Raw genomic sequence first — 72,089 nt, 5'->3', positions numbered from 1 at the left:
CAGGAGGATTCTGAAGGCGTACAAGGTTGCTGATTGTGGGCAAAGTCTTATCCTGAGGTATTTCTTCATCGGTCTCCTGCGTAAGAGCCTCGTACTGGTTCCTTAGCAGTATGGGCGCTGACTGCCTCCTGATCCTCCTGCTTCTCTGGGTCACATGTTTCCATTCCTCTGTTTCTTCAGGTGCACTTCGAATTTCTTCTCTTTCTGTAACATGAAGAGATAATTCTGCTCTGTCTAAGAACTCTTCACCTTTCTTAATGATCTTCAATGTAGCTAACCTCTGTACTTGGCCGCATTCATGTTTCCTTAACCCCTTCCTGACATCAGATGTACTCTCCCGTCCATGGGACCCGGGCCCCTATGCCCATGGACGGGATAGTACGTCTAGCGCGATCAGCGGCGCCCACGTGATGAGTGCCGCTGATCGCGGCCGGGTGTCAGCTGATTATCACAGCTGACACCCGGCACTATGTGTCAGGGGCGGTCACGGACCGCCCCCGACACGTTAACCCCTTGCACACCGCGATCAAACATGATCGCGGTATACCGGGAGTTAAAGGGAAGCATCGGCAGGGAGGGGGCTCCCTCCGTGCTTCCCTGAGCCCCCCACGGCAGCGCAATGTGCAGCGCTGCTGCGGGGGACTCCTTTCCTCCAGGCCCCCGGATCCAAGATGGCGACGGGGGCCTTTGGGGGCCTGGAGGAAGCTGGCTTCCTCAGTGCCTGCAAAGCGCAGGCATGAGGAAGCCTTGTGCACTGCCTGTGACAGATCGCTGATCTGTCACATCACAGATCACTGTGACAGATCAGCAATCTGTCACAGGACAGTGATGTCCCACCTGGGACTATGTAATAAAGTAAAAAAAAAATAAAAAAAAGTGTAAAAATAATTTTAAAAAAATCGCCAAATAAATTAGTAAAAAAAAAAAAATATTCCCCAATAAATTCATTTTTTGAAAATAAACCCAAAACAATAAAAGTACACATATTAGGTATCACCGCGTCCGTAACGACCCGCCCTATAAAACTGTCCCATTAGTTAACCCCTTTAGCGAACCCCTTAAAAAATAAAAATAAAAAACGAAGCAAAAAATGATTTATTATCATACCGCCAAACAAAAAGTGTAATAACGCGCGATCAAAAAGACGCATATAAATATCCATGGTACCGCTGAAAACGTCATCTTGTCCCGCAAAAAACGAGCCACCACACAGCATCATCAGTGAAAAAATAAAAAAGTTATAGCTCGCAGAATAAAGCGATGCAAAAATAATTATTTTTTATATAAAATAGTTTTCATTGCATAAAACCGACAAAACATAAAAAAACGACCTAAATGAGGTATCGCTGTAACCATACCGACCCGAAGAATAAAACCGCTTTATCAATTTTACCGCACGCGGAACGGTGTAAACGCACTCCCCCAAAAGAAATTCATGAAACGCTGGTTTTTGTTCATTCTGCGTCCCAAAAATCGGAATAAAAAGCGATCAAATAATGTCACATGCCCGAAAATGGTACCAATAAAAACGTCAACTCGTCCCGCAAAAAATAAGACCTCACATGACTCGGTGGGTCAAAATACGGAAAAATTATAGCTCTCAATATGTGGTGATGCAAAAAACTATTTTTACAATAAAAAGCGTCTTTTAGCGTGCGACAGCTGCCAAAAATAAAAACCGCCATAAATAGTAAATCAAACCCCCCGTTATCACCCCCTTAGTTAGGGAAAAATAATAAAATTAAAAAAATGTATTTTATTTCCATTTTTCCATTAGGGCTAGGGTTAGGGCTAGGGTTAGGGTAAGGGCTTGGGTTAGGGCTTGGGTTAGGGCTGAGATTAGGGTTAGGGGTGTGTTGGGGTTCGGGTTGGAGTTAGAATTGGGGGTTTCCACTGTTTGGGCACATCAGGGGCTCTCCAAATGCAACATTGCGTCTGATCTCAATTCCAGCCAATTCGGAGTTGAAAAAGTCATATGGTGCTCCTTCCCTTCCAAGCTCTGCCATGCGCCCAAACAGTGTTTTACCCCCACATGTAGGGTATCAGCCTACTCAGGACAAATTGCAAAACAATTTTTGGGGTCCAATTTCTCCTGTTACCCTTAGGAAAATAAAAAATTGGGGGCAAAAATATCATTTTTGTGGAAAAAAATGATTTTTTTATTTTCACGTCCGAGCGTTATAAACTTCTGTGAAGCACTTGGGGGTTCAAAGTGCTCACCACACATCTAGATAAGTTCCGTGGGGGGGTCTAGTGTCCAAAATGGGGTCACTTGTTGGGAGTTTCAATAGTTTAGGTACATCAGGGGCTCTCCAAATGCACATGACACCCACAGACCATTCCATCAAAGTCTGCATTCCAAAATGGCACTGCTTCCCTTCCGAGCCCCGACGTGTGTCCATACAGTAGTTTTCTCCCACATATGGGGTGTCAGCGTACTCAGGACAAATTGGACAACAACTTTTGCGGTCCAATTTCTCCTGTTACCCTTGGGAAAATGAAAAAATTGGGGACTAATTGATCATGTTTGTGGAAAAAATACGATTTTTTTATTTTCATGCCCAGGCATTATAAACTTCTGTGAAGCCCTTGGGGGTTCAAAGTGCTCACCACACATCTAGATAAGTTCCTTAGGGGTTCTCGTTTCCAAAATGGGGTCATTTGTGGGTGTTTCCACTGTTTAGGTACATTAGGGGCTCTCCAAAGGCAACATGACACCCGCAGACCATTCCATCAAAGTCTGCATTCCAAAACGTCACTACTTCCCTTCCGAGCCCTGACGTGTGTCCATACAGTAGCTTTCTCCCACATATGGGGTGTCAGCGTACTCAGGACAAATTGGACAACAACTTTTGGGGTTCAATTTCTCCTGTTACCCTTGGGAAAATAAAAAAATTGGGGACTAATTGATCATGTTTGTGGGAAAAATACGATTTTTTTATTTTCATGCCCTGGCATTATAAACTTCTGTGAAGCCCTTGGGGGTTCAAAGTGCTCACCTCACATCTAGATAAGTTCCTTAGGGGGTCTAGTTTTCAAAATGGGGTCATTTGTGGGGGGTTTCCACTGTTTAGGTACATTAGGGGCTCTCCAAAGGCAACATGACACCCGCAGACCATTCCATCAATGTCTGCATTCCAAAACGTCACTATTTCCCTTCCGAGCCCTGACGTGTGTCCATACAGTAGCTTTCTCCCACATATGGGTTGTCAGCTTACTCAGGACAAATTGGACAACAACTTTTGGGGTTCAATTTCTCCTGTTACCCTTGGGAAAATAAAAAAATTGGGGACTAATTGATCATGTTTGTGGGAAAAATACGAATTTTTTAATTTTACGCCCGGGCGTTATAAACTTCTGTGAAGCCCTTGGGGGTTCAAAGTGCTCACCTCACATCTAGATAAGTTCCTTAGGCGGTCTAGTTTTCAAAATGGGGTCATTTGTGGGGGGTTTCCACTGTTTAGGTACATTAGGGGCTCTCCAAAGGCAACATGACACCCGCAGACCATTCCATCAATGTCTGCATTCCAAAACGTCACTATTTCCCTTCCGAGCCCTGACATGTGTCCATACAGTAGATTTCTCCCACATATGGGGTGTCAGCTTACTCAGGACAAATTGGACAACAACTTTTGGGGTTCAAGTTCTCCTGTTACCCTTGGGAAAATAAAAAAATTGGGGAATAATTGATCATGTTTGTGGAAAAAATACGAATTTTTTAATTTTACGCCCGGGCGTTATAAACTTCTGTGAAGCACTGGGGGGTTCAAAGTGCTCACCACACATCTAGATAAGTTCCTTGGGGGGTCTAGTTTCCAAAGTGGTGTCATTTGTGGGGGGTTTCCACTGTTTAGGTACATCAGGGGTTTTCCAATCGCGACATGGTGTCCGATCTCAATTCCAGCCAAAAACGTCAAATGGCGCTGCTTCCCTTCCGAGCTCTGCCATGCGCCCAAATAGTGGTTTACCCCCACATGTGGGGTATCAGCGTTCTCAGGACAAATTGCACAATAACTTTTAGGGTGCTGTTACCCTTGGAAAAATAAGAATTGAGGGTGAAAAGATCATTTTTGTGGAAAAAATATGATTTTTTAATTGTACGGCTTTATGTTATAAACTTCTGTGAAGCCCTTGGGGGTTCAAAGTTCTCACCACACATATAGATAAGTTCCTTAGGGGGTCTAGTTTCCAAAATGGTGTCATTTGTGGGGGGTTTCCACTGTTTTGGTACATCAGGGGTTTTCCAATCGCGACATGATGTCCGATCTCAATTCCAGCCAAAAACGTCAAATGGCGCTGCTTCCCTTCCGAGCTCTGCCATGCGCCCAAATAGTGGTTTACCCCCACATGTGGGGTATCAGCATACTCGGGACAAATTGCTCAATAACTTTTAGGGTCCTGTTACCCTTGGGAAAATAAAAATTGGGGTGAAAAGATCATTTTTGTGGAAAAAATATGATTTTTTAATTGTACCGCTGTACGTTATAAACTTCTGTAAAGCCCTTGTGGGTTCAAAGTTCTCACCACATATCTAGATAAGTTCCTTGGGGGGTCTAGTTTCCAAAATGGGGTCACTTGTAGGGGGTTTCCACTGTTTAGGTACATCAGGGACTCTCCAAACGTGACATGGCGTCCGATCTGAATTCCAGCCAATTTTGCATTGAAAAAGTCAAATGGCGCTCCTTCCAGTCTGAGCTCTGCCATGCGCCGAAACAGTCGTTCCCCCCCACAAATCGGGTATCAGCGTACTCAGGACAAATTGCACAATAACTTTTGCAGTCCAATTTCTCCTGTTCCCCTTGGTAAAATAAAAAAAATTGAACCTGAAGTATTTTTTTTGTGAAAAAGTTAGATGTTCATTTTTTTTTAAATATTCAAAAAATTCCTGTGACGCACCTAAAGGGTTAATAAACTTCTTGAATGTGGTTTTGAGCACCTTAAGGGGTGCAGTTTTTAGAATGGTGTCACTTTTGGGTATTTTCTATCATATAGACCCCTCAAAGTGGCTTGAAATGTGATGTGGTCCTAAAAATAAAATGGTGTTGTAAAAATGAGAAATCGCTGGTCAACTTTTAACCCTTATAACTTCCTAACAAAAAAAAATTTTGATTCCAAAATTGTGCTGATGTAAAGTAAACATGTGGGAAATGTTAGTTATCAAGTTTTTTGTGTGCCGTATCTCTGTGATTTAAGGGCATAAAAATTCAAATTTGGAAAATTGCGAAATTTTCAAAATTTTTGCCAAATTTCCCTTTTTTTCACAAATAAACGCAAGTTATTTGAATGAAATTTTACCACTAACATGAAGTACAATATGTCACGAGAAAACAATGTCAGAATCACCGGGATCCATAGAAGCATTCCAGAGTTATGACCTCATAAAGGTACAGTGGTCAGAATTGTAAAAATTGGCCCGGTCATGAACGTGCAAACCACCCTTGGGGGTGAAGGGGTTAAATTGCAACCAGTAAGTCCTGTCCCTACAGCTGAAAAACTCCCCCATAGCATGATGCTGCCACCACGATGCTTCACTGATGGGAATGTATTGGGCATGTTATGAGCAGTGCCTGGGTTTCTCCTCACATACCGCTTAGTATTATCACCAAAAAGTTCTATCTCATGAGACCAGAGAATCTTATTTCTCATAGTTTTGGAGTCCTTCATGTGTCTTTTAGCAAACTCTATGCGGGCTTTCATATGTCTTGCACTGAGGAGATGCTTCCGTCGGGCCACTCTGTCATAAAGGCCCGACTGGTGGAGGGCTGCAGTGATAGTTGACTTTGTGGAACTTTCTCCCATCTCGATACTGCATCTCGAGCTCAGCCACAGTGATCTTGGGGTTCTTTACCTCTCTCACCAAGGCTCTTTTCCCACTATTGCTCAGTTTGACTGGATGGCCAGGTCTTGGAAGACTTTCTGGTGGTCCCAAACTTCTTCCATTTAAGGATTATGTAGGCCACTGCGCTCTTAGGAATCTGCAGAAATTCTTTTGTAACCTTGGCCAGATATGTGCCTTGCCACAATTCTGTCTCTGAGATACTTTGCCAGTTCCTGATTCTCATTTGGTCTGACATGCGCTGTGATGTCTGTGATGTCTTGTATAGACAGGTGTGTGCCTTTATAAATCCAGTCCTATCAGTTTAATTAAACACAGCTGGACTTCAATGAAACAGTAGAACCATCTCAAGGAGGATCACAAGGGAAAGGACAGCATGTGACTTAAATATGAGTGTCTGAGCAAAGGGTCTGAATACTTATGAGCAATCCAGTCCTATCAGTTTAATTAAACACAGCTGGACTTCAATGAAACAGTAGAACCATCTCAAGGAGGATCACAAGGGAAAGGACAGCATGTGACTTAAATATGAGTGTCTGAGCAAAGGGTCTGAATACTTATGAGCATGTGATATTAGTTTTTCTTTAATTTGCAAAAATTTCTACATTTGTTATTTTTCAGTCAAGATGGGGTACAGAGTGTACATTAATGAGAAAAAAAATTACTAATCCACCTGTCACTCCTCTATTCCCTGGCTTCGCACCTCTGTCAATCCCTGTACTGGCTCCTCGTTACCCAAAGACTACAGTTCAAAACCCTAACCATAACATACAAAGCCATCCACAACCTGTGTCCTCCTTACATCGGTGACCTAGTGTCCTGGTACTTACCTGCATGCAACCTCCGATCCTCACAAGATCTCCTTTTCGAATCCCCGCTTATCTCCTCTTCCCACAATTGCATACAAGATTTCTCCAGCGCATCCCACCTACTCTGGAACTCTCAACCACAAAATATCAGACTTTCGCCTACCATGGAAACCTTCAATAAGAACCTGAAGAGCCACCTCTTCTGACAAGCCTACAACCTGCAGTAACCACTTATCCACCAAACCACTGCACGACCAGCTCTACCCTCACCTACTGTATCTTCACCCATCCCTTGTAGATTGTGAGCCCTTGCAGGCAGGGTCCTCTCTCGTTCTTAAAAATGCTGTCACTGCTGGTGATAGTCTCATTTGTATGCTCAGCCATTCTGCTCTAGTTTAAACCCAATCAAGTGAAATTCCAGCTAGGGTTTATCTCTTTGCTGTTTGTTTCATTTCTCTGCACCTAACTTCGGTTTCTTTTTGAGAAGTAGAAGACATACAGTGGGGAAAAAAAGTATTTAGTCAGTCAGCAATAGTGCAAGTTCCACCACTTAAAAAGATGAGAGGCGTCTGTAGTTTACATCATAGGTAGACCTCAACTATGGGAGACAAACTGAGAAAAAAAATCCAGAAAATCATATTGTCTGTTTTTTTTTCATTTTATTTGCATATTATGGTGGAAAATAAGTATTTGGTCAGAAACAAAATTTCATCTCAATACTTTGTGATATATCCTTTGTTGGCAATGACAGAGGTCAAACGTTTTCTGTAAGTCTTCACAAGGTTGCCACACACTGTTGTTGGTATGTTGGCCCATTCCTCCATGCAGATCTCCTCTAGAGCAGTGATGTTTTTGGCTTTTCGCTTGGCAACACGGACTTTCAACTCCCTCCAAAGGTTTTCTATAGGGTTGAGATCTGGAGACTGGCTAGGCCACTCCAGGACCTTGAAATGCTTCTTACGAAGCCACTCCTTCGTTGCCCTGGCGGTGTGCTTTGGATCATTGTCATGTTGAAAGACCCAGCCACGTTTCATCTTCAATGCCCTTGCTGATGGAAGGAGGTTTGCACTCAAAATCTCACGATACATGGCCCCATTCATTCTTTCATGTACCCGGATCAGTCGTCCTGGCCCCTTTGCAGAGAAACAGCCCCAAAGCATGATGTTTCCACCACCATGCTTTACAGTAGGTATGGTGTTTGATGGATGCAACTCGGTACTCTTTTTCCTCCAAACACGACAAGTTGTGTTTCTACCAAACAGTTCCAGTTTGGTTTCATCAGACCATAGGACATTCTCCCAAAACTCCTCTGGATCATCCAAATGCTCTCTAGCAAACTTCAGACGGGCCCAGACATGTACAGGCTTAAGCAGTGGGACACGTCTGGCACTGCAGGATCTGAGTCCATGGTGGCGTAGTGTGTTACTTATGGTAGGCCTTGTTACATTGGTCCCAGCTCTCTGCAGTTCATTCACTAGGTCCCCCCGCGTGGTTCTGGGATTTTTGCTCACCGTTCTTGTGATCATTCTGACCCCACGGGGTGGGATTTTGCGTGGAGCACCAGATCGAGGGAGATTATCAGTGGTCTTGTATGTCTTCCATTTTCTAATTATTGCTCCCACAGTTGATTTCTTCACTCCAAGCTGGTTGGCTATTGCAGATTCAGTCTTCCCAGCCTGGTGCAGGGCTACAATTTTGTTTCTGGTGTCCTTTGACAGCTCTTTGGTCTTCACCATAGTGGAGTTTGGAGTCAGACTGTTTGAGGGTGTGCACAGGTGTCTTTTTATACTGATAACAAGTTTAAACAGGTGCCATTACTAGAGGTAATGAGTGGAGGAAAGAGGAGACTCTTAAAGAAGAAGTTACAGCTCTGTGAGAGCCAGAAATCTTGATTGCTTGTTTCTGACCAAATACTTATTTTCCACCATAATATGCAAATTAAATGAAAAAAAAACAGACAATGTGATTTTCTGGATTTTTTTTTCTCAGTTTGTCTCCCATAGTTGAGGTCTACCTATGATGTAAATTACAGACGCCTCTCATCTTTTTAAGTTGTGGAACTTGCACTATTGCTGACTGACTAAATACTTTTTTTCCCCACTGTATTATCTAACTACAGATTTTGTACCTTATTTTGTATTTAGTGGTTTATTTTCCTCACTCTGGATCTTCACTTTATTCAGCACAATTTCCCTTTTGTAGGTAATTTTACACTCTCTCTGCCCTCCGGTTCTTTAGGAGAAACATGAAGCACTTGACAGTCTTTCAGGCCTCATAGATGGGAGTGGCCATCATCTATCTAGACTATGGTTAGGGTTATCTCAGCACACGTAAGCATTACTAGGGACTGCGGGATGAGGATCTTTAGTCTGTACAGGAATCGGCAGTCAGTTGCAGTTTTTACCTTTGCCTTTTATCCCGAGTGAGTTTCTACACTAGCATAATAGAGGCTCAAAGATATTGATACAGGTTGCCTTGACGGTGTGCAACGTTAATACTTTTTTGGTTGGCATCCGTTCACACTAGCTTGGATGTGCTGGTCTTTTTCTCTATTTGACTGTGCAAGGTGTCATGGAACCTGAAGATTGCCAAATGATTTTGGGTCGCAATGTTCTGCCCAGTGTCAGAAACTGCATTTGCATCCTAGGTCATGGATCTTGCATCAGGACAATGACCCCAAACATACTTCAAGAAGCACCCAGAAATGGATGGAAACGGAGTGCTGGAGAGTTTTGAAGTGCCAGCAATGGGTCCGTATCTAAATCCCATTGAACACTAGTGGAGAGATCTTAAAATTGCTATTGGGAGAAATCACCCTTCAAATATGAGAGTCCTGGACCAGTTTGCAAAAAAATAGTGGTTCAAAATTCCAGTTAAGAGGTGTAAGAAATCTGTTGATGGTTGTAGGAAGTGATTGCAGTTACTTATTCCAAAGGGTGTGCAACCAAATATTAAGTTGGAGGTGCCAACATTTTTGTCTGGCCCAAGTTTGGAGTTTTGTGTGCAATTGTGTCCAACTTGCTTTTTTATTCTGTTTTTTTTTGTGTTGTACCAATGCACACAAACAAATTTTAAAGTGTATAACAAAATGTGTAATTGCAATCATTTTGCTGGACAAGAGCTTCATTATCTGGAGCAATTTCAAGTGTGCCAACACTTTCGGCTATGACTATTTAATAAATTTTGTTGGAATCTCTCTGCAAAAGAATGAACTGTCTCAATGTCTTCTGCACCATATTAATGATTTTTCTAAAATTCTCAATGTAATAAAGAATGATGTGGTACTAATTGGGCACAGTATATGTCTGCCACACTCCAAAATATACCAAACATTTACACTGCATATCCAGAACTTGAAAAAAATCCTTATCACAGTCTGCAAACGTTTACTTTGTTTTGTGCAAAATGGGCAGGTATGGCGTGACTATGGGAAAGATGCTGAGATTAGTACCATTGACTAGCTGTGGTGCACAATCCAATTATTTTAGTGTTTACTTCAACTACCTGAGCTTGTCCTAGGTAGATTGCTTTGATGTTTGCTAGTGTTGGGGCACAACTGTTTTGACACTTGCATTTTAAAGAAAATGATGCATTGAGAATGTGTGATGGGTCACAGTAAAGACACTTGTGAGCAGTAATTGATTAGTCACAGATTTTCACTTGTGACTTCATCTTTGTTCAGTTGGGTAAGTGCTGCTAATAGATGATATTAACAGCCTTCAGCTCTATCTCGAGCCATGGCGACTTGATGAATGAATGCGCTGTAGGAAGATCATTCTTGTGCCAGCCTACATATGTCCACAAGGGCCTTCTCTGCCGTTGTCTTAATAGGATCATGTCATCACTTTGGTGGTCTTTCTCTTTGCCTTGTTCCTTTTATTATTCCGACCATGATGTACCTTTCCAGTGATTACTCTCTTCGTATGATGTTTCAAAAATAGACAAGTCGTAGATTGGCATTCCTTGCTTTAAGTGACATGTCTGGCTTGATTTGTTCCAAAATTAATTTGTTTGAATAACGTTCTATACTTGTCACTGAGGAAGATTCTATCTTTGCCAGAAATTAACACACTTCCAGGTATGGGCCCAAGTACAGTCACCTCCCAGGGTGTTTTTAAGTTAAAGAGCCACTTTCAGCAGCACTAAGGCTGCACTCTGTGAAGGTGGCTCTTATGTTTTTGATCCCTAGTAACACTGAAATATTGACTTTTATTAATTGTGCGTCATACCTGTATTGAGTCCCAGAGGTATGGTGTCTCCCTCTGTATCAGCCGCCTCCCAGCCATCCATCATCCCCCTCTTGCATCTGTGGCCGCCTCCTGTGTTGCTGTTACATTTCCGGCGCCTGCGCTGTGCTAATAGTTCTCGGGCATGCGTAGTGTGTTGCGGAGGCCTGTGTGTTTCGGAGGCCCCAGATCCCGCCCCGCAGTGTGTTATCATGTATTCACACTGCGGGGCAGGGAATCTGGTGCCTGCGCAGTGAGCATCTATAGCTGCGCCTGCCCACAGCTATAGTGAACTGCGTGTGGGGAGCTCAGCTGGCAGGTCAGCTCATCAGATGCTGCCGAGGGAGGAAAGAGGAGGAGGGAGATGGGGGCAGGCGCAGCTGGGGCCTCCACAACACGCAGGTGCAATAGCCTGATGTCAGTTCCCGGGCAGCTCGCACTGCACATGCCCAAGAACTGTTGGCACAGCGCAGGCGCCGGGCATGTAACAGCAACACAGGAGGCGGCGCACAAACGCAAGAAGGGGATGATGGACGGTTGGGAGGCGGCTATTACAGGGGGAGACACCATACCTCTGGGACTCAATACAGGTATGGCACGCAATTTATGAAAGCCAATATTTCAGTGTTACTAGGGATCAGAAACATAAGAGCCACCTTCACAGAATGCAGCCTTAGTGCAGCTGAAAGTGGCTCTTTTACTTAAAAAAACGCCCGGGGGGGGTGACGGGTTCCTTTTTAAAACGTGTGAGACAATGAGATTTCAGAGAGATTTTCCCTTAAGCTCGTATGTTATTTTGCGGCTCCTTTCCTAAAGTGAATGTGCTTGGTGGATATTACTAAGCATTTGTCTGCAGACTCTGTTTACAGGGACATCTGTGAAATGACAGCCACTGAAATGTGCAATGATGTTTGAAATATTCATATCAAATCAGTTCAATGCAATGTCGGGAAAGTGTTTAGCTCATGTCTGTCTGCATCAAAGCTCGTTTCGTCTGCAACTCCCTGGGGTCCTCTTAAAAAATGCAGCATCCTTAATAACCCATATAATTCCTTAACCAAACAGGTAAAGTATATGTCATCCGCTTAACTACTGTGCCACTTCATTTCTGGAGAAGTGAAAAAAAAATCATCTGGGGCCATTGAAAGTTACTTGCGACAGGAGAAACGCTCCATCTCTTCATTCTATGGATTGTGAAATTGTCAATTACTTTTCTTATCTCATTTACAAATGTCACATTATAGCCCATAATTTTATAGTCATGTATATGTACATTCTATTGGCTGATTATCAAAGCAAGAGATCCATATAATAAGTCTCCCATGTACTATATTGTGCAGATGATAGAGGGCACAATCTAACTTCCAACTATCTAAGCGGAATATTTCTTCAGGAGAATGCTTAACACCCACACAATATTTTTTGTATTTTCTTTTATTTTGTGATGGCATTTGAGGAAAAATAATAGTGGGGGTGTATCTATTTGCATTAACACTTATAGTGCCTTGAAAAAGTATTCATACTCTGTGAACTTTTGCACATTTTTTCACATTACACCCACACACGTAAATGTATTTTTATTGGGATTTTATGTAATCTAACAGCACAACGTATCAAGTATCTGTGTAATGTGAAGGAAATGATACATGGTTTACAAAATATTAAAAAAAAATATAAATCTGAAAATGGTGACATGCATTTGTTTTCTGCTCCCCTGTAGTCAGATGCCCTTAAATGAATTCCTGAGTGACAAATTGTCTCCAGAAGTCACATAATTAGGACAGTGAGTCCACCTGTGTGTAATTTATTCTCAGTATACCCATCGCTGGTCTGTGAAGTACTCAGAGGTTTGGTTGAGAACATTAGGGTTCCAGCAGCATCATAAAAACCAAGAAACACATCAGACAGGTCGGGGATAGTGTTGAGCATTCCGATACTGCAAATATTGGGTATCGGCCGATATTCGCGGTATTGGAATTCCGATACTGAGTTCCGATACTTTTTGCATATCGAATACCGGAATCGGAAGTTCCCGTAATGCTATGAGCCAGTTTGATTTGATTCAGCCAATGGGGAATCCTAAGAAGTGTGGGCATATCCTGTTAGGCATGTAGGCATGTTAACTAATAGCATGGCTGTGATTGGCTGCGAGCAGACCACCTAGCTGCTCCTCCCCCAGACACACACTGAACAGTGATCTATGGAAAGTGAAACTAGTGAGGGAGGAGGAAACGACAAGTTCTCATTTCAATGCCAGAATACACCCCCGGACGTTTATCTTAGAAGCAAGAGATAATATCTTGGAAACCGTGCAGACTAGCCACAGAAGGTAAATTACTTATTGTCAGCTTTCTGCAGCCTAGATATGCACTGAGATTATGTGAAAAGCCCGGACAACCTGTTCTGTTTTGTATTTCCACCAAGTTGGATCACCCGCCAGAGCTGGTGGGGGTACTCTGTACTGGGCCCCTTGGTTTCAATGGGAGATGTCACGGTAGCTGTGACCCTGTCCATGGCCCTGGGCGTCCATTGTAAAAGGGAAATGTTGAACATGTGGATGATGATTAAAGTTTATGAGTGAATGATTCGTGACGCCACCTGTGGTGTTCGGCAATGAAGATGTTAAGCCGATGCTGCAGACAGATCCTCTGGGACAGATGGTGTGGTGCAGCAATGATGATGTGGCCCTCCACAGGTAGGGCTGTAGTCCCAGGGCAGTGTAGATGGAGATGTAGTGAAGAGACATAGATGGTGCAGTGCCAGGCACAGCGATGTAGCAGTGCTGAGTGTGTTGGTGCAGGAATAACTGGAGGACACCAGGGCATGTAGTTCCAAAGCTTTACTCAGTCTGTTGTGCATACAGGTGCCCGCATCCGTGCCGTGTCCTACCGGGTCAGGGGCTCAGTCAACCTCCAAGCTAGATGAAGCACTCCGTTCCAACACTCCGCCAACATGTGCCTTTTCTGAATGTCTCCCTCTATTCCTACACAACCCCTTTAACATAGTCAATATCTTTGTAACTCCGAATGTCTTAAAAAAAAAAAAAAAATAATAATAATTCCTGCTATTCCATTTCATTGGGCTAAACCTCTATGCCTTTAATGTCTCCTCCACCTCCCCCAGTACATTCTACATTATTCTTAGTTGTTTTCCTTCATATAGAATTAACCTACAAGGAAAGAAAGGGTTTATTTTAATTCCGATATTTCTGTCCCATTGACTTGCATTGGTTTCCAGTATTGGAATCGGCGATATCCGATACTTTTTGGGTATCGGTCCGATCCGATATTTCCCGATATCGGAAGGTATCGCTCAACACTAGTCGGGGATAAAGTTGTGGAGAAGAGTAAGGGTATGTGCACACGTTGAAGATTACCCTGCGGAATTTTCTGCACAGAATCTGCACCTCTTGGCAGAAAACGCGGGTGCGTTTTTGATGCGGTTTTACATGCGGATTTCTATGTGTTTTTGTAATCTAAATAAAGATGTTATTTAACAAAAAAAAAAAATTTGTGATGTCATTTCTGTCCAACCTCCTCTTTACATTTGTCCAACCCACACTCCATTACACACACATATACAGATAGACAGATCTATAGATATCTATCGATCTATGTATAGATCTATTGATCTATCTAGCTGTCTATCTCATTTCATCTATCTCATTCCTTCTATGTATCTATCCCCTAGCTATCTATCTAGAGATTTAGAGACTTATCTATGGATAGATATATCCATAGATTTATCTATCGTTTTATATATCTATGGATAGAAATAGATAGATAAATAATAGCAAGGCCTATGTTTTATTATTGAACAATGTCTAATTTAAAAAAAAAAAAAAGTGAAAGAAAATGGCGTGGGCTCCCGTGCCACTTTCTGCTCCAGAAGGGGAAAGCCGATGGCCGGGGGCCAATATTTGCAGCCTGGGAAGGGGTTAAAACCCATGGATCTTCCCAGGCTATTAATATCAGCCCGCAGCTGTCTGCATAGCCTTTACTGGCTATTAAAATAGGGGGACCCCCCAAAAAAAATGACGTGGGGTCCCCCTATATTTTATTGCCAGAAATGCTACACAGACAGCTGCGGGCTGATATTCATAGCCTAGGAAGGGGCCATGGATATTGCCCCTGGCTACAAATACCAGCCCACAGCCGCCCCAGAGATGGCGCACCTGTACCATGCGCCAATTCTCGCAATTAGCCCCTCTCTTCCCACTGCCATTTAGCGGTGGCATATGAGGTAATAAGGGGTTAATGTCACCTTGCTTATTGTCAATACGACACCTATCTATTTTTAATCTAAATAATAAAGGGATAAAAAAACACATAAGAATAAAGTATTTTAATGAAATAAAACACGACACATTTTTTCATAATTATTATTACACGCCTATCCATTCAAAGCCCTCGATCACCTGCACAAAAAAATAAAAAAACAAACCAACAATATACTCCCTGTCCGACGTAGTTCCATTAATAACGATTGTCCCACAACGATCTCACCTATAGAGCTGTCACATCAGCAGAAGAGACCGATCTATATGCCTCCGATGACACACTGACCAGAGATAACCCTCCAGCAGTGTGTCATTGGAGATAAACCTCTCGCTTTACGGCACCACAGCGTGCGAAAATTCTCATGCTGTAGTGCTGCAAAGTGACAGGTGAACTCCGGTGACCTGTCAGCTGCGGAGTCATACGATGTGGAGGAATATCCATCATTGTATCACCAGAGCCCCTGGAGAGTGGCCGCATCAGCTGATGTGACAACTCTCCACGGGAGATCGTCGTGTGACAATCGTATTAATTGGATTACGTCGGACAGGGAGTATGCAGACGATGCCTGCATACACACACACGCACAGCCCCGGCAGACCTACGGACAGCCCCGCAAACCCTCCCCCCGCACAGCTCGGCGGACAGCCCTGCAGACTCCCGCACACAGTCACCGCCCACACTTCCCTCCTGATCTGCAGCGTTTCATCCGCAGCAAAACCACAGATCTTTTTTAGACTTGCGGTTTTGCTGCAGAAGTGCCGCCCGACTCAATGCAAGTCAATGGGTGCAGAAACACTGCAGATCCGCACAAAGAATTGACATGCTGCAGAAAATAAAATGCTGTGAATCTGCGCGTTTTCTTCTGCGTGTGCACAGTATTTTTGGATTTCCCATTGATTTACCAACACAGTGCGGATTTGATGCAATTCTGCGCATCCAAAAACACCGTGGAAATGCATCAAAAACCACAACATGTGAAAATACCCTAAAGCAGGGATAGATTATATAAAAAAAAAATCTGTGAACATCTCATCGATCACTGTTCAATGAATCATCAAAAAATGGAAGGAATATGGAACAACTTCAAACCTACCAAGACATGGCCATCCACCTTAATTGACATATCAAGCAAGAAGAGCACTAACTAGTGAGGCAACCAAGAGGAAAATGACTGCTGTAGAGGAGCTTCAGAGATCCACAGCTTGGGTGCAAGAATCTGACCATAGGACAACTATAGTCGTATAATCTATAACTTTGACCTTCATGGAAGATTGCAGGAAGAAAGATATCTTTGAAAGCAAGTCCTACGTCATGTTTGGAGTTTATAAAAAAAAAAAAAAAAGTAGGGGATACAGCTAGCATGGGGAAGATGTTGCTCTGGTCAGATGAAACCAAAGTAGAACTTCACAAACACTTGCTACTTTGTATTGATGTATCACATAAAATCCCAATAAAATACATTTGTTTGTGGGTGTAACGTGAAAAATGTGGAAAGGTTCACAGGCTATGAATACTTTGTCAAGGCACTGTAAGTAATTAGGTTTAAGGCTTTGTGCACCTTGCGTAACAACATTGGCTGCAGCTAAATGGTGGCGGCGCTTGCGCAGTAGCATCTAGTGGTAGGAGATAGATGCTACTGCGCAGGTGCTAATACTGGCGCCATTTTGCTGGATGTAATTTTTTTTAAGCCCACAATATTCTATGCATTATGTGATATAGGGGCAGGTCATTGAGATACATATGAAAGCAGAGCACCACATGAAGAACCCCCCCCCCACAGGGCGCCCCGGAGCACGAGAATCTTATTAACTGACAATAAATACACCGAATATCATCACTCATGCAGGGCCATAAAGCACAAAACATCAATATAAACCAAGAAAGAAGCTTTACACAAGGTCATATCTCAATTAATAATCATGATCTTTATTGAAAAACAAATAAAATTAATGAAAACAAGGGATAGTTACCACAAAGTACAGGAAAAACGAAAGGTGGGTATACCCGGGGTTATTCACCTCAAAACCACATAAAAACAGATATATAAGTATATCTAGGAATATATTGGTTTTATACTATTATGCACATTCAAAACCAAGCAATAATATCACTTAGTCATAATGCTGGCATGAAGGGTTTTGCTTGGTGTAGGTGAGAGCACAAAGGTTAATTTATAAAAATCAATCAAATTAATATATAAAAGCAAAAGTTGCTATAAAGTTACTCTAATAGTATGCAAAGAAAATGCACTCCCAGTTACACAAAACAAATATAATACATATAGAAATCATCACACAATAATAATCTCCATAATAGTACCAGACAAACAAAAAGTCACAAATATACGTAGGCATACAATGGTATAGTTACCTAGAGGATACAACCCAGGGGACCCACCATACCCAAATGTTTAACATTCTTCTGCCCAGCAACCAGGTTTACGCTCAGTGGCCAGGCCTTTCTGAAATAGTGCATTTCTCGTGCATGACCATCCCACTCACAAATAAAACAACAATACTTGGTATATCCAAGCTGCAGTCCAAGAAGTGGTGCAAAAACTTTTAGATCACCACATATGTTCCAGTTTAAATTTCTATAATTAATGTGAGTCAACAGTAACTCCATATTCTCATACATTTTTTTCATGTGTATGGCATGTCCAATAGGTATAGAAGGATAGATATTTCCATTGTGTAGTAAAACAGCCTTCAGACTTAAAACTGAAGAGTCAATGAACAGTAGCCAATCCTTTGGGTCATGTTCACATCCAAGAGCACCAAACAACCCCAAGACGTCGTTACAAAAGGTTAAACTCTCAACATGGTTGAAAAATTGATTAAGGTCTTCTTGACGACTGCGAAAAACAAACTCTTGTTCCTGGTAATAATAGATTCCGTTCTTGTAACCTTGATCCCAATAATTCTGCCTGCCTCTGACAATTTCAAATCTCTGACCAAGTCACTCAGATCAGCTTGACTGAACAGATGTGGATTAGATGTAGAAGGCTCAAAGTCTGGGTCTGCAGTAGTTTCATTTTCCACTGACATTGTTAGTTCATCTTCGTCGTCCTCCATTGTCCATACATTGGGCGGCTTTGGAACACGAAGACTTTCATCGTGTGGCACAGGTCTTATGGCTGAAGGAAGATTAGGATATTCTATTGATTTCTTGTTCTTTGCTGAATATCTTGATACATTTGTAAGGCAGAAGTAGCAATCTGTTACCTGATCTCTCTGCTCTCTCCATATCATTGGGACAGCGAATGGCATTGAAGGTCGTGATCCATTCAGCCATGCTCTAAGTATGTCAGTATTGTCTTTTGATTCCTCCCCTGCCCAGGAGATGTGGTATGCTCCGTACACGTTCAGCCGAATGATTCACTGCGCCTGCACGGAATTCGCATAAGTGCTTGCATATGTGTAGATCAGTGATTTGTCATTTCAGTGGAAAATTCAGAATATACTGTTTCAGAAACAGTACCGGGCCGCTTCTTAAAGGGGCAGTGTCACAGCGGCAGTGACCCTGGGCGATCCAATGAAAGGGGAAATATTTACAAGGGATGAAATAAAGAGTTTGCAATAAGTGTTCGTGATGCCACCTGTGGTATCTGGTCAGAGGTGACCAGCGCAGTGCAGATCCTCTGAGACTGGTGGTGTGATGCAGCAGAGTTGGAATAGCTCTCCACAGGCAGAGCTTAGTCCCAGAGCAGATGTTAGATGTGGGAGATGGTATAGTGTTTGGCAAGAGATGTAGCAGTGCTGAGTAGGTGACGCAGGAAGAATGCAGAAGACACAGATGGGTGCAGTGCCAAAGCTTTACTCACAGCTCTGGTGCGCACAGATGCCCACTTGATGCTGCGTCCTCCAGTGAGGAATCCAGCAAACTTCCAGGCAGATGGAAAATACCTTCCAGCACTCCCTTCAGTATGTGCCTTTCCTGGCCATCTCACTGTTGCTTTCTCGCCTCTTTCTACACAACACCTCACAATCAGTGTCCCAGGCCAGAAGCCGCGGACCTTGTCAGATAAAGTGCAGTTAGTTTCCTTGCTCCCTTTTGGCTGCCTTTCTGGTGAAGATAACTGTGGTTAGTGGCTGTGGCCCCTAAAGTTGCCACAGCTGAGAGCTTGCTAGCTGAGTCCTGTTGTCCTATCCACTAGGCTAGGGGCCAAGACCTAGATGTTATTGGAATCATAGAAAATTTTGGGAAATGTACATTTCAACAGGTAAATAAACACAACTTCCCTTTATGGGAGGCACTTTTCTCTTTAACGTTACGTAACAAGAATTCAAGACATTACTTCCTATGAAAGTACCAATATTATTTTTCTATGAAATACTTAATACTACAAATAATTATTCGTATTATACCATACTACCTAACGTTATCCTTCTTTTAATTAAGTGTTTCCAAGCTCTACAAAAGTATCATCATTATCCCTCTTCACAGACTATTGGCAGCAACCGTTATCTCCATCAGGTTCGCCATCACATTATACCATACCATTGTTATCAAAATACCATCTTATAAAATAACAATACTTCATTCCTGTTAAACACTATTGTTTACCCTCATTAGGCTACAAAACAGTCTTTCATACCGTATCAGCTACCCGATACCTTTACCTTCAGAAAATACTATTATTTTCTTGCTCCAGACCATTATCCATCATTAGCTATCAATACATATAAAACATTCACTATAAAAGATCAGCAACATACAGTGGGGCAAAAAAGTATTTAGTCAGTCAGCAATAGTGCAAGTTCCACCACTTAAAAAGATGAGAGGCGTCTGTAATTTACATCATAGGTAGACCTCAACTATGGGAGACAAACTGAGAAAAAAAATCCAGAAAATCACATTGTCTGTTTTTTTTCATTTTATTTGCATATTATGGTGGAAAATAAGTATTTGGTCAGAAACAAGCAATCAAGATTTCTGGCTCTCACAGACCTGTAACTTCTTCTTTAAGAGTCTCCTCTTTCCTCCACTCATTACCTGTAGTAATGGCACCTGTTTAAACTTGTTATCAGTATAAAAAGACACCTGTGCACACCCTCAAACAGTCTGACTCCAAACTCCACTATGGTGAAGACCAAAGAGCTGCCAAAGGACACCAGAAACAAAATTGTAGCCCTGCACCAGGCTGGGAAGACTGAATCTGCAATAGCCAACCAGCTTGGAGTGAAGAAATCAACTGTGGGAGCAATAATTAGAAAATGGAAGACATACAAGACCACTGATAATCTCCCTCGATCTGGTGCTCCACGCAAAATCCCACCCCGTGGGGTCAGAATGATCACAAGAACGGTGAGCAAAAATCCCAGAACCACGCGGGGGGACCTAGTGAATGAACTGCAGAGAGCTGGGACCAATGTAACAAGGCCTACCATAAGTAACACACTACGCCACCATGGACTCAGATCCTGCAGTGCCAGACGTGTCCCACTGCTTAAGCCTGTACATGTCCGGGCCCGTCTGAAGTTTGCTAGAGAGCATTTGGATGATCCAGAGGAGTTTTGGGAGAATGTCCTATGGTCTGATGAAACCAAACTGGAACTGTTTGGTAGAAACACAACTTGTCGTGTTTGGAGGAAAAAGAATACTGAGTTGCATCCATCAAACACCATACCTACTGTAAAGCATGGTGGTGGAAACATCATGCTTTGGGGCTGTTTCTCTGCAAAGGGGCCAGGACGACTGATCCGGGTACATGAAAGAATGAATGGGGCCATGTATCGTGAGATTTTGAGTGCAAACCTCCTTCCATCAGCAAGGGCATTGAAGATGAAACGTGGCTGGGTCTTTCAACATGACAATGATCCAAAGCACACCGCCAGGGCAACGAAGGAGTGGCTTCATAAGAAGCATTTCAAGGTCCTGGAGTGGCCTAGCCAGTCTCCAGATCTCAACCCTATAGAAAACCTTTGGAGGGAGTTGAAAGTCTGTGTTGCCAAGCGAAAAGCCAAAAACATCACTGCTCTAGAGGAGATCTGCATGGAGGAATGGGCCAACATACCAACAACAGTGTGTGGCAACCTTGTGAAGACTTACAGAAAACGTTTGACCTCTGTCATTGCCAACAAAGGATATATCACAAAGTATTGAGATGAAATTTTGTTTCTGACCAAATACTTATTTTCCACCATAATATGCAAATAAAATGAAAAAAAAACAGACAAAGTGATTTTCTGGATTTTTTTTTCTCAGTTTGTCTCCCATAGTTGAGGTCTACCTATGATGTAAATTACAGACGCCTCTCATCTTTTTAAGTGGTGGAACTTGCACTATTGCTGACTGACTAAATACTTTTTTGCCCCACTGTATATCATTCAAACAATGCAATTAATTTTCTTTATTAAATGCAATCAACTATTTACCAAATGAGGTAGTTCTTAATTACTATCCGCATCCGGGGTGTCTTCTTATGGCCTGAGTGCAAAGAGTGGAGGACCCGCTCCAAACCCCTAATGTAGGCTTTGGGCGGGCTGCAAGACATGGCTGGTCTTCTCCTGGGACCACATCTTCGGCCACGCCAAATGGGTTTTTGTTCTTTGGTCTGTTAAAGTAATAGAGTGTATTATTCACACTCTTAAAGGCATTATGTAAAACCAATAAGAAGCACCTTAAGAAGTGCTAACTATTTACAAGGAAAGTTTTTGATCATTCACTGTTCATGATCCTATTATCTCTGTGAAATTTTAACTATTTACAGTCATGCTTACTTGTTCTTACTGCTTCTGCTGCTTCCAGAGCAGTACCTGGGAGCTGCCACTTGATGGCTGTGCAATCACAGGACCATTCCTGTCCACGGGCACATTGCATAGCACCAAGATCATCGATGCCACCTCTGGTGTCTGTGTGTCTGGTGTGTACTGGGTTGGTGGGGGTGTCAAGGGCTCCACCACGGTGTCATCGGCTGCAGCAGTGATGTCGTCGCCTGCTACCTGCATTTCTCCGGCGCCGGACACCTTCCATTGCAACACCGCTGTTGGTTCCATCTGCAGCTCCTCAACCTCTCCTTCCAGGAGCACCAGGTCAATAGCAGACGACCGGTTGGAGCCTCTATCTTCCTGGCCGGGGGAGTCTTCTACTTCCACCCCGCGCCCAGCAAGGCTTTGCTCACCGCTCGCCATGGCGTCTTTGGTGCTCTCTAAAGATGAGTGACTTTGCCTTTTTTAGGGTCGAGTCGGGTTTCATGAAACCCGACTTTCGCAAAAGTCGTGTCGAACGAAATCGGCCAACTAGATGGAAAAGTCGGAGGCCGACTGAAACACGGAACCCAATGCAAGTCAATGGGGAAGCAAAGTCGGCAGGGAGTGGAGGATAGTAAACACACCTACAGTGCCCATTTCAATGCCAAAAACATCAATTCTTATTACTGAAGCTTGTCAACCTTAATTTACTTCATAATAATAGTTACGCAATGAAAACTGGGGCTTATTTGGCTAAAGTTGTGGGGGCTAGGGCTGGCTCCAGGTTTTCGTGTGCCCTGGGCCAAAGAGTGTCAGTGCGCCCCTTTAACACATACCACAACTCATGATGCTCCGATACGGCACAGAAATATAGGTATTGTAGAATGACAAATACTTCACTGCTTACATGACATGACTGATCTATTTTAAATTGTACAATGGCTCAAAAAAAGGACAGTATATTTCTACATACAGTATTATGGCCAGCGCTTAGTGCGCTATACAGAGTAATGAGGCCCATATATTTCTCCATACGGAATCATTATTCCCACATAATGTTTCAAACCGTATATGATGAGCTCCAGATAATGCTCCAGTATATGATGGGCCTCATGGATGATGCTCCAGTGTATCATGTGGCCCATAGATGCTGCTCCAGTGTCTGATCTGCCCCATTTATAATGCTCCAGTATATGATGGGCCTCATGGATGATGCTTCAGTGTATGATGGGCCCTAATAGAGCTCCATATATAATGGGCCCCATTTCTAATACTCCAGTGTATAATGGGCCCTGTAAATGCTGCGCCAGTGTCTGATGTCCCCCATTTGGAATGCTCCAGTATATGATGGGCCCCATTTTTAATTAACCCAGGCATGGTATGTGAAAAGAGCTCCATGGAGTAATCTGAAGTGTGTGCTGCCGCATCCTTCACTTTTGGTGTGGGTGAAGGACACAAGGAAAGGGGTTGCTCCAGACCAGAAGCCTGCACTTACGACTCAGTGCTTGCATTTTGTTAAACTTCAGAAGAGGAGGCGATAGAGCAGGAGGCTGTTTTAGCAGTGTGAGCCAAAAACAGTTCCTGATGCTCCTGCTTTAAAAGCAGTCTACCTACTCCCAGAAAATGGAGCCTTACAGGCTTTCCAGAGCTACACCATGACACAGGCTCAACACCTCCTGCCTTAGCTGCTATTGTGTTTTTGGCACTACCAGCAGATGCACCACCACCACCATCAGTACCAGGTGGCCCCCACGCCCACGTTAGCATCCTCTTCCACCATACTTCCTCATGTTTTGGAAAATGGACCCAAAATACTAGCAGATATATGGTACTGTATCAGAAGTGTACAGCTCTATACAGTCTAGGGATAACAGTAAATCTCTGTATATATTTCATGATTCATACACAGACACTCACAGGCTTAGCATGGATTACCCAATAAAATAAAAAGTTGAAAAGGGGTACAGTATCACCAGATACAAGGTATATATAGTATAGTGTAAACATTCTGAATCTCTGTATACATTTCAGGAGGCAGACACAAACACTCAGGCCCAGTATGGATTACACAAGAATATGAAAAGCTGTAAATGGGTAATGTAATACAAGCGTCCAGCTGTATACAGTGTTGGGGTAATCTTAAAGCTCCTAATATATTGCCAGAGTAACAGACAGACGTTCACAGGCTCATTATGGATTACACCAGAATCTAAATAGCAAAAAAGTTACTGTATCAGAAGTGTACAGCTGTATACAGTGTTGGCCAAATTTGAAATCTTGGTATATATTTCCGGAGTCACCCTCAGACGCTCGCTCAGTCTGGGTTTGACCATAATAAAAAATGTTTTAAAAAAGGTACTGGATAACAAGATAGCAAGTATATATATTATAGGGTACAATTGAAATCTCCGTATACATAGTCCCATAGTCACTCTCAGACGCTTACCCAGTATGGATTTGACCGTAATACTAAATGTCGAACAAAGGTACTGTATAACAAGATACAAGCTGTATCGAGTATAGGGTAAAAATTGGTATCTCCGATTCACCGTATATATAGAAGGCGTAAACCACACACGCTCACTCACTATGGATGATACCGTAATACAAAATTTGGAACAAAGGTACTGTATCAGCACATAGCAGGTGAATCCAGTCTAGGGGTAATTATACATTTCCGTCTATACTTCCGGCATCAGAAACAGACACTCACAGGCTCAGTATGTATTACACCAGAATTTAAAAAGTAGAAAAAGGGAAAGGTAGTCGAAGCGCACAACAGTATACAGTGTTGTGGTACTTTTAAATCTTCGTATATATTTCAATCTCAATAAGCCAGTCCAGACTCTCCACTACTGGAAACTACATGGATACAAGTACAGACGGAAAGTAGAGTGTTAGCAGAAATTTGAGAATTACTCATCGTGGGAAAACCTCCCGGTAGATGTTGCAGAGGCGATGCAGACCCTCAATTACTGTGTCTGTGGAGACAGCGAAAACAGTTCTTTGTGAAGAAAGGATTGCTTTATCGCAGTAGCGTGGATCACATCACCGTTACTCGTCTCCATTAAATTGTGATCACAGGGAGAGATGTAGACATGGTCCTCACTACCTATCATGATGTGTCTGGTCATTTTGGAGTGCAAAAGACAGAAGCCACAGGCCATAGGTAATTCTATTGGATTGGCATGAGGGGAGACATTGAAAAATGGTGGCAGAAATATCACACGTCTGTGACTATCACAACTGTGAAAGGTGATCATAAAGCACCACTGCATCCGCTTGTAAGTTGACGTCCATTACAAATGGTAGCTATTGATCATCTGAAGGTAGAGACCAGCAGGACAGGGCATAGCTACATCTTAACCATCCTTGATCAATACCCCAAATTTCTAGTGGCCATCCCTGTGAAGGATTTAACTGCTCAGACTACACAGCGGTGGAGCAGGGAGAGGTAAGTATTGCAACTTGCAAGTGCTATGGCCATGACCAAGCAGGGGGGGCACACTCATGGTCGACGGTACTGGCACAGGGCCCCTCATAGTATGCTGGTGTGTCTGACAGCGAGTGGGCCCCCCACCATCAGAGACACTGTATTGTACTGAGGGGCCCTGTGCCAGTGCCGTCGGCCATCAGTGGGCCCATCCACCTGTTCAGAGCAACGGCACTTGCCCGGGTGCGCCAGGTGTTGACCCCAGCCCTTGGGGGGTGGGCATCCCAGTTAGGGAGGTTTACAAAATGGCATATGTTGATGTGTTGGCTGGACATTCAGCTGCTGCAAAGGGCGGAATTGGGCAAGTCCGAGGAAGAGGAGGACAAAAGCGAGGTAGTTTTCTGGCAACCTATGTGTCATCAGGGGAAGGTGGGACAAAATCCTTTGAAACCCATGCATGGTTCATTTTAATGAAGGTTAGATCATCAACATTTTGGGTCGACAGACGGGTCCTTTTTTCTGTCAGGATTGATCCAGCAGCATTGAAGACTCTTTCAGATAACACACTAGCAGCAGGGCAAGTGAGCTCCTGTAAGGCATATTGTGCCATTTCAGGCCAGGTGTCCAGTTTAGAGGTCCAATAGTCAAAGGGGAATGACCTGTGAGGGAGAACATCGATATGGGAGAAGTAGTTTGTAATCATAGTTGACAGCTGCTGTCTCCTGTCACTTTTAATCGATGCAGAATTAGCAGTCGTGTGAGTGGTACTTGAGAAATCATTCTACAACATGGTCATGAAACCCCTGTGTCCAACGCCACTTCTGCTGTGTGCACCACGAACACCTCTTCCATTGTGCCGACTACGGCTTGTGGGAGAACCAGCACCACTGCTGTGTGCTGGGAAAGCCTCAAACAAACAGTTTACCAGAGTTGCTTGTTTGCCAATATTATCTCTAGGTTCTCCTGTGGCATGATGTTGTGTAATTTGCCTTTGTAGCGTGGATCGAGGATGCTGGCCAGCCAGTAGTCGTCATCCCTCATCATTTTGGCAATGCGGGGGTCCCTTTTTAGGATCCGCAAGGCATAATCGCACTTGTGGGCCAATGTTGCAGGTGTCAATGCTGCACTGCCACTGCTGGGTGGAGGAGCATTTTCTGGAAAATCCACATCCCTACAGTCACGCACAAACACTGTACCTGACCTTGGCACGCCCACATGTTCTCTAGCCCCTGAGAAGCATCCTCCTGCCCAAAATAATCATCCCCCTCATCCTCCTCTTCTTCCTCCACCTCATCCAGGACAGTTCCCTGACCAGACAATGGCTGACTGTCATCGAGGCCTCCCTCCTCCTCCTCAGCTGCAGACGCCTGATCCTTAACGTGCGTCAAACTTTGCATGAGCAGACGCATAAGTGGGATGCTCATGCTTATGATGGCGTCGTCTGCGCTTACCAGCCATGTGCATTCCTCAAAACACTGAAGGACTTTACAGAGGTCTTTCAGCTTTGACCACTGCACACCGGACAATTCCATGTCTTCCCTCAAACTGCATGCCCGTGTAGCCTCCCACAAATGCATTACAGCCTGCCTCTGTTCACACAGCCTCTCTCAACCATGTGCAGGGTGGAGTTTCACCTTGTTGCAACGTCTATGATTAGGCGGTGCTTGGGGAGGTGGAGCATTCGCTGCAGCTTCTGCCTACGACTGGAGTGTACGGCAGAGCGACGGATGTGCGAGCACAGTCTTCGCACCTTATGGAGCAGGGATGTTAACTCCAGATGATTATTAAGGAAGCACTGCACCACCAGGTTCAAAGTGTGAGCCAGGCAAGGTACAGTGGGGCAAAAAAGTATTTAGTCAGTCAGCAATAGTGCAAGTTCCACCACTTAAAAAGATGAGAGGCGTCTGTAATTTACATCATAGGTAGACCTCAACTATGGAAGACAAACTGAGAAAAAAAAAATCCAGAAAATCACATTGTCTGGTTTTTTTTCATTTTATTTGCATATTATGGTGGAAAATAAGTATTTGGTCAGAAACAAAATTTCATCTCAATACTTTGTGATATATCCTTTGTTGGCAATGACAGAGGTCAAACGTTTTCTGTAAGTCTTCACAAGGTTGCCACACACTGTTGTTGGTATGTTGGCCCATTCCTCCATGCAGATCTCCTCTAGAGCAGTGATGTTTTTGGCTTTTCGCTTGGCAACACGGACTTTCAACTCCCTCCAAAGGTTTTCTATAGGGTTGAGATCTGGAGACTGGCTAGGCCACTCCAGGACCTTGAAATGCTTCTTACGAAGCCACTCCTTCGTTGCCCTGGCGGTGTGCTTTGGATCATTGTCATGTTGAAAGACCCAGCCACGTTTCATCTTCAATGCCCTTGCTGATGGAAGGAGGTTTGCACTCAAAATCTCACGATACATGGCCCCATTCATTCTTTCATGTACCCGGATCAGTCGTCCTGGCCCCTTTGCAGAGAAACAGCCCCAAAGCATGATGTTTCCACCACCATGCTTTACAGTAGGTATGGTGTTTGATGGATGCAACTCAGTATTCTTTTTCCTCCAAACACGACAAGTTGTGTTTCTACCAAACAGTTCCAGTTTGGTTTCATCAGACCATAGGACATTCTCCCAAAACTCCTCTGGATCATCCAAATGCTCTCTAGCAAACTTCAGACGGGCCCGGACATGTACAGGCTTAAGCAGTGGGACACGTCTGGCACTGCAGGATCTGAGTCCATGGTGGCGTAGTGTGTTACTTATGGTAGGCCTTGTTACATTGATCTCAGCTCTCTGCAGTTCATTCACTAGGTCCCCCCGCGTGGTTCTGGGATTTTTGCTCACCGTTCTTGTGATCATTCTGACCCCACGGGGTGGGATTTTGCGTGGAGCACCAGATCGAGGGAGATTATCAGTGGTCTTGTATGTCTTCCATTTTCTAATTATTGCTCCCACAGTTGATTTCTTCACTCCAAGCTGGTTGGCTATTGCAGATTCAGTCTTCCCAGCCTGGTGCAGGGCTACAATTTTGTTTCTGGTGTCCTTTGACAGCTCTTTGGTCTTCACCATAGTGGAGTTTGGAGTCAGACTGTTTGAGGGTGTGCACAGGCGTCTTTTTATACTGATAACAAGTTTAAACAGGTGCCATTACTACAGGTAATGAGTGGAGGAAAGAGGAGACTCTTAAAGAAGAAGTTACAGGTCTGTGAGAGCCAGAAATCTTGATTGCTTGTTTCTGACCAAATACTTATTTTCCACCATAATATGCAAATAAAATGAAAAAAAACAGACAATGTGATTTTCTGGATTTTTTATTCTCAGTTTGTCTCCCATAGTTGAGGTCTACCTATGATGTAAATTACAGACGCCTCTCATCATTTTAAGTGGTGGAACTTGCACTATTGCTGACTGACTAAATACTTTTTTGCCCCACTGTATGTGTGTGAGTTTTGCACGGGCTATGGCTGCCACAAAATTATGGCCGTTATCACTGACTACCTTGCCTGCCGCAAGATGTAGACTGCCCAGCTATGACTCAGTTTGTCGCTGCAAGTAGTCGGACAGTACCTCCGCGGTGTCTGTTGTCGCCCAAAGACATCATCTTTAACACAGCCTGCTGACGCTTACCACTAGCTGTATGATAGTGGGACACCTCGCGTGCAACACTGCGTGTGCGACTGCGCTCTGTGGACGAGCTTTTGCTGATGGAGGAGGAGGAGGGTCGAAAGCTTACAGCCAACTGTTTCCTATACCGTGGGCTAGGCAGCACTGTTCCACCGCCACTGTCCCCTGTGGAGCCTGCATCCACCACATTAACCCAATGCGCAGTGATGGACACGTAACGGCCCTGGCCATGCCTACTGGTCCATGCATCTGTTGTGAGGTGCACCTTTCCACTCACTGACTGTTTTAGTGCATGAACAATGCAGACTTTCACATGCCGGTGGAGGGCAGGGATGGCTTTTCGAGAAAAGAAGTGCCGACTGGGTAGGTCATAGCATGGGACAGCGTAGGCCATGAGCTCGCGGAAAGCTTCGCTTTCAACCAAACGGTAGGGCATCATCTCTAATGAGATTAGTTTGGCAATGTAGGCATTCAAACACAGTGTACGCGGATGAGAGGATGAGTACTTTCTTGTCCTACTCAGAGTGTCTGGTAGGGTGAGATGGACTGGAGAGCTGCATATGGGGGAAGTAGCGGTGGACCGGACAGAGTGAGATGGGGGTTGGTGATGGTATTGGTGGTGATGGCCTAGATTCAGTGTTGTGTTGCAAATCCATTGTAATTCCCTGAGTGCTTTGGCCTTACGACGACACCTCCACATTTAGTGTTGGTGGTGTGCTTAACGGTGGCGGTGGTCTTACAGTGGGGGAAGTGATGGAGCGTTGCTGGCTATCTTCAGTCGGAGCAGGTGCACATGTGCTACCTGAGGTTTTGTAGTCCGTCCACGCTTGCAAGTGCATGTTGATTAAATGTCTAAGCATGCAACTGGTATTCAAATTTGAGTTGTTTACCTCGGCTAAAGGTCCTTCCGCACTTCTTACAGGTAACCTTTGCCTCATCAGTAGGATTTTGGACAAAGAAGTGCCACACTGCACTCTTCCTACTATGGTATACATTTTCTGGCCTTGCACGCTGTGCTGAGTTGACCTTCTGGCCAAGCTGTCCTGCAACTCTTTTAGTTTTTGGTCCACGTTTTTGGACAGCTGCGGGCCTGCCAGATAACCGCTGCTGCGATGTCAATGCCAGCTGCGGATCCTTCTCCTTATCTGAACTATTGCCAGCACCAGCCTCCTCCCCCAATGGATGCCAATCCGGGTCAAGAACTTGGTCATCCATCACCTCCTCTTCAAAGTCATCTGCACCTTCCTATTTACCTTCCTCTGTGTCACCGTGTAAGGTGGTATAGTATGCGGGAAGGGGCACCTGAGTTTCATCAGGGTCAGATTCTGGCTCAATAGACTGCGAGGGCAATGTAGTGCTCTGGGTCAATGTACCAGCAGAATCATCTAGCAGTGGCTGTGCATCAGTGCACTCCATGTCAGATTCATCTTGGACTGGGGAATTCAGGATTTGACTGGATAACCCAGGCATGGTATGTGAAATGAGCTCCATAGAGTAATCTGAAGTGTGGGCTGCCGCATCCTTAACTTTTGGTGGAGGTGAAGGACACAAGGAAAGGTGTTTTTCCTGACCAGAACTCTGCACTGACGACTCCGTGCTTGCAGGTTTTGAATGTTCAGAAGAGGAGGCAATAGAGCTGGTGGCTGTTTCGGCAATGTACGCCAAAACCTGTTCCTGATGCTCCGGCTTTAAAAGCGGTTTTCCTACTCCAAAAAAAGGCAACCTTACAGGCCTTCTTTGGCCAGACGATGACGCAGGCTCAACACCTCCTGCCTTAGCTGCTATTGTGCTTTTGCCAGAACCAGCTGATGCACCACCACCATCAGTACCAGCTGCGCCCCCTGCCCACGTCCGCGGCCTCTTCCACCATACTTCCTCATGTTTGGGAAAATGTACCAAAAATACCAGCAGAGAGATGGTACTGTATGAGGAGCGTCCACCTGTGTAAGGTGTATTAAAAAATTAAATCTACATATATATTTTGTTAGTCACAGACACTCTCACAGTATGTATTTGACCGTAATCCAACAAGCAGATATACGGAACTGTATCAGAAGTGTACAGCTGTATATGCTTTTTGTGAAACTAACAATCTCCGTATATGTATTTACGGAGTGTCACACACAAACGCTGACTCTGTATAGATGTGACTGTAATGCGAACGGCAGATATACAATACTGTTTGCGAATCGGACAGCTCTATAAGGTGTGTGTATGGAAAATTGTCAATCTCCGTCTATTTGTATACGGACTGACACACACTGTCTCTGTCTAGTTTTGACCGTGATCAAACAGCAGATATACAAAACTGTTTGAAAAGCGGACAGCTGTCTAAGGTGTTGGTCTGGAAAAATGGAAAATCTCCTCTGCTTGTTTTTCCAGAGTCACACACAGCTTCTATTTGTCCGTGATACAAGGTGGTAAACGGTAGTGTGTGAGGAGCGTACACCGCTATACTGTGTCTGTATGGAAAATTGTCAATCTCCGTCTATTTGTATACGGACTGACATGCTGTCTCTGTCTAGTTTTGACCGTGATCAAACAGCAGATATACAAAACTGTTTGAAAAGCGGACAGCTGTCTAAGTTGTTGGTCTGGAAAAATGGAAAATCTCCTCAGCTTGTTTTTCCAGAGTCACACACAGCTTCTATTTGTCCGTGATATAAGGCGGTACACGGTAGTGTATGAGGAGCATACACCGCTATCCGATGTCTGTATGGAAAATTGTCAATCTCCGTCTATTTGTATACGGACTGACAGATGCTGTCTCTGTCTAGTTTTGACCGTGATCAAACAGCAGATATACAAAACTGTTTGAAAAGCGGACAGCTCTATAAGGTGTAGGTCTGGAAAAATGGAAAAACTCCTCGGCTTGTTTTTCCAGAGTCACACTCAGATAGCTTCTATTTGTCTGTGATACCAGCCGGTACACGATAGTGTGTGAGGAGCGTACACCGCTATAGGGTGTCTGTATGGAAAATTGTCAATCTCTGTCTATTTGTATACGGACTGACACATGCTGTCTCTGTCTAGTTTTGACCGTTATCAAACAGCAGATAAAAAAAACTTTTTTTTGAAAAGCGGACAGCTGTCTAAGGTGTAGGTCCGGAAAAATGGAAAATCTCCTTGGCTTGTTTTTCCAGAGTCACACACAGATAGCTTCTGTTTGTCTGTGATACAAGGCCGTACACGGTAGTGTGTGAGGAGTGTACACCGTTATACGGTGTGTGGAAAAATGAACGCTCAGTAACTCACCAGAACAAATTAATAAAAGTTGGCGTGCTTTGAAAAAAGCAGTTTGAACAGCAGTGTGCACACAGCAATGCAGCTAGCAGGTAGCTCTAAAAGGCAGCCTAATCACCACCAACGCTGCTGCACAGAGCAAAAATCCTCCTCTTTCACTGCACACTAACTGTACAGTGAAAAACGCTAGCAGCAGAAGCAAATTTTTTTTTCTTCTTCCCTGCCTAACGCTCTCCATATTCAGAATAAGCAGCAGCAGCACCTCTCCCTATTGTAAGATCGGCAGAAGTAAGATGGCAGTCGGTGGTCACGGCCTTTTATAGCCACTGTGATGCCACACAAAGCCAGCCAATCACTTCAATGCCCTTCTCTAAGATGGTGGTGGCCGCTGCACATGTCATCGCGTTGCCCACAGTGTTCGTCCTCCATCATTGGCTGAGAAAAGGCACTGGAAGCATTATTTGAAACGCGACTTTGGCGCTCTGATCGGCGACCTCATGGCCGACCTCATGCTATGGTCGGGTTTCTATCGGCGAAACCCGACTTTAGCTAAAGCCAGCTATTTTTTAATTTGACCGACCCGTTTCGCTCAACTCTAGTGCTCTCCCTTCTCTTCCGCTTTGTTTCCAGCCGCTGGAGCTTTTCCCACCCTTCTCAGGGTCGGTGCCTTTTTCCTTTGCTGCCGTAACAGGCCAGGAGGTGGACCCCTCTGGCTGTCAGCCATGATGCTGTCACATAGAAGTAAAGGCAGGGGACGTTCATAGTGTTTCACGCCATTGTCTGGGTACCGCCCACGACGGCACACTTCACTGCACACCACGTGGAACCGCAATGGCATCCATCTTTACAGTTCAATAAATTCCCTCCTTTGCACATTCTGTTAGGCGCACGGGACCCTTGTTAAAGGGCCGGTTCATCCTGTTTAACAATTTCACAGTTCAATACTGTCTCTGGCACACAGGACCCGGTGATACCGGGCTTCGATATCCTATTCATGATGCAAAGTTGGAGCACCCGCCAGGGCAGTCAGGTACTTGGTACTGGGCCGCTTCTTAAAGGGGCAGTGTCACAGCGGCAGTGGGCCCCGTCCATGGCCCTGGGTGTCCAATGAAAGGGGAAATATTTACAAGGGATGAAATACAAAGTTTGTAATATGTGTTCGTGACGCCACCTGTGGTATCTGGTCAGAGGTGACCAGCGCTCCAGTGCAGATCCTCTGTGACTGGGGGTGTGATGCAGCAGAGTTGTAATAGCTCTCCACAGGTAGAGCTTAGTCCCAGGGCAAATGTAAGATGTGGAAGATGGTGTAGTGTTTGGCAAGAGATGTAGCAGTGCTGAGTAGGTGACGCAGGAAGAATGCAGAAGACACAGATGGGTGCAGTTCCAAAGCTTTACTCACAGTTCTGGTGCGCACTGATGCCCACTTGGTGCTGTGTCCTCCAGGTGAGGAATCCAGCAAACTTGCAGGCAGATGGAAAACACCTTCCAGCACTCCCTTCAGTATGTGCCTTTCCTGGCCATCTCACTGTGTTGCTTTCTCGCCTCTTTCTACACAACACCTCACAATCAGTGTCCCAGGCCAGCAGCCGCAGACCTTGTCTGATAAAGTGCACAGTTTGTTTCCTTTCTCCCTTTTGGCTGCCTTTCTGGCGAAGATAACTGTGGTTAGTGGCTGTGACCCTTAAAGGTGCCACAGTTGTCAGCTTTCTAGCTGAGTCCTGTTGTCCACTCCACTAGGTTAGGGGCTGAGACCCTTCTGCGACCTGATTCCCCACCTGATGGCAGTCAGTGTGGAGCGAACCCCACGGGCAGCCTCTGCCAGCCCATGCCTCTGGGATCCCTTCCCTCTCCATGGAGCTTCTTTCAGTCTCTTTCCTCCCAGCAGCCCCTGCTGACAGGGAGCTGCTGCACACGTCCTCTTACTTCCTCCCCTCAGGGAGACTGCTCAAGCTCTAACTCGCTTCTCCCGCTCTGAATCTAGCTCCACCCACCTACCAACACCCTTTCCTTACCCAGCAGGGATTAGATCATCCTCTCTTAGGGTCCATCCAGGGTGCCCTGCTGGTATAAGTGTGTGCTGGATGCGGGTGCTAAGGAGTTCTGTGAAGTGCCTCCACCTTACCTGGGAAGTGGGATACCACACCTCTGGTGAGATGCAGTACCTCTGTGGCGACTGAACCCTCAGGGGCGCCACATACCCCCTGTTAAACGCAGCATGTCCGCGGGCTGAAACAGAGTAAATAGATGTTATTGGAATCATATCAAATTTTGGGAAATGTAAATTTCAACAGGTAAATAAACACGACTGCCCTTTATGAGAGGCACTTTTCTTTTTAACGTTACATAACAAGAATTCAAGACATTACTTCCTATGAAAGTACCAATATTATTTTTCTATGAAATACTTAATACTACAAATAATTATTCTTATTATACCATACTACCTAACATTCTCCTTCTTTTAATTAAGTGTTTCCAAGTTCTACAAAAGTACCATCATTATCCCTCTTCACAGACTACTGGAAGCAACCGATATCGCCATCAGGTTCGCCACCACATTATACCACACCATTCTTATCAAAATACCATCTTATAAAATGGCAATACTTCATTCCTGTTAAACATTATTGTTTACCCTCATTAGGCTACAAAACATTCTTTTATACGGTATCAGCTACCCGATACCTTTACCTTCAGAAAATACTATTATTTTCTTGCTCCAGACCATTATCCATCATTAGCTATCAATACATATAAAACATTCACTGTAAAAGATCAGCAACATACATCATTCACTAATACATTTTAGTAATAGATAGAAAACTTTCTTTAAAAAGAGAAAAGAGCCAGCACTGCCAGTGGTCAGAACGCATAACATGAGGTGCATATGCACATATCTTACTGCATTCAAAATGAGACATTTAGCAAAATATTGATCAATATATTGAGCCACCCCGCCACGCCAAGGCAATCTCATATGGGGGGTCCTACTCTACATTTGTATTTATTCACTGTGCCATTGCGGCCTCCTAAATGTTTTAAAAGCAAGACCATATCAAATGCAATCCATACCTGAAGCATGACTGCATCACTCCCTTGCAGCCAGATGGAGCAGGTGCAGATGAAGGCCAACCAGGTCTGAACACAGACATCTCAGGTTTGACCTCCACACACTGCCTGACCAGCAAACACAGATGAAGGGCAATGCAGGCTCAGACATGGATGCAAAAATAAATAAAGCCTGGGGCAGGGCGGGGCTGCCGTGAGTGTGCACAGCAGCCTAGATCAATCACAATAAACACAGAAAAGATGGCGAACATGACCCAGCGTGCACGGCAACAGTGGTGGTCAGCCACAAAACCAATTTGCAATAAAAAGAGAAAAGAGCCAGCACTGCCAGTGGTCAGAACGCATAACATGAGGTGCATATGCACATATCTTACTGCATTCAAAATGAGACATTTAGCAAAATATTGAGCCACCCCGCCACGCCAAGGCAATCTCATATGGGGGTCCTACTCTACATTTGTATTTATTCACTGTGCCATTGCGGCCTCCTAAATGTTTTAAAAGCAAGACCATATCAAATGCAATCCATACCTGAAGCATGACTGCATCACTCCCGTGCAGCCAGATGGAGCAGGTGCAGATGAAGGCCAACCAGGTCTGAACACAGACATCTCAGGTTTGACCTCCACACACTGCCTGACCAGCAAACACAGATGAAGGGCAATGCAGGCTCAGACATGGATGCAAAAATAAATAAAGCCTGGGGCAGGGCGGGGCTGCCGTGAGTGTGCACAGCAGCCTAGATCAATCACAATAAACACAGAAAAGATGGCGAACATGACCCAGCGTGCACGGCAACAGTGGTGGTCAGCCACAAAACCAATTTGCAATAAAAAGAGAAAAGAGCCAGCACTGCCAGTGGTCAGAACGCATAACATGAGGTGCATATGCACATATCTTACTGCATTCAAAATGAGACATTTAGCAAAATATTGATCAATATATTGAGCCACCCCGCCACGCCAAGGCAATCTCATATGGGGGTCCTACTCTACATTTGTATTTATTCACTGTGCCATTGCGGCCTCCTAAATGTTTTAAAAGCAAGACCATATCAAATGCAATCCATACCTGAAGCATGACTGCATCACTCCCGTGCAGCCAGATGGAGCAGGTGCAGATGAAGGCCAACCAGGTCTGAACACAGACATCTCAGGTTTGACCTCCACACACTGCCTGACCAGCAAACACAGATGAAGGGCAATGCAGGCTCAGACATGGATGCAAAAATAAATAAAGCCTGGGGCAGGGCGGGGCTGCCGTGAGTGTGCACAGCAGCCTAGATCAATCACAATAAACACAGAAAAGATGGCGAACATGACCCAGCGTGCACGGCAACAGTGGTGGTCAGCCACAAAACCAATTTGCAATAAAAAGAGAAAAGAGCCAGCACTGCCAGTGGTCAGAACGCATAACATGAGGTGCATATGCACATATCTTACTGCATTCAAAATGAGACATTTAGCAAAATATTGATCAATATATTGAGCCACCCCGCCACGCCAAGGCAATCTCATATGGGGGGTCCTACTCTACATTTGTATTTATTCACTGTGCCATTGCGGCCTCCTAAATGTTTTAAAAGCAAGACCATATCAAATACAATCCATACCTGAAGCATGACTGCATCACTCCCGTGCAGCCAGATGGAGCAGGTGCAGATGAAGGCCAACCAGGTCTGAACACAGACATCTCAGGTTTGACCTCCACACACTGCCCGTCCAGCAAACACAGATGAAGGGCAATGCAGGCTCAGACATTGATGCTAAAATAAATAAAGCCTGGGGCAGGGCGGGGCATAACATGATTGCCTTGGCGTGGCGGGGTGGCTCAATATATTGATCAATATTTTGCTAAATGTCTCATTTTGAATGCAGTAAGATATGTGCATATGCACCTCATGTTATGCGTTCTGACCACTGGCAGTGCTGGCTTTTCTCTCTTTTTATTGCAAATTGGTTTTGTGGCTGACCACCACTGTTGCCGTGCACGCTGGGTCATGTTCGCCATCTTTTCTGTGTTTATTGTGATTGATCTAAGCTGCTGTGCACACTCACGGCAGCCCCGCCCTGCCCCAGGCTTTATTTATTTTAGCATCAATGTCTGAGCCTGCATTGCCCTTCATCTGTGTTTGCTGGACGGGCAGTGTGTGGAGGTCAAACCTGAGATGTCTGTGTTCAGACCTGGTTGGCCTTCATCTGCACCTGCTCCATCTGGCTGCACGGGAGTGATGCAGTCATGCTTCAGGTATGGATTGTATTTGATATGGTCTTGCTTTTAAAACATTTAGGAGGCCGCAATGGCACAGTGAATAAATACAAATGTAGAGTAGGACCCCCCATATGAGATTGCCTTGGCGTGGCGGGGTGGCTCAATATATTGATCAATATTTTGCTAAATGTCTCATTTTGAATGCAGTAAGATATGTGCATATGCACCTCATGTTATGCGTTCTGACCACTGGCAGTGCTGGCTTTTCTCTCTTTTTATTGCAAATTGGTTTTGTGGCTGACCACCACTGTTGCCGTGCACGCTGGGTCATGTTCGCCATCTTTTCTGTGTTTATTGTGATTGATCTAGGCTGCTGTGCACACTCACGGCAGCCCCGCCCTGCCCCAGGCTTTATTTATTTTAGCATCAATGTCTGAGCCTGCATTGCCCTTCATCTGTGTTTGCTGGACGGGCAGTGTGTGGAGGTCAAACCTGAGATGTCTGTGTTCAGACCTGGTTGGCCTTCATCTGCACCTGCTCCATCTGGCTGCACGGGAGTGATGCAGTCATGCTTCAGGTATGGATTGTATTTGATATGGTCTTGCTTTTAAAACATTTAGGAGGCCGCAATGGCACAGTGAATAAATACAAATGTAGAGTAGGACCCCCCATATGAGATTGCCTTGGCGTGGCGGGGTGGCTCAATATATTGATCAATATTTTGCTAAATGTCTCATTTTGAATGCAGTAAGATATGTGCATATGCACCTCATGTTATGCGTTCTGACCACTGGCAGTGCTGGCTTTTCCCTCTTTTTATTGCAAATTGGTTTTGTGGCTGACCACCACTATTGCCGTGCACGCTGGGTCATGTTCGCCATCTTTTCTGTGTTTATTGTGATTGAGCTAGGCTGCTGTGCACACTCACGGCAGCCCCGCCCTGCCCCAGGCTTTATTTATTTTAGCATCAATGTCTGAGCCTGCATTGCCCTTCATCTGTGTTTGCTGGACGGGCAGCGTGTGGAGGTCAAACCTGAGATGTCTGTGTTCAGACCTGGTTGGCCTTCATCTGCACCTGCTCCATCTGGCTGCACGGGAGTGATGCAGTCATGCTTCAGGTATGGATTGTATTTGATATGGTCTTGCTTTTAAAACATTTAGGAGGCCGCAATGGCACAGTGAATAAATACAAATGTAGAGTAGGACCCCCATATGAGATTGCCTTGGCGTGACGGGGTGGCTCAATATATTGATCAATATTTTGCTAAATGTCTCATTTTGAATGCAGTAAGATATGTGCATATGCACCTCATGTTATGCGTTCTGACCACTGGCAGTGCTGGCTTTTCTCTCTTTTTATTGCAAATTGGTTTTGTGGCTGACCACCACTGTTGCCGTGCACGCTGGGTCATGTTCGCCATCTTTTCTGTGTTTATTGTGATTGAGCTATGCTGCTGTGCACACTCACGGCAGCCCCGCCCTGCCCCAGGCTTTATTTATTTTAGCATCAATGTCTGAGCCTGCATTGCCCTTCATCTGTGTTTGCTGGACGGGCAGTGTGTGGAGGTCAAACCTGAGATGTCTGTGTTCAGACCTGGTTGGCCTTCATCTGCACCTGCTCCATCTGGCTGCACGGGAGTGATGCAGTCATGCTTCAGGTATGGATTGTATTTGATATGGTCTTGCTTTTAAAACATTTAGGAGGCCGCAATGGCACAGTGAATAAATACAAATGTAGAGTAGGACCCCCCATATGAGATTGCCTTGGCGTGGCGGGGTGGCTCAATATATTGATCAATATTTTGCTAAATGTCTCATTTTGAATGCAGTAAGATATGTGCATATGCACCTCATGTTATGCGTTCTGACCACTGGCAGTGCTGGCTTTTCTCTCTTTTTATTGCAAATTGGTTTTGTGGCTGACCACCACTGTTGCCGTGCACGCTGGGTCATGTTCGCCATCTTTTCTGTGTTTATTGTGATTGATCTAGGCTGCTGTGCACACTCACGGCAGCCCCGCCCTGCCCCAGGCTTTATTTATTTTAGCATCAATGTCTGAGCCTGCATTGCCCTTCATCTGTGTTTGCTGGACGGGCAGTGTGTGGAGGTCAAACCTGAGATGTCTGTGTTCAGACCTGGTTGGCCTTCATCTGCACCTGCTCCATCTGGCTGCACGGGAGTGATGCAGTCATGCTTCAGGTATGGATTGTATTTGATATGGTCTTGCTTTTAAAACATTTAGGAGGCCGCAATGGCACAGTGAATAAATACAAATGTAGAGTAGGACCCCCCATATGAGATTGCCTTGGCGTGGCGGGGTGGCTCAATATATTGATCAATATTTTGCTAAATGTCTCATTTTGAATGCAGTAAGATATGTGCATATGCACCTCATGTTATGCGTTCTGACCACTGGCAGTGCTGGCTTTTCTCTCTTTTTATAGAAAACTTTCTTTGCCTTAAGTGCAAAACAGTGCAATTAATTTTGTTTATTAAATGCAATCAACTAATTATCAAACGAGGTAGTTCTTAAATACTATCCGCATCCAAGGTGTCTTCTTATGTCCTGAGTGAAAACAGTGGAAGACCCACTCCAAACCTCCAATGTAGGCTTTGGGCGGGCTGCAAGACATGGCTGGTCTTCTCCTGGGACCACATCTTCGGCCACAAATGGGTTTTTGTTCTTTGGTCTGTTAAAGGAATAGAGTGTATCATTCACACTCTTAAAGGGATTATGTAAAACCAATAAGAAGCACCTTAAGGAGTGCTAACTATTTACAAGGAAAGTTTTTGATCATTCACTGTTCATGATCCTATTGTCTCTGTGAAATTTTAACTATTTACAGTCATGCTTACTTGTTCTTACTGCTTCTGTTGCTTCCAGAGCAGTACCTGGGAGCTGCCACTTGATGGCTGTGCAATCACAGGACCATTCCTGTCCACGGGCACATTGCATAGCACCAAGATCATCGATTCCACCACTGGTGTCTGTGTGTCTGGTGTGTACTAGGTTGGTGGGGGTGTCAAGGGCTCCACCAGGGTGTCATCGGCTGCAGCAGTGATGTCGTCGCCTGCTACCTGCATTTCTCCGGCGCCGGACTCCTTCCATTGCGACACCGCTGTTGGTTCCATCTGCAGCTCCTCAACCTCTCCTTCCAAGAGTGCCAGGTCAATAGCAGATGACCGGTTGGAGCCTCTATCTTCCTGTCTGGGGGAGCCTTCTACTTCCACCCCGCGCCCAGCAAGGCTCCGCTCACCGCTCGCCATGGTGTCTTTGGTGCTCTCCCTTCTCTTCCACTTTGTTTCCAGCCACTGGAGCTTTTCCCGCCTCCTCAGGGGGTGGTGCCTTTTTCCTTTGCCGCCGTAACAGGCCAGGAGGTGGACCCCTCTTGCTGTCGGCCATGATGCTGTCACATAGAAGTAAAGGCAGGGGACGTTCATGGTGTTTCACGCCATTGTCTGGGTACCGCCCATGACGGCACACCTCACTGCACACCGCGTGGAACCGCAATGGCAGCCATCTTTACAGTTCAATAAATTCCCTCCTTTGCACATTCTGTTAGGCGCACGGGACCCTTGTTAAAGGGTCGGTTCATCCTGTTTAGCAATTTCACAGTTCAGTACCGTCTCTGGCACATAGGACGCGGTGATACCGGGCTTCGATATCCTATTCGTGACGCCAAGTTGGAGCACCCACCAGGACAGTGGGGTACTCGGTACCGGGCCGCTTCTTAAAGGGGCAGTGTCACAGCGGTAGTGGCCCCGTCCATGGCCCTGGGCATCCAATGAAAGGGGAAATATTTACAAGGGATGAAATACAGAGTTTGTAATACGTGTTCGTGACGCCACCTATGGTATCTGGTCAGAGGTGACCAGCGCTCCAGTGCAGATCCTCTGGGACTGGTGGTGTGATGCAGCAGAGTTGTAATAGCTCTCCACAGGCAGAGCTTTGCCCCAGGGCAGATGCAAGATGTGGAAGATGGTGATGTAGTGTTTGGCAAGAGATGTAGCAGTGCTGAGTAGGTGACGCAGGAAGAATGCAGAAGACACAGATGGGTGCAGTTCCAAAGCTTTACTCACAGTTCTGGTGTGCACAGATGCCCACTTGGTGTTGTGTCCTCCAGGTGAGGAATCCAGCAAACTTCCAGGCAGATGGAGAACACCTTCCAGCACTCTCTTCAGTATGTGCCTTTCCTGGCCATCTCACTATGTTGCTTTCTCACCTCTTCCTACTCAACACCTCACAGTCAGTGTCCCAGGCCAGCAGCCGTGGACCTTGTCAGATAATGTGCACAGTTTGTTTCCTTGCTCCCTTTAGGCTGCCTTTCTGGCAAAGATAACTGTGGTTAGTGGCTGTGGCCCCTAAAGTTGCCACAGCTGTCGGCTTGCTAGCTGAGTCCTGTTGTCCACTCCACTAGGCTAGGGGTCGAGACCCTTCTGCGACCTGATCCCCCCCACCTGACTGTAGTCAGCATGGAACGAGCCCCACGGGTGGCCTCTGGATTTTTTAGACATCACATTTTTTATCAGGGATTCCAAGATTTGCAGTAAGACGCTTTTTAAAGAGGTGGATTCTAATAGTTATGTACATTTTAAGAGTGGACACTACAAAAAATGGCTTTATAATATTCCTCACAATCAGTTCCAAAGGATAAGAAAGAACTGCACTAATGATGAGGATTTTAACACACAATCCGAGGTCCTGAGGGAAAGGTTCCTTACTCAGAGGTATCCCAAAAAACTCATTAGCTCTACATGTGATAATGTTTTTAAAAATTTTAACCAGAATATTCTCCTCAGCAAATCTCTGACTAAACAAAAGAAAGATGATGCTGAACTCTTTAGAACAAATTTTATTACAACCTTCAGTTCACAACAGAACAGGATAAGAGATGTTCTAAATAATTTATGGCCCATCATTAAGAAGGACCCCATACTTAATGGGGTCCTTTCAGACAAACCTGCTATCACCTTCCGAAAGGCCAGGTCATTAAAGAATATTCTGGCTCCAAGTAGACTTCTACCCCAGAAGCCTACTACCCAAACCATTTCATCACCAGGGATTTATAAGTGTCACCGTCCTAATTGTGTTTGCTGTCATACCATTTCACACTGCACGTCTGTTTGTCCACCCCATTACACTTGAAAAATTTCCCCTCAATTTCCACCTCCCTTGTCATTCCTCTCATGTTATATATGTCATTTCCTGTCCTTGTCCCAGATTGTATGTAGGTCGCACTACTACATTGTCGCATGAATTCACACCGTCACAATATCAAAATAGGCTTCCAAAAACATGGACTTTCACGACACTTCGACACCACACATTCGAGAGATCTCAGTAAAGCCACCATTTATCCCATTGATCACATACCAGACCACATCCCTAATAGGTTTCAATCACTATGCAGAAAGGAAGTTTTTTTGGATCTACAAACTCAAATCTATTGAGCCCAATGTTCTTAATATCATCAATGATGTTTTTTATTGATTTTATTTGGACCCTGTATTTTAATATCTTATCTTTTCATTTCCTTTATATCATCATCTTAGTTTTTAAAGAAAAATTATTATTTTTTTTTTATTGTCTTTGACATTAGGTATTTATTTTCATCAATTATTTCTCAAATTTTTTTTTTTTTTTTATTATTAAGTCTCAACACTCAATTTTTAACCATTTTTATATTACCTATTCCATAAAGTTTCTTCTCGTTGTTCTTCTCTTTTCTCCACCTAGAAAAAATATATTTGAGACTAGTTTTAGCTATTTACACATGATTTTAACCATTTTCTTCTTAGTTTTCAGTTTCACATGTAGCATAGTGGACTAATACCATGAGTTATATCCTCTGAGGCAAGTTCTAATCCACCCCTGGACTCGAGAGCCATTTTTTAATCTTTTACCTCGTGATCCCCCCGTGTCTTTTTTTAATCACGTTTTTTATACTAACACTCTTTTTATGGCATCTTAAACATCGTTTTTAATATGGTTGTAATAAAGTTTTTTTGTTTTTTATGATTCATGTATATGTATCCATGCTGACGTGTCACCCCACTATTCTTGGTGCCTCCCCTTTTTTTTTTTTTTTTTTTTTTTTTTTTGGTATACCCCTGCAATGATCTTCTGTAACATGCCCTGATGAAGTGAGCTGGGACTGGATCAGGAAACGCGTTGGCAATAAAGATACCGTGAATTCTACCACAGCAGAGCAGTCTCTTATTGCACTACCAGCCTTCTCTTTGTACCAAGTCCTTGGACCTCGTGCAGACTGCTGCAGCTGTTTTATGTGATTATAGGTGTTGTGACTTTCACAACCCTATCAAGTGAGCCTAACATTTGCTGTGCACTCATCTACTTTCCATACAGACCTACGCATTGGAAGCGCCCTGTCTCCCCCTTTTTCTTTCCACAGCCCGTGCCTATTGGATCCCTTCCCTCTCCATGGAGCTTACTTCAGTCTCTTTCCCTCCCAGCAGCCCCTGCTGACAGGGAGCTGCTGCACAGATCCTCACACTTTCTCCCCTCAGGGAGACTGCTCAAGCTCTAACTCTCTTCTCCCGCTCTGAACCTCCTAGCTCCACCCACCTACCAACACCCTTTCCTTACCCAGCAGGGATTAGATCATCCTCCCTTAGGGTCCATCCAGGGTGCCCTACTGCTATAAGTGTGTGCTGGATGCGGGTGCTAAGGAGTTCTGTGAAGTGCCTCCACCTTACCTGGGAAGTGGGATACCACACCTCTGGGCGAGGTGCAGTACCTCTGTGGTGACTGAACCCTCAGGGGCGCCACAGAAATCCAGGCAACGTAGCAGGAGGGCCCGGGGGATGGTGGAGGTACTGGTGGGGCCTGGAGACATAATTTCTCTCTCCTCTGACATGTATATCATGTCAGAAGAGAGAGAAATTATTTTAATAGAGGGCACACTTTTTTTTACGTGATGGATGTTATTATTTTAATAAAGGCAATCACATGAACAGGGACTGGAAAATCCATCCCTGATCGTGTTGTTCAGGGTCTCAGCTACCCTAGAGATTTTCTGACTTTGGGGGTCCCTATAGGCTTATTCCCAATTATACCTGAGGAACTAAGGCCCCTTAATGGTCACTGTTTGAATGCGTATTGACGGTTGTTAAGGGGCGAAAAGGATTATATCACAGCAGGAGAAAGATGATAGACCTGCTTTTTTGGAATGTTTGGGTCCATTCCCGCTTTACATAGAAAATCATGGGATGGAATACAAGCCTTTAATTCGCTGAATACAAGTGCAACATATTTATTTTCATGAAAGTGAAGGACCAGTTTGACAATAATTTGTGCTGTTAGGCAGACTGTTTTGATTTTTTTTAATTCATGAAATGTTCTTCTTCCCTTATAGCCTATTGTAGCGGACAAACGATGAATTATCTGTCACACTGAACAATAGTCTAGAAATGTTATTTTCCTTGACCAGTTGGTCACTGTGTGATGTGAACTGCTTTTCACTGAGAAAAGTGTGTAATTAGCAGGGAATTTTAAGTGGATGGTGGGTGAGAAATGTCAAAATGCGATAAAATATTCCAAGCTGTGCTTTTATAGAAAACATTTGATAGTTTGGGAAAGAAAAATGTGTGTGCATATATTATGTTTAAAACATGTTTGTAGCTTTTTGTTCATATTAAAAATGCCAACAGAATAATACAGTACAAAAGGTTGGTCAATAGAACACCATAGTAGAGTTGTAAATTGCCATAATACTAAGAATTGCATCTTAAAGAGAACCTGTTATCAGGATTATGTATATTAAACTATTAAACTAGCTAAGGCCATAATGACTCTGTTAGGGCTCGCTCACACTAGCGCATAACACGGCTGAGTGCTATGCGATGTTTTATCGGATAGCACTCGGCCCAATGTTATATTAAAGGGCAATGCAGATCAGTAATTTTGTTATGCAAATTGGACCACACTCACCGATACAAGTCTATGACTGCGTATAAAATATCAGACTACACTCAGATGTCATCCAAGTGCAGACCAATGTACGCAGACACAGATAATGGAGAATATAGAGAAACTAAGTTATTCTCCTCTGTAACTGTGCAGCAATTCTCTCATGCAAGTGAATCGGATCACAGTAAGATGACACTCAGCTCAAACTCTTACAGAGTTTGAGCCAAGTATCATTAGAATAAAGGGCCCAATTCTCTTGCATGAGAGAATCTACTCTAGTGTGAGAGAGCCCTTATACTAATTTGATGAATACATACAGTGAAGAAATCCGTAGTCTGGCTGTTTTAAAATCATCATTAGAAGTTTTGGTCTCCGTGCATAGGGCAGGACTGTAGCTAGGGTCTTCGACTCTGCCGCTGCCCTTCGGCTGCCTCTGGTGTCGTTAGCCTCTTCCTTATTTAAATTTTGCGCCTGCGCAATCTTAGCCGTGGGTGGTGCTTGCACAGAATTATTTTGTGGTGGGCCTCAGTAAAATGGCGGCACTAGCAGTGCATGAGGAGATTGATCTCCTGGCAGTCTTCAGCAATATGGTGGTGGCGCATGTGCAGATTGCGCCAAGATCTCAATCTGCGCGTGTGCTAGCACCACCCATGGAGAGAACACCACAGGAGCAAAATTTAAACAAGAGGGTAAAGACCCAATCCACAAACCCGCCACAAAGACCCAAACTTCTAATGATGATTTTAAAACAACCAGGCTATGGATTTCTTCACTGAATGCATTTGTTAAATCAGTATAGCAGTCCTATTATGGACATACCTTTAGTTTAATATACATAGCCTTGATGACAGGTTTTCTGCAATAATTTTTTTTCTTCTCCAACAGATGAGATGTAATTCGGACCTCTCGACTAATTTACATCCACCTCCATTCCCTTCTACCTAGTTTTTCTATGTACCTCACTGAGAATATCTGTCATTTCTGATTCTGTATATCTGCATATATTAAATTAGAGGCAAAATGGAATTAGAAAGAGAGGGTCCATTTTTTTCTACAAACTGACTTTCTTGTCCATGGGCTCTGTCTGGTATTGCAGCTCTCATGAATGTGCCACAATCTGCTGGGACCTCTGGTACATCTAGGATTAGAAGATTGCAGTGATTATCTGAGCACAGGTCCTCTTTAAATCTACACGTCCATTCAAGAGTTAACAGGTTTCTTGTGGTATGGAAAGGGTTTAGAGTTCTTTGTTGTCTATTGGCTGTGCTGCTTATAAGAACCACACCCTTCCATTATATAAACCTGTCTCTGGCTTCCCTCCATGCGAGCAATAGAATCTTCATTCTGTTCCTGGCTTCATTGAAGAAAGTGGTCGGGGGAGTCGCTTTTAGTTATTTTGAGATTGTTGCATGCAGTTTGTTATGAATACCTCTATCCTCACCTTTTGGCTTTTTCATGTTGCTTTTCTGCCTCTTTACTGTGCACTCATTTCCCCTTTGTAATTTATCTTGTGTGTCTGCCACTTGATTACGCCTTGTTTTCCACCTGTCTGTCCAGCCTGTGTTTACTCTTTCACTCTTGCCCTTTTCCTCCCATGGGGATAGGGTGGGAGCCGCTTAGGATTTTGTAGGAACAACCGAGGCATCTCCACCTTCAGTGGTAACCCTGGGGTTAGGGATAGGCTAGGACTCCATTAGATTAAGGGACAGTATAGGGTCTTTCTGCCTCAGCTTTCCTGCAGTGATAGTGGGACATTAATAGCTCACCACATATTTTTTCAACATTAATCTGGTTGCGAAGCTGTCAAAACAAATGCAAACTCTGTCTTTGAAGGTGACAGATCTGCAGTATTTAGTTGTACATCAACAACAGCAAACTGCGGGTCTGGGAGTCTCAACAATCATCCAAACTCAGCCTCAACCCAAGGTGGACCTCTAGGACCAGTTCTCTGGGGGGCGGGATAAGTTGATGGTTTTTAGGGAAGCCTGTAAACTGTATTTCAGGCTACATCCTCATTCCACTGCGAGTTAGGAACAAATGGGTGGGGATTGTTGTCTCCCAGCTTCAAAGGAATCTCCAGTTCTGGGCCTTTTCTCTTCCAGCAGACTCCCAGTCTCTCCGGTCAGTAGATTAGTTTTTTGAGCCTTAGGCCTCGTTTATAATGATCCTGACTGAGTCTCCCTAGCTGAGTCTAAGCTACACAAGTTGCAGAAGGCAGCTTGGCCAGTTTTGTTCTGAGTTCCAGAGAATGGCCACTGGCACCAGGTGGAATGATCTGGGCCTCAGAAACCAGTTTTGTCAGGGCCTGTCAGAAGGCTAAAGGACGCTTTGGTCCTGTATGAAACTCCTGAGTACTTGGAGGCTGCCATGGCCTTAGTTATCCATATTGACAGACTGTACTCCCTTTGGGGGGACAGCTCCCCCATGAGTACTGATGAACCTATATAGTTGGGGAAGACCTCAGTTCGGTCTGAAACTCCTGCGTTCTGCCGCAGAATGGGGGTTTGTTTCTTTTGTGGTCAGAGGGATCACTTCACTGGGGTCTGTCCTTCTGCAGTTAAACTAAAAAAAAAACAGCGGAAAATGTTGATCCCAGGTTGGGTGGAGGAACATTAAGTTTGAAGGTTCCTTCCCAGAAAATTTATCCCAGGTTCATTGGTCTGTATAAGATAACTGCTGTCAATAAACTGGTGGCTTTTTTCTTGAGTTTCCACTAGCTCTTAAGATCAACAATGTTTTTTTACAGGTCATTGCCATTATCTTTACCGCCACCTCCAGTTATGGTAAATGGCAATTTAGGATTTAAGGTTGCTAGAATTGTCAACTCTCGTCTTGTATGTTGCTCCCTCCAGTACCTGGTGCACTGGAAATGCTATGGTCCAAAGGAGAGAACATGGGTACCTGCATCCGAAGTTAATGCTGGTAGATTAACTTGTGCCTTTTATATAGCACATTCGGATAAACCAGGTCCTAAGGCCCCTCGTAGAAGGGGGGTACTGTCTTGAATGTGCTGCACTCTGCTGGGGCCTATGGTACATCTGAGATTAGAAGATCGCAGCGATTAGCTGAGCACAGGTCCTCTATAATCTATATGACCATTCATGAATTAACAGGTTTCTTGTGTCATGAAAAGCTTTTAGATTTCCTTGTTGTCTATTGGCTGTGCTGCTTATTGGAACCACACCCTTCCATTATATAAGCCTTTGCCTGACTTCCCACCATGCGAGCAATAGTATCTTTATTTTGTTCCTGTGGCATTGGAGAAAGTGGTCTAGGGAGTGGTCTGTAGAAGCGCAGAGAGGTATGAGACCCAAGTATCTACACCTTCAGGTAAGACTAGGACTCCCCTAGATAAAGGGACAGTATAGGGTCTCTCTGTCTCAGCTTTCCTACAGTCACAGCATGACAGCACCTTAGATGCACGCAAGAAATGTGATTGAGCTGAAATACTATGTAAAAGTTGATTATCAAGAGTTGCACGTTTTCTTGAAAAAATTAAGAATAAGTCCCCTTTAGGAAAATGTATGGTTGGTGTGGTTTTCTTCATGCCATTCAATTTCTAAACTGGTAAATGTAAAAGCCTTTCAGCATATGTATAATTGCTTTGAGATGAACTGGGTCTTGATAAATCCAAAGGCTTTTTATATATTTCTTCTTGTTCATCTTTTTTAAGGTGCCTTTCATATATCAGTTATGCCTCTTTCAGGCATCCATAAATCATAGTTTACACTTGTTTTATGCCATTTGTTCTATTGTTTGATGCATGGGACTGTATAGGCATTCAGTGGCATACAATGGTGATGCAATCCTGTTGTTTTAACCCCTTTCCGACATCAGGCATAATAGTACGCCGATTTCGGTCTACCCCTGATCTATACAGCTGACAGGCGCCCGCAACAGCCTCAGGTGGAATCCCCCCCCCCATCAGTGACCTTGTCACATGATCGCAGGTCACCAATGGGTCGGCATGACAACCCGAGGTCTCCAGCAGACCTCTATGGTTCTCATAGCCGGATTTCTATGAGTGCCGCCCAGTGGTTGGCGTTCATAGCAAGTGAGTATTTCTGCTACATACAGGCGATCTGATCATCGCCTGTATGTAGCAGAACCGATCAGACAACTGCAGCTTCCAGTTTCCCATGGAAACTATTGAAGCATGCAGAAAGTAAAAAAATTTTTTTTAGAAATATTTTAAAAAATTAAAAAAATAAAAGTTCAAATCACCCCCCCCTTTTGTCCCATTCAAAATTAAACAATAAAAAAATCAAACATACACATATTTGGTATTGCCACGTTCACAATCACGCAATACAGCAATATAAAAAAAATTAACCCGACCGTTAAATGGCATAACGAGAAAAAAAAAAAAATCAAAATCTGGACATGTTTGGGGTCTATAAACTCATAATGACCTGGCGAATCATAATGGCAGGTCAGTTATAGCATGTAGTGAACATGGTAAAATAACAACTGTGGAATTGCACTTTTTTTTTTGCAATTTCACCGCACTTGGAATTTTTGTCCTGTTTTAGAGTACACGATATGTTAATACAAAGTGCAAAAACAAGTCCTCACATAGCCGTTTTGAACAAAAAATAAAAAAGTTATGGCTCTAGGAAGAAGGGGAGCAAAAAGCGAAAACGCAATAACAAAAATACCTCTTGAGAGTGTTAAAAACATTCTCCGTGTGCTGTATGATTTTTTTTTTAACTCCTTTGCATGTTTATGGTATGCCATGCTGCAGAAAAATGTGTATATCAAGATTTATTTATACCCTTTTGCTTATGTCTGGTCAATGGGACCCTGGGAGTCATTCCGTAAGAAGGCCAAATGTAGTTTAGTAGTATGAACAGTGTCTTTAGAGATTACCGCATTACTGGCGATAAAGCATCTGGATGGTGTAAAGTATATCACTATCAGCAATAAAAACAGATTATAATATACAGAAAGTTATAATAATCAATTGCAACTCCTGTAAATGAAAATAAGACAGGTGACCCCAGTATAAGTTTGGCATTGGGACCTATAGCTACTTGCTAAGCTCCTGCATGTATTATATTTACTGTGGCTTACGAGAGTGTATGGAAGTGTAAATACATAAGAGAGCCATGTCTTATTCAATAATTTAATTTTATATTCTCTTCTGTTAAAAAATGTTGTAACTAAATATGTTGCATGTATAATTAGAAATGTATACCATCTGGTAAAATTAACCTATTGAAAAGAATCAAGTTTCCTCATCAGATGAATCTTGCGAAACATAAAACAGTTAAAATGTAAAGAAATAAAGTTCTCACTGTTCTCAATTGAGTTTCAGAACAATTTAAAAAAAGTTTAAAAAAAAGTAATGTGAAAAAAACAAAATACTTAAGTATGTTGTTTTGCATAATGCTGTGGGATTACATTTTATATTTCTTTCTAGAGTTTTTTTTTTTTACCTTGTCTGGGTTTCTGAAAATAGATTCCATACAAAATTAATATTATGCATTCACTTAAGAATTATATCAACTAATGAAAGGGAGTCTATCACCAGGTTTTTTCTAAGTAATCTGAGAGCACCATGATGCAGTGGAAGAAAGCCTGATTCCAGTGATTGGCCACTTATTGGGCTGTGCTTTGTGGTTTCAATACAATCAGTGTTTTATCAGCAGGAGATTATCACAACAGGACACCTAGCTACATGTATCTTAAGGGGGTTTTACACATAGCGATATCGCTAAAACGTCACTGGTTTTGTGACGTTATAGCGATATCGCTATGTGTGATACTTACCTCCGACCGGCTCCCCCGCTGTCCATCGCTGATCGCGCGAGATTGGGTGGCTCCATTTCTCGTCGTCTGCTTCCTGCTGTGACGACGAGCGACGCTTGGAGGCGGGCGGGAGGACGTCAGGATCGCTGTGTGTGAAAGGTGAGTATCGTGCGCTGCGTCGCTGCTGCATCGCTGTGAGATCTTTCTGTGTGGAAGCTCACTAGCGATCATTTAGCGATGCACCAGCGATCCTGACCGGGTCGGATCGCTGGTGCATTGCTAAATGTAAAAGGGCCTTTAGTCCAACCATGGCCCCAGCAATGAATAGCAGTATCTGTTAGTATGCAATGTATATGCACTGCTCAAAAAATAAAAGGAACACTAAAATACACATACTAGATGTCACTGAATGAAATATTCCAGTTGCAAATCTTTTTATTCATTACATAGTGGAATGTGCTGAGAACAACAAAACTTAAAAATTATCAATGTAAATCAAAATTAAAATCCCATGGAGGTTTGGACTTGGAATGTTACTTAAAATCAAAGTAGTAAAACAAATTCCAGGTTGATCCAACTTCAGTTGAAATGCCTCAATACAGGGAAATGATGCTCAGTAGTGTTTGTGTGTGTGACCTCCACGTGCCTGTATGACATCCCTACAATGCCTGGGCATGGTCCTGATGAGGCGGCAGATGTTATCCTGAGGGATCTCCACCCAGACCTGGATTAAAGCATCAGTCAACTCCTGGACAGTCTGTGGTGCAATGTGGTTTTGGCAGATGGAACAAGACATGATGTCCCAGATGATCTTAATTGGATTCAGGTCTGGGGAATAGGCAGGCCAGTCCATAGCATCAATGCCTTCATCATGCAGAAACTGTTGACACTTCAGCCATATGAGGCCTAGTACTGTCATACATCAGAAGGAACCCAGGGCCCACTGCACCAGCATATGGTCTCACAATGGGTCTGAGGATCTCATCCCGGTAGCTAATGGCAGTCAGGGTACCTCTGGTCAGCACATAGAGGGCTGTGCGGTCATCCAAAGAAATACCTCCCCACACCATTATTGACCCACTGCCAAACCAATCATGCTGGAGGATGTTGCAGGCAGCAGAACTTTTTTCATGGTGTCTCAAGACTCTGTCTCGTCTGTCACATGTGCTCACTGTGAACCTGCTCTCATCCGTGAAGAGCACAGGGCGCCAAGATCGAATCTACCAATCTTGGTGTTCTCTGGCAAATGCCAATTGCCCTGCACGGTATTGGACTGTAAGCACAACAGCTATGTGTGGACATCGGGCCCTCATACCACACATTGTGTTGTTTAAGTGTTCCCTTTATTTTTTTGAGCAGTGAAGAAAGATGCTAATCAGGAGTCTGGATGAGGTTATCCTCACCCATCCCTTGTAGATTGTGAGCCCTCGTGGGCAGGGTCCTCTCTCATCCTGTACCAGTCGTGACTTCTATTGTTTAAGATTACTGTACTTGTATGTATTATGTATACCCCTCCTCACATGTAAAGCGCCATGGAATAAGTGGCGCTATAATAATAAATAATAATAATAATAATACACAATGCAACAACTGAGCTTTGATAAATGTGTAATAGAGAAAACTATGATTCTATCGTAACTGCTGCATCCAGTAAACTAAGTAACAAATTGCTGGAATCAGGCTCTCTGTCCTTACCTCATTCTGCTTTTGGATTACATAGCAAAACATGCTGACAGATTTCCTTTACGTTTACGGTGGAAGAAAGCAAACCAAACATGAGGCTCCAGTTTAATAATGCACTCCTTGGCTTGGTATGGTGTTAGGAATGGTATCTCTTGACCTGGATGATTGAACGGCAAAGTGTTGAAATATTATATAACTTTACTGTGCACTAGCAAATTCTCTGATAACATAATGAAAATAGTGGTGTGTATTGAAGAGGATAAAGAGGAACACTTTGGTGTTTCAAACCACAACTTCAACATTTCTTTTTCTTCCTAACTTCTTCTTTATCAAGACTTCTTTCTTATTTGAGACGTCAAATGCAATTTTGCATTAAAACCAGAATTGCCCATTTGGGAGTTTCAGCTCCTTCTTTGAACTCACATTTCCCTTTACATCACTATCATTTCAGCCTCAGTCCAGGTCTGCCACCTATAGCTCTGTGCTCTCTCCTCACCAACTGACTCTCCTTTTGTACTGCCCACATCCTTTGTTTCCACTTTGATGCTTCCTTCACCTCTTCAACAATCCTTGTCTTATATTTTTCACCACTCTCCATTATCAATTATTAACTTGGCTCTATGTATTAGTGCTCCCCTTCTCTTCCATATTTTATCTTTCTACCGAGTTCTAATCCCGCTTCCCTTACACATTGCTTTTATTCATTCCTAATCACCTTTTGAGCAATTTTCCTTTATTGATATTTCTAATTCTTAATTTTCTTATTTATACACACTTTCACTTTTTTTGTTAAGTGTTTTATCAACTCGAAACACGTAATTGACGTTAACCCCTTTATGACCGGATGTACTTTAGTTTTTGCGTTTTTGTTTTTTTCTCCCCTTCCATTCCAGAGACATAATTTTTTTATTTTTTGATCAAAATGGAAATGTGAGAGCTTTTTTTTCGCGGGAGGAGTTGTACTTTTGAATAACATCATTAGTTTTAACATATTGTATACTGGTTAACGGGAAAAAAATTTCAAGTAAATTGAAATTGCAAAAAAAAATGCAATTTCACAGTTGTGGTTTTTTTTTACCATGTTCACTAAGGCCTGTTTCACACTTCAGTTGTTTGACGTCAGTCAAAATCCGCCATTTTTAGAAAAAGACGGATCCGCCATTTTTATTGGCGGATCCGCCTTTTTTCTCATAGACTTGCATTAGCGGCAGATTTTGACGGATGTCATCCATTGCATCCATTTTTTGATGGATCCGTCATGATTTTGGCATCCGCTGTCTGGGGTGGACGGACAAACTAAACTTTTTCGTCTGCGTTAAAACAGCAGATAGCAATGGATCTGTCGCTGTCCGCCATGCATTATAATGGACGCCTATGGGTGATGGATCCGTTGCAAACCGCTAATTGACGGAATCCACCAACGGATTCCGCTTTTTTAAACTGAGCATGCCCGGAAGAATTTCCTTTCATGAAATTTAACCCCAAGACTTGTCCTGGCAGAAAAAATCTCTCTCTCTTTCTTTCTCTTTCTCTCTCTTTCTTTCTCTCTCTCTCTATCTCTCTCTTTCTCTCTCTCTATCTATCTCTTCCTCTCTCTCTTTCTCTCTCTTTTTCTCTCTCGTGAAACAGGCCTTAATGCTAAAACTGACCTGCCCTTATAATTCTCCAGGTCATTATGAGTTCATAGACACCAAACATGTCTAGGTTCTTTTTTATTTAAATGGTGAAAAAAAAAATCCAAACTTTGTTAAAAAAAAAAAAAATGGTGCCATTTTCCGAGACCTGTAGCGTTTCCATTTTTTGTGATTTGGGGCTGGGTGAGGGCTTAATTTTGTGTGCCGAGCTGATGCTTTTATTGGTGCAGATGCCTCCTTGCTATGAGCACCAACCACCGGGCAGCACTCATAGCAATTTGGGTATGACAGCCATAGAGGTCTGCTGTAGACCTCTGGTTGTCATGCCAACCCATCGTTGGCCCGCAATCACCCATGGGTGGGATTTCCGGCACTCTTACCGGAAGCACAAGTTAAATGCCGCTGTTCAAGATTGATAGCAGAATTTAACAGTTTAACAGTCGCTGGAGGATTACTATTCCACCCACGGCTCTTAGAGGCACATGGCTGACATGTGCCAGGAAATTGTGGGCTCAGTGCCGGAGCACAGATCAAAGGGAGGGATTGCGACGTGGGCATACTATTACGCCCAACGTCGGAAAGGGTTAAAGAGCCTTCAAATAACACCACAACAAGAGACTTCTTTCCAACAGTGCAGCCAACTTTTAAATGTAATTTATCATGTTTTGGTAATCAACTGGTCTTTGGTCTTATCACTTTACTATGTTCTAATTTTATTCATGACCCCTTCTGTACATATTTAATCTACATTTTCAAAAAGGATAGGCTATACCCTAACTGAAGATTAATGGTCCCAATAAATAAATGGTCAGTCACAGCTCTGCTCATTGTCTTCCGGAGCACCTTTCACGGGCCGGGACAGCGCTCCGGAAGACATTTTAACCAGCTGCTGCAAGCCTCTACTCCATGAGAGGCATCTACTGAAGACTCCCCATCTTCTCTGACCCAGAAATGGACCGACACCATCACAAGTGAAAGATAATACCTATCAACTTAAGCCACTAGGCAGAGCTGTGACACCATTTATTTTTAAACATTGGCAATTCTGCACCGTATTTCCAAAAATGCCTATTACCCCACTAGCTACCAGTGGCCCTTAACAATACTGCAGAACCCCCTTTCCATACCCACGGTTAAGGGACCCAGTACAGGTTATCTACCTTAGGGTATACCAGCTCCATACTCCAATTTACCCTACACATTGTACCATTTGTTATAGTTTCTCTTAAAAGAGGTATTTATAGCACAAATCACTGGGTTTATTTGCATATCACATATTTTAATAATTTGTGTGATGTTATGTTTGCAGTTTATACCCTTTTTATCATACTAACGCCTCTCCGTATCTATTGATATATTTTATTTGTTTTATTTTTTGTTTTTTTTTAACTTGTTGAAAATGTGAAAAATGTAATTTTTAATTTCTCACAGAAGGCTGCAACTGCGCCCACTAGTGTGATGTTACTCCTCCTCTTCCCTATTGGGTGTTGGCATAAAGAGTGGGAGTATAATGTTTTTGATCACAGTCCTGATCCTTTTTTTTGGTGACTGCGCTGTGATTCAATGCCATAAACACTGTTATAGACTGTAATTTTTCTTCTTTATTAAAAATAAAATCAATAAAACTTTTTGTCAATTAAAAAAGCAACACAATACCTTAAGTGCTTAAAGCTTTCAATTGCTTAAAAATCTTTTTCATGCTGTCATTGTTATTTTCCCGAAACGTAGCCAGTTTCACAAAAACAATAAATCAGACATAGTATAAAAATCATATGTAAAGCTGTTTTTTACTATGAAAAATCCCTTTTCGCATTTTCTGAATGTTCACAAAGGCGAAAGCCACATCTAAACGTTCCTACTTGAATGAAGCCATTATTATAAAGATTCTAAACCAACCATGTCATTCAGGTCTCTTGACTTCCAGGAGGTAATTAGAGGTTTTGATTGCTCGAATTGTGGGAAGGACTCATCATTTTTGATACTTTTATGCATTTATAGAATTGTCTGAATCGTTCTCTGATGTTCACACTACATGGTGACAAAGTCACAGATTTCCACGTACAGTTTAAAGTTCTTTACTGCTGTCTTGGTACAACCGGTATTCACATTTAATATTCCTCGGCTATAAATGTGGATTTTAGTATGTTGAAACTATAATCTCTTTTAAAGTTTATCCCTTACAGGCAGCGTCCTATGAGTAAATGCAATTATTGGAGCTAACAAAATTGACCATAAGGATTGATGCTAATTAGTAACTCAAGATGATGACTTTTAACACCAAGTGTGTTATTTGCAGCTGTTTGCTTGCAAGGGTACCCGTGAGCCAAAAATCCTAATAGATTCAGAAAGAATAAAGAAAAACTACCAAAGCAGATGAAAAGTATATATGATGCCCTCTTAAAGACCAACCAATAGGCAAAATAAATCTTAAAGGACCCTGTTATGTGAAAAAACACTATTAACCTGCAGATATTAGCTTAACCCCTTTACCCCCAAGGGTGGTTTGCACGTTAATGACCAGGCCAATTTTTACAATTCTGATAACTGTCCCTTTATGAGGTAATAACTCTGGAACGCTTCCATGGATCCTGGTGATTCTCACATTGTTTTCTCATGACATATTGTACTTCATGATAGTGGTAAAATTTCATTCATATAACTTGCGTTTATTTGTGGAAAAAATGGAAATTTGGCAAAAATTTTGAAAATTTTGCAATTTTTCAAATTTGAATTTTTATGCCCTTAAATCACAGAGATATGGCACACAAAAGACTTAATAATTAACATTTCCCACATGTTTACTTTACATCAGCACAATTTGGGAACCAAAATTTTTTTTTGTTAGGAAGTTATAAGGGTTAAAATTTGACCAGCGATTTCTCATTTTTGCAACACCATTTTATTTTTAGGGACCACATCACATTTGAAGTCACTTTGAGGGGTCTATATGATAGAAAATACCCAAAAGTGACACCATTCTAAAAACTGCACCCCTCAAGGTGCTCAAAACCACATTCGAGAAGTTTATTAACCCTTCAGGTACTTGACAGGAATTTTTTGAATGTTTAAAAAAAAAATAAACATTTAACTTTTTTTCACAAAAAAAATTACTTCAGGTCCAATTTTTTTATTTTACCAAGGGTAACAGGAGAAAATGGACTGCAAAAGTTATTGTGCAATTTGTCCTGACTGAGTACACTGATACCTGATATGTTTTTTTCACAAACATGATCTTTTAGTAAAAAATAAAAGTAACCAGCTCACCTGCTTTCTTGTCTAGTAGTGGTGGGTGGAAGCTCGGATATTTTGTGAAGCCACACGTGGAGTAAATCAATAATGAAAAAGTTTCCAGCTTCCAAATATACAAAAATTTATTCAAGGCATAAGAACAAGGATAAAAGGACATGCCCCATCATAGCGGAAAGACACAGCAACGCGTATCGAACAATATGTTCTTTTTCAAGCTTGAAAAAGAACATATTGTTCGATACGCGTTGCTGTGTCTTTCCGCTATGATGGGGCTGTCCGTTTTGTCCTTGTTCTTATGCCTTGAATAAATTTTTGTATATTTGGAAGCTGGAAACTTTTTCATTATGGATGATCTTTTAGTCCCCAATTTTTTTATTTTCCCAGTGGTAACAGGAGAAATTGGACCGCAAAAGCTGTTGTCCAATTTGTCCTAAGTACACTGATACCCCATATGTGGGATAAAACTACTGTATGGGCACACGTCGGGGCTTGAAGAGAAGTAGTGACGTTTTGGAATGCAGACTTTGATGGAATGGTCTGCGGGTGTCATGTCGCATTTGGAGAGCCTCTGACGTGACCGCCCCTGATACATAGTGTCGGGTGTCAGCTGTGATAATCAGCTAACACCCGGCCGCGATCAGTGGCGCCCCCCCGGGGGCACTGCTGACTGCTATGACTTACTATCCTGTCCATGGGAATTAAGTCCCAGGTCACATGAATGGGATAGTACGTCCAATGGCAGAAAGGGGTTAATTGCTTTCAGTAGCTATGCTGCCGCCTCACTGAAAGTCCTGCTGCCGAAATCAATTATATTTTTTCCTCCCGGTAGTTTCAGGCTTTCAGTCACAGAGACGCGACAGGCGCGGCTTCAGTAAGTGGCTGTAACCACTGTATTGACTGACAGCTGACTTGAACGCATAGAGGATCACTGTGAGACGGTCTGAGGGCAGAGAGAAAGTCTGAAGGGATGGTCTGTGGATACAGAGGACATAGAGGAATGCTGAGGAGATGGCTTGAGGTCCGAGAGGGGCATTGAGGAAACCACCTCAGTGAGGACTTAGAAGACCAAGAATTGATGTATGAAGTATAATGGGAATCTTAACTGTAAGTTGACGTAACTCATTACAGTCAGTGGTGACAGTCGGGCTTTGCTGGTTTGCGTCTCATGATGAATGTCTCCAGTTGTTTTCTGTTGCTCTTTTACTATAATGGGACAAAACAGAAGGGTCTATTAGTAACATTAACACAGCCTTAAAGGGTTTGTCTTTCACTTTCTAACATGTTCTTTATGCGGACAGGGTGGAATGAAATGGTAAATAAGTGTGACTATGGGATGTCATTAGGGACCTGTCCTAAAATTTTTCAGCACAATCTGTCCTTTTTTCTCTTCTTTGACAGGTTGGAGGCATGCCAATAATATTGTTATTCACTTGTCCTGGGTCCAGCCCCGGGCCTTGATCCCTTCTCCGGTGGACACCTCCCTCTGTACTAGTTTCTCTGGTAACCCAGCAACCATTTCTGAGGCAATCCACCTAAAGATTTATGTATTGAGTATCAATAGTTACATAGCTAATACGGATGAAAAAAGACATTTTTATTGATACCAATTTGAGATAGATGCAAAATTTTGATAACTTCTTATTGCATTTTATTGCAGTGGGCAAAAAATGTAATTCTGGGCATTTCTATTTTTTTCTCATTATGTCGTTTACCATTTGGGTAATTTATTTTATATTTTGATAGATCAGACTTTTACAAACGCTGCAATACCAAACGTGTGTTTTTGTTGCAATGGGGGAAAAGGGAGGTGACTTGATATTTTATATAATTTTATAAATATTTTAAAAACACTTTTTTTTTAACTTTCTACTGTATTTGTTAGTCCCCTTAGGAGACCTGAACCTGCGGTCGTCTGATTGCTTGTATTATACATATCAAAAGTATTGCTATGTAAAGCAAATATCACAGTTTCCTATGAAAGCCATGTTGGCATTCACAGGAGTACCGTCATGACAGACACGGGGGGTCTTCAGCAGATCCACTGGCCATCATAGCAACCCATCCGTGTCTTCAAATCAGGTCAGAATTGCAATGATGGATGGTTAGAATGAAACATCCCCCTGCCGTATTAAATGCCACTGTCACAGATTGACAATGGGGGAAAGATGTAGGCTTTGTTTGCAAGCCTGCATTAAAGTCAGGGGTTTAGAGATTTTGCAACAGTACATATGTGCATGAGTTGAAGAGGTAGTCTGGAATCAGTCTAGTGGAGGTATGAAACGTGTTCATCGAGTTTCTCATAAATCCAGGAATTAGGTGCAGTGCTACTGTCAAAGTCTTAAACATTCTTATTAATTTGAATTCCCATGTTTTTCTTTGTCCTCCTTAAAAGGACCTTTCCATATGAAGACTTTAAATCTGTCATACTGTGTAGAGGTCCAGCTCATTACTTATAGAATGCCTGTGTAGATTCATCCTCATTCGTAGTTTTTGCTTATTTTCCCCATATAGGTACCCTAATAGCACCTTGTACAGTGGCCTGAGAAAGTATTCACCCCCATTGGCTTTTTACCTATTTTGCTAGATTACAATCACAACCTGTGCTTAAATATTTTTGTGATCCGATTTGTGCGTGATGCATCAGCACTAAATAGTCTAAGTTGGTGAAGTGTAAAAAATATAGGCATGGATTAAATTTATGGGATCAAGTAACTAAAAGTTGGGATGTGCCTAGGTGTTCACCCCTTTTGCGAAAAAGCCACTACTAATACTGACCTACAAGGCATCTATAACCTGTCTCCCCCATATGTCTCTGAACTAATCTCCCAATACCTTCCCTCACGTAATCTCCGGTCATCCCAATACCTCCTTCTCTCCTCCACACTTATTCGCTCCTCACCCAACCGCCGCCAAGACTTCTCCCAAATAGCCCCCATCCTCTGGAATTCTTTGCCCCAACATGTCCGACCATCAACCACATTCGGATCCTTCAGATGGAACCTGAAAACCCACCTCTTCAAGAAAGCCTACAGCCTGCAATGACCCCACTACCTCCTCACCACTACCGGAACTATCACCTCAACTATTGTGACTGATCCATCTCCTCTTTTGGACATAGGAGATGCTTTCACCTCAATATATATATATTCCTTTCCCCCTTTTACATTTTGATATATATGCCTCTTCTCCCTTACTTTATGGGGTTAACTTTTTCTGCCCATTTCAGTGGAACTACAGGCCGTTTATACATATTTCTGGTTATGCTTACTTATGTTCCTTGTTTTGACAAATTTATGATGCCTGCTGTAGTCACACCATAGTTGCATCATTATCCACTAGCTTTTTAACAATTTTGTATTTTCTACATGGTGTCTATTGTATGCACGTATTCTTGCCCTGTTTGTATTTAAGGAAATTATTGGCACTTTTTGCATAAAACTTGGCATTAATTGACTTTGTTCTTTATTTTTTACCATGTTATTATGTCCAATTCTATGGGGATATAAGCTCTCTTTAGCTTTCTGATGTTTATTCATGATTTATAGAGAGTATCTCATTACTCTAATATGCTGTCTATGTTGGTCCTGAATCCTGGCCATGTTCTCATTGTTTACCGTTGGTCTGCCATTGAGATGTTATGATTAATCTACTAATCCTAACAGCTATGCTTTGGTGAGGGTATAAGGAGATAGACCGGACTGCGTGTACCTGCATGCTGGGTCTGGAAATAGGAAGGCTGCATCCTTTTCCATTTATGCTGTTTAACGCTTTACATCCCTGCGTTGAGTATTCCCCTGTAAATAAACCTGTTAACCCTTGCTCTGCTGCCTGCGTACCGTCACTGCATCCCGCGTTCTTGCTTGTACTCTTAGACTTGGCGTAGTCAGTAGGATGCAGTCTACGGGTGCAGGGGTGGCAGACCAAGTGGTTGGGGAAGCTCCAAGGGCCAGTATACTGCTGGGGACAATTTTGAGTAATCTCCCCAAGTTTACAGGGAGCAACGTTCTGTTATGGAGCTGGACTGAGCGGGTCAGGGGGTGATGAGAATGTACCCCATGACTCCTGCGTTAGTGGCGGAGGTTGCCCTGATGGCACTAGATGGAGAGACATGGGATTCCATCATGTTACAACCTCCTCATGAGCGAGACACCTTTGACAAAGTACTGAAAATACTTGAAGAGACACATGGGAACCCCACGGATGTAGGGGAGTTACGCACGCGCTTATTTAGGCATATTCAAACAGAAGGGAAGACTGTGACGAATTACATGAACGTGTTACACACTGCACTTCTTAAGAAAGACGGCATAAGCATAGGACCCCCTGACATAGTGCTGCAAAACCAGCTCGTGACAGGCCTGAGAGATGTGCTGCTTGGGTGGGCGTTGCGTGAGAACCTGCGAGCTAACCCACGCATGACTTTTGCAGAAATTGGGGCAAAGGCGAGCATAGGCGAGCAGGAGGTTGCAGCCTTGACAGGGATGGTCCGGTATTGCAGAGTACCCAGCCCAAACGAGGAAGAGCCGGCGTTGTCCTGTGAATTACGGCAATGAATACAAAAGGTATGGGAAAAAGTTGAAAAACTGGAGCAAGCTTTTAAGGCTGTCTTGGAGTCCCATGCCATACCCTAAGGTGACTCACAGCAAAACCTGAAGGAAGTTAGGGGAGAGGTGCGGAGCATCAGAGGTTCCCCTGCAGTTGTCCCTAAGTTTGCTTCCAGGTCGTGGAGTGAAGAACGAATGCAGAGGGGGCATGCTTCCCGGAGAGGACGGCAATCCAAACCGAAGCGCCCACCAGACAGGCACAGAAATGTGTGTTGGATGTGTGGAAGAATGTGACACCTGTGCAGAAGTTGCCCTACTCGAAACAGATGATGGAGAAGATCTGCTCATCCCTCCAAGGGTCCTGCGAGTTAGAGAGAACGCCGCCCCTGGGAGAAATGGTACGGCAAGAAGAGAGCAGCCACACCCAGAGCCAGACAGAGGCATGATGTCGGGCGCTGAGAAGAGATCCACTGTCTACGGTGAGGTATCGGTGGCATGGTGGCGAGCCTGGTGGAACACCAACTTGGGTCTGAAGGTTCCGTCTGTGAGACTCAGCCTGAAGAAGAGAAAGAGCCAGATGTCCCTGAAATTCCCACTCCCACGGTTCCTGTTTGCAAGGAGGAAGAGCCACTTGTTCCATGCTCTGAAGTGGAAAGTTTGCCACCTGCCAGCCCAAGGGATCCTGACTAAGTAGAGGAGATGCAAGGTATGCCTGAGATGTTTCCTCCTGCAGCTATGGAATATGAAGAAGGAGAAACTCTCGACGTGTCATACATTGACCCAGAAGAGGAACAGGCCTCGAAGATTGCTGCTCCATGGGACCTGGATGAACCTCCATTTCTTACCACTCAACCTGAAGTTTGGAGTGACCCTATCAAGCTTTACTGGCAGAATGTGATGCAGTAGAGGGTGCAAAAATTATGGGCATCTGTCGGCCCTCAGAAGACTATAGTGGAGTACGAAGAATCCTCGCTCATGGAATGGCGAGCTAAAAGAGAGGGGGAATGTAAGGAGATAAACCGGACCACGGGTACCTGCATGCCGGGTCCGGAACTAGGAAGTTCATCATTTTCCATTTATGCTGTTTAACTCTTTACCTCCTTGCGTGAAGTATTCCCCTGTAAATAAACCTGTTAACCCTTGCTCTGGTGCCTGAGTACCGTCACTGCATCCCGTGTTCCTGCTTGTACTCTTACGCCTGCTAATACTATGGGCATGATCAATAGGCTGCTCAGACACTTTTGCATCACATTTATCAGTGTGACCTATGCCTTATACAAGCCTCATCTGTGTGCATTTCCACTGGGCAGCCAGACCACAATGGGTTACTGGCTGCCCTCATCAGTGGAATGCACTTGTGCTGCCCCAACCTTTATCAATGGGGTTCTGCTGCATCCTGCCAGTGCATCAGTCAGGTTTTGGTGAGTTACCTGTCCAATGATTTTTTTATGGATTTTTTTCTTATTAGTGTTTGTTTAATTTAGTGTTAGGGACTCACAATATTTGGGGACCCTTGACGTTGGGTTGTGAGCTTATCTGCTTTGGCCAAAATAGTAACCAATACCCCATATCTATTTATCTTTTTGCACTTTTTAGCAGGATGCAGCTAGAACCCTTTATGTTTGGCTTGGTTCTTTGTGGGATGCATGTATATATAGTGCAGAGCAGCCCGCCTGCTAATACTATGGGCGTGATCAATAGGCTGCTCAGACACTTTTGCATCACATTTATCAGTGTGACCTATGCCTTATGCAAGCCTCATCTGTGTGCATTTCCACTGGGCAGCCAGACCACAATGGGTTACTGGCTGCCCTCATCAGTGGAATGCACTTGTGCTGCCCCAACCTTTATCAATGGGGTTCTGCTGCATCCTGCCAGTGCATCAGTCAGGTTTTGGTGAGTTACCTATCCAATGATTTTTTTATGGATTTTTTCTTATTAGTGTTTGTTTAATTTAGTGTTAGGGACTCACAATATTTGGGGACCCTTGACGTTGGGTTGTGAGCTTATCTGCTTTGGCCAAAATAGTAACCAATACCCCATATCTATTTATCTTTTTGCACTTTTTAGCAGGATGCAGCTAGAACCCTTTATGTTTGGCTTGGTTCTTTGTGGGATGCATGTATATATAGTGCAGAGCAGCCCGCCTGCTAATACTATGGGCGTGATCAATAGGCTGCTCAGACACTTTTGCATCACATTTATCAGTGTGACCTATGCCTTATGCAAGCCTCATCTGTGTGCATTTCCACCGGGCAGCCAGACCACAATGGGTTACTGGCTGCCCTCATCAGTGGAATGCACTTGTGCTGCCCCAACCTTTATCAATGGGGTTCTGCTGCATCCTGCCAGTGCATCAGTCAGGTTTTGGTGAGTTACCTTTCCAATGATTTTTTTATGGATTTTTTCTTATTAGTGTTTACTCTTACAAGGGCACCCAGACATTTGGTTTAAATTTGGGAAAATTACAAAATATATTGGTTCACATACTGCTGTGCATGTTTTTTCCCTTAAAATGCTGAAAAACCGATTGCAACGTTGTTTGCTACTTTTTAGCACTTACTCATTGCTTTCTACACCTACATGAGAAGAAATCCATGATTTGTGCTGGAGCTGTGAATCTGCTGTGTGTCTTACACACCTTTTGACACTGTATAAGAATACAAGACTTTTGGGATAACGTGGCATAACTATATAAACCCAACTTGTTTATATCTCTCTTCGCTGAATTCATTGGATACCCGCAATTTTAACCATCTGAAAACAATTGACTTACTACTTAGTCAACAGAATTTGCTATCCCCCTCAAATGGATACCCAAAAATACTCACACCTTTAAAATTATGGCATTAAAGAGAGTATGAAATTTGTAAGATGCAAGAACTAGCCAGTAGGGCGACAGGTACACATGCCAAATACCTATCCCTCTGGAAAGCCTGGAGAGGATGTTTAAACGTAAAAGTTCCATCACAAGTCTTATCTGGTACCTTCTAATCTGCTTATAAACCCACAAGATTATGCTTTTCACATAGCATTGTCTGAACTATACTTTGCCTTTTATTAGTTTTGCTTTACTTTTTGCTATATTTTAATGCGCTTACAATTTATGTATATGGAAAGTCTTAGCATACTTTGTGAATAGTGATGAGCTGACTTGTGGAAGTTCGGGTTCGTTGGTTCGACCGAAGTTTAGTCCAAAGTTCGGTTCGGATACCAGAACAGTACCCGAGCTTCAACTATGACCCGAACTTTATAAAAATCAATGGGGACCCGAATTTTAGAACTGGAAAATCTCTCTTTCTCCGGAACTGTAAAACGGACTTCCAGGAGAAGTCCTTGTTTGGAGATCAGCACCAGACCCTAGGTGTCCAGTTCAAATCGTGAACTTTACTGTTCGGTTTTGGTTTTGCTCATCTCTAGTTGTGATATGTCTTTATCTTTAGGTCTGTATGCCTACCTATATAACTGTGTTGTTTTGGGTTTCTGAACTTGCAAAGCACAAGAAAAATATATTAAAAAATAAAAGCTCACTAGATTGCTTTATGGAAATTGCTGAATGTAATGTTACCTAAGCTTTGTTCAGAATCTTCAGCTATTTTAACCCTTCAACGCAAAATGACATCATTACTGGGGCACCCGTCTGCAAGCGTTGTAGCTGCCAGCATAGCTCCACAAACTGCTGATAACTAGAGTTGAGCGACTTTGGTCGGATCGGGGTTCATGTCATCCGCTCAATACCTACTTTTATTTCCCATTGACTTGCATTGGGATCGGGTTTCGGACGCAACTCCAACTTTTTTTGCCCTAGTCGGACCAGTTTCATCTGAAACAAATTTTGTTTCATGACACCCGATCCGACCAAAGTCGCTCAACTCTACTGATAACCGTTTAAATGCCAATGTTAATTTCTAAAAGTGGTGCTTAAATGGAGTGGATGCTGGAGCTCACGTACATCAGATTCTTGGTACAAAGAGATGGCTGGTAGTGCAATAAGAGACTGCGCTGCTGTGGTAGAATTCAAGATATCTTTATTGCCAACGCCTTTCCTGAGCCAGTCCCAGCTCACTTCATCAGGGCATGTTACAGAAGATCATTGCAGGGGTATATATACATAAAAAAAAAAAAGGCGGAGGCGCCAAGAATAGTGGGGTGACACGTTAGCATGGATACATATACATGGATCATACAAAACAATAAAACTTTATTACAATCATATTAAAAACGATGTTTAAAATGCCATAAAAAGAGTGTTGGTATAAAAAACGTGATTAAAAAATAAAAAGACACGGGGGATCACGAGGTAAAAGATTAAAAAATGGCTCTCGAGTCCTGGGGTGGATTAGAACTTGCCTCAGAGGATATAACTCATGGTATTAGTCCACTATGCTACATGTGAAACTGGAAAGTAAGGAGAAAATGGTTAAAATCATGTGTAAATAGCTAAAACTAGTCTCAAATATCTTTTTTCTAGGTGGAGAAAAGAGAAGAACAACAAGAAGAAACTCTCTGGAATAGGTGATATAAAAATGGTTAAAAATTGAGTGTTAAGACTTAATAAAAAAATTAAAAAAATTTTTAAAAAGCTTAAAAAAAAAAAATTCATGGGTGAAAAAAATGCATAAGAAATTTTTTCTTTAAAAAACGAAGATGATGATATAAAGGAATTGAAAGGATAAGATATTAAAACACAGGGTCAAAATAAAATCAATAAAAAACATCATTGATGATATTAAGACCATTGGGCTCAATAGGTTTGAGTTTGTAGATCCAAAAAACTTCCTTTCTGCATAGTGATCAAATAAAAACCATCACTCCTGGACGTGGGGCAAAAAGACAAACCTTTATTCAGTAGACTGATTTCTTCAGAGGGAAGAACATGTCTCCCCCTTTTCTTTGTACATCAGATTCTGTCTGCCATCGGTTTACACAATGGGTTATCATGGTAGCCAGGACCTGCTGTAAGCCACCGTCATTGCCATATTGGTACTTCTGTGAAACTCAGCTACAGGCTAAGCTTTCTATGAGACCGTGATTTTCACCATATGCTACAATAAAGTAATGCCTTGACTTACGAGTTTAATTCATTCTGTGACCAAGCTCTTAGTCAGTTTACTCTTATGTCAAATTAAATTTCCAAATTATAATGTACGCGATCCGAAGTTTAGTTGGATTGCAAATGGACTGAAATTTGGTCATCTACACGAGTCTTAAAACTCTCAGCTCACCATAGGGACATCATTTTTTTTTTTTTTTTACAAATTTCTGAATTTTTTCTGACCACTTAAACAAATCTACACAAGATTGGTATCAAAGTAATTAAAATGACCCGGAGAATCATGTTTCCCAGCCATTTTTACCATATATTGAATGCTATAAAAACAATGCCCAATAAAACCTGTGATGGAATTGCATTTTTTTTTACCATTTCATTCCACTTGGAAGTTTTTTCCTGTTTTCCATTACATTGTGTGGTAAAATGAATGGTGTTATTCAAAAGTACAATTCATCCAACAACAAAAAATAAAATTTTACGGCTTTTGGAAGAAGTGAAGGGAAAAATGCAAATGTGATAATGGAAAATGACTGTGTAAAGTAACCATCAATAAAATTGTATTTTTTTGGCCTATAAATTAAGAGGTCACATGACAAGAAGAAAATTTTCAGTTCACAGGTAAAGTCTGTCTTCAGTGAATAAAGGTTTTCCCAATATGGAGCTAAGAGATGACAGTTGGTGTTCATAAAGTTCTATGGAGAACTGTAGCTATTAATTTCAGGTGAACTTGCAGCAGAATGTCTGTGTCCGCCTCCAGCTCCTCACTCTTACTTCCTCCGTAGAATTTTAAAAACTTCAACTGGCGTCTATCTCAGTAATGGGAAAATTTGCCTTGTTGAATTTAAAGCTCAGTCTACAAGTAGAAAGAAGCAAATTTCGCTAATAAGATATAATGTAAAGTTGCTTATTTTAATGTGCACTAATAATTTTAACAAATGAAAACGAAAACTATGTTTACTCTTTTGGGGGTTAATGCATTTTTCATAGTATAGAATTAACTTCGCGACTTTCATAATCCAAAAGGCAAAACTGTCAAGATTGAAAAAAAAAGTATCTAAATCATATGTCAAATAAAATTCTTTTTTATATGTTGCTTCATTATGGTTTTTATGGATAAAAATTACTTTCATGCAATGTTTTTTTTTTTAGTTCTTAAAACCCGACTGACTTGGATGCTGCCATTTAATCACTGTTGTTACCCTGAGACCAAAGATGGAGGAGGAGCATCAACTAAAACATTGTAGAAAAAATAAATCATGTTCTTTAAGAGAAAACAAACCTCATTATCAATATGTTTGTAGGTGAGATTTACTTTACTGGAAAAAGCAGCTGTAAGTACAATAAAGGGATCTTCACATCGGTTCCGACAAATCACTGCCTAGAGAACACATCTTTACTGTTAGCTTATCTCTCGGGTCTACATTATATTTGATGCAGTCATTCCTGTTTAATACTCCATGTGTCTATATTCCGTATTTCCTATAAAAGATTATGTAGGCTGTAAATAGTACCTTGCTGGAATTCCGTGTTATTAAAAAAATTATGACTCATTTTGTATCTTGTTCACAGTTTATGGGAACTCAATATTTAGAATTTAAGAACAGCTTGTGTTGTCATTATTTCACTGGTAAAACTTTTAAGGTCATCACCTGCTGTCTATATTTCATATTCTCTCGAATGATCCCTGTGTACATTCTACGGAGTGATTAGAGATGGATAGATGTACGCATGCAAATGGAATTCTTGTCCTGCAGCGTCACATGTTAGGCTGTACGGATTTCAGAGAGTTTAGGTGGCGAGAAATGTTGCTTTGGGTGCAGCGATATTCTCTGCATCAAAAATAACGAAGCTCTGGTGGTGGCTGATAGAATTTATTATAAATCAATATCACCTTTTGATTAGATGGCATATTAAGGTTTCTCTTTTTTTTCCACATTCTTTAATAAATAGAGGCTAAAAATATTACACTTGCTATTATATATCTGCAGTTGGTTGACAATGGTGTACATAAGAAAACTCGGAGGGGCAGACTTACCTGTTCTTATTGTTTGAGGACATAAATATATATATACGTATATGATAGAACAATAACAATATTTTCTTGCAATTTTCACACTAAGATCACCTACATATTACCATATTTTTTGGATTATAAGACAAACTTCCCCCCCCCACATTTGAAGGGAAAATAGGGGTGAGTCTTATAATGCAGATATACCTTACCAGTACCAATGGTGCAGGCCACAAGCTGGGATGAGATGGTGTCCGGCGGTGCTGAGGGGGTGTCCGGAGATACTGCGGGGCTGTCCGGTGCAGTTGTGGGTGTCTCTGGTGCTACGGGGGCTCTGTCGATGTTTTGTGAAAGGCCAGAGCCCCTGCTGTTCCATGGTTTCCTATGCAGTGGACTAAGGGAAAATGGGCACCGAAGGAGATGGAGATCTCGGAACCAAGATCATGGGAGATGAGATCTCAGCGATCCCAGCGCATTTGCCACCCCGGTGGTCATTTTCCCGGGGTCCGTCGCATAGGAAACCATGGAACTGAGGGGGCTTGGCCTTTCACAAAATGTTGGCAGAGCCCCTTCAGCTCCGAAGACACCCACAGCAACAATGGACACCCGTAGCAGCACCAGACACCCACAGAGGCGCTCTGTACATCGGAACACCTCCTCATCCCAGCCTTAGGCCTGCAGCATCATCGCACTTCTGCCTCCTCCATTAGCGATCATAGGACCCCACTTCACCCCAGCCACCACCCCCCAGTAAGCAATAAAATGCATGGATTCTAAGAAGTACCACCATTTTATTAAAAAAAAAATGTCCTATTTTTCTCCTCAAAATTTGGGGTGCGTCTTATAATCTGAAAAATACAGTATTTCTTTTATGTTTTCATTTTTTTTTACCCTTGTGCTATGCATGATAACAAAATATAGCAATTAGAATCAGAGATGCAGGTTCATATCTTCTAAAATAGAATAAATAATTGCCTGGGTATAGCGACAAAGTCTAACATTACTGCAACCAAATGGTAATAAGGTAAAAAAGGTGTGAATTTGACACCTATAAGAAGCAAAACAGGGTTAAATGTTAAACGTCACCCAATTTTAGTGGGTAATATTTGTTAGCTGAAAGTCTTCTCAAAACTGAAGCGCACATTTACGAAATACAGCTGTCAAAATTCCCTCATTTGCAAGATCATTCCCGGTTTATAAATGCCAAACTATCTGTAGAACCTAGTAAACAACTGGTATTACACTCCGCAAGCTTCTCTGTCGCTGCTGCTATATATAAAAACGTATTGCTTGTGGTAAACACTCGAGTGAAGGAGAAACATCGTGAAATGCGTGATATTTAAATAAAATAATGTAAGCTTGTTTCTCCAACTTTAGAAAACAAATTTAAGAACAGTACACTTTCTCATAATTTTACAATTTGTATTGTATCTGCCATTCTCATGAAGATTCAATGTTAGTAATCCAACAGTAAAAAACCTCCATAATCCTTTGCATAATGGTGGCAACACATTGTGATTCAGTATTGCGGTACAATAGGTCTCATTTCATCTATTAAACTAACATATTGAAACTTTGAAAGGTAATCTGGTTAAATGCTTAGGGCAACACTAACATGGCCCATAGAGCAAATTTGTAAGGAAAGAATATACATCGAAGGAGTGACCCAAAACAGAGGTATAGCCACCTTTACTGTGCCAACAACAGTTTCTTCTCACAGCTCTCTTTTGATTGGCACACACATTAGGAATAGGAGCCTAGGGCAGGACAGACAGGTTCTTTAGCGGCGATTCAATTACTAGGGCAAAACATAGGGCAATCAATCACTTAGAACTGTACCATCGAACCGAGTTCAACACATCGCGGATTAAGTCTATATATCTGTAGATGACTAGGAAAGGTTAATGAGGACCGAGCAGTCTTGGTGCACATTGGTGCCAATGACAAAGCTAGAGATAGGTGAAAGGTCCTTAAAAAGTATCTTAGGGATTTAGGCTGAAAGCTTAAAGAGGTGGTGAGTGACAGGTTCCCTTTTAATGCATCTCAAAAATTGGGTAAAAACACTCATCTATTTCAATAACAACAGTTCCTTGGTTGGACAGTGCAACACACTTTGAGAGATTTGTCCAAGGGTCCTCACTTTGCTTTCTCGCCGGCGTTTCACAATTATATGTTTCTCCACAGTATAGCTTTACACTGAGTTTTATACATACAGTAGAGAAAATAAGTATTGGATACCATGCAAATTTGCAAGCTTTCCAAACTATACTTTGCAGCCAATGGCTGCCTGAAGTCTGAAAGCAAGGAACTTCACCAAACATAGGGTTACTTTCTTTGTGATGTTTTGCCAAGTCTTTACTGCAGCTGACTTCAGTGGTTGCTTGTGGGTCTTTCTGCCTTAAAGGCCAAGTCACACACAGCGATCTCGCTAGCGAGATTGCTGATTTTGTGATGCCACAGACCCCCGCCGGGTATCGCTGATCGTGCTCGATCAGCCTGGGCCATTTTTTGATCGCTGGTCTCCCGCTGGCCAAGCGCGCATCGCTGCGTGTGGCAGCAGGAGCCAACGATCAGCGAGGCTCCCAGCGCTCTAAGAAGGCGCTGGGAGCTGGTCTCTAAGGTAAATATCGGGTTACTAAGCGCCGTGCGTCACTCAGTTACCCGATGTGTACCTTTTTTTTTTTTTTTTTTTTGATCAAGTAGATTTTTATTAGTCAGAATTCAAAATACAGAATATACCGTAAATCTTCCATAAACAATAGATTTACAAATTGAACATCCCTATTCCAAGCCCCCTCCCACCCCCC

At 43.0% G+C, this 72,089-nt stretch overlaps 1 long non-coding RNA gene across 1 annotated transcript; it reads left to right on the top strand.

Moving 5' to 3' along the window:
• The first annotated feature begins 39,503 nt into the window (after positions 1–39,503).
• On the top strand, positions 39,504–68,821 carry LOC141048969 (uncharacterized). The gene is made up of 3 exons (XR_012220221.1): positions 39,504–39,626; positions 66,690–66,733; positions 68,421–68,821. It is a non-coding gene; the product is annotated as an uncharacterized lncRNA (long non-coding RNA).
• Positions 68,822–72,089: the final 3,268 nt, after the last annotated feature.

Source organism: Dendrobates tinctorius, unplaced genomic scaffold (assembly GCF_039654945.1).
Source record: "Dendrobates tinctorius isolate UK_male_01 unplaced genomic scaffold, ASM3965494v1 ptg000139l, whole genome shotgun sequence".
Classification (NCBI taxonomy): domain Eukaryota; kingdom Metazoa; phylum Chordata; class Amphibia; order Anura; family Dendrobatidae; genus Dendrobates; species Dendrobates tinctorius.
This window is presented reverse-complemented; position numbering and strand designations above follow the sequence as displayed.